The sequence below is a fragment of the Cupressus sempervirens genome, chromosome 2, assembly GCF_028749045.1.
Source record: "Cupressus sempervirens isolate cs-2001-9-10 chromosome 2, ASM2874904v1, whole genome shotgun sequence".
In the NCBI taxonomy this organism is placed as follows: domain Eukaryota; kingdom Viridiplantae; phylum Streptophyta; class Pinopsida; order Cupressales; family Cupressaceae; genus Cupressus; species Cupressus sempervirens.
In genome coordinates this window covers 638558287-638630375 of record NC_143119.1, presented here as the reverse complement: position 1 = coordinate 638630375, position 72089 = coordinate 638558287, and the positions used below count along the sequence as shown (strand labels likewise).

Sequence of the window (72089 nt, the reverse complement as noted above, 5' to 3'; positions counted from 1 at the left end):
CATCTAGGGGTTTCATGTGTCGATTTATTAAATGAACCTCCCCCTAGGTTATTACAAGCTTAGTTAGCAAACAAATTCTTTGCACCCCGTGGAGATACAAATCCTTCTAACTTGTTCATTCTTCTTGACCCATATCTTATTCATCTAATCTATTATCTCTTTAATCATATCAATCTTCTTACATCTCTTGTTACTTTTCTAGTTGAATAGTTTATTTTCGTTGTTCTTTGTCTGGAAAAAAAAATTGTATGTCCAACATTGTGACAATGAAAGCATGACATCTTGGTAGATCTACACAGTCCATCATTACCTGTGTTTATCCTCAGTCTACAATTGTATGTCATATGACCGTAGTTGTGTAAATGTGAGCAAGTAACATCCCACCTATTCTTATTCCGATAAGGACTCTCTTAGTTCAAAAATGTCCTTCAATTGTTCAATCTTGTCCTGCACTCATTAGCCTTATGACCAAAATTGTTCCAATTATAGCAATTTCCATTGAATACATTTGACCTATTTTTCCAAACCTTTACAGTATGACCTAACTCATGATAGATTGATCATGTATGATTACTAAGTCTATTCCACCACATATGTGTAGTTTGGCATACCTTATGACAATTGAAACAAATAGGTTTTCAGGCTTTATTATTGGGGATTTTCTTGATCACCTTGTGTGGAGACTTTTTATCTTGTTTAGGCTTCTTGGATCTAGATTATTCTCCAACTTCATAATCGGTATAGTCAAGACCATTTGTTACACCATGCATCTTCTGATTCCTAGACATGAAATGTAAGCAATAATGTAGTAGGAAAGTAAATTAAATATCTAGACATCAAACATTTGATACAAGTACTTATCACGTGAAAACCCTTGGTTAGAGGAAAAAATACGGTGGAAATTAGTACCCATAAATCTTCACTAGTACAAGTGCTAATAAATTGACCTATTAGGAATATTACATCCATTTGATAAAGGGTCAAAGTTGATTAGGGTCATAAATCCCTATTAGGAACTTTACAATGAGATTTGTTAGGATCTACCTAGTTCTAATCAACAAGTATGGTCGATCTAAATGTCGTACTCAATGCATGAATAATTCTTGATCATCGCTATGTTTTAGACGGCTCTAATACACTTAATTATATCCACAATATTAGACATCACATCCATTCTCACTGTGCATTGATCTTTCAATCATATTTATATTGTTCTTAAGTTGGTGGAGTAACCCTAAATGTGTTACCCATAGTCAACTTCAAAAGAAATTTGAAATTCATGAGTAGGTGCTATAACTTGGAATTTAGTGCCTTGATGTTGGCCCAAACATACCTAACCACTTCAATTTTTAACCAAAATCACAATCCTGACCATTTTACCAAATTTGTACAAGTAAACATTGTTGATTAACTTTTCTTCACATATTGACCTGTAAACCTTATCAAATACATACTTCCTATGAATACATAAAATATTATTTCACAAACATCTTTACATTTCTCTGATAAGCATAGCTTGTAAGTCATTCATCACAATTCATTGGACTAATTGTCGCACATCCAATTTACTATAAATGATTGTCTTTGGTTGATACACTTCACACTTCATTCTTAGCCCTTAGATTTTGAAGGTCTTCCATTCATATGCAAAAAAATGTTTCAGGACTGGTCATGTGGTGGAAAAATGTGATTATGCAAGAGCTAAAGCTAATATTCCTTCTTCTTGGTGGATGAGGGTCTCATATGAACATTATATTGTTGTTAAAATCCTATATCCAGTAGCTGAGGTGACCTCCTAGTGTTGTCTTTGTTTCTATTGGCTATAACCACCTTGATGTTATTGCTAGTGTTTTAGGTACTGCCTCTATCAGTGGTGTTGAAAATGGCCCCTCTTCTATTGTGGTTATTGGAAATATTGTTGTCAGCCCTGTTATGGGGGTGTAGTCCTCCTCATCTATTATTGCATTTGTTGGTAATTCTTCTACTGTTATCGTCTCCACTCAGTCAGATTTGGTTGGATCTTTTGATCCTATTAGTATTGGTGTTGTTATATTTTCTATTGTGGTGAGTGCTTCTATGCTAAGAGTTTGTCTTTCTTCGACCCTTGTTTCTTCACGACATATTCCCCCTATCATGGTTGGGTTTGGTTTTTATTTTGATCCAAGCTTAGGCTACCAAGGTTGAAGATGGATGGATTACAATAAAAGGTAAACATTAAAATAAGTCATCTCCTTCCTTTGTATGAGCCTGAGATCCCAAAAGAGGGTATCAAATGGGAAGTCTTAGTTTTTTTGGTTCCTTGTTTCAGGCAATTCATAGCTTTTGTGTTTCATCTTTTAGTGGTTTTCATTTCTTCCTTGAGGGAGTAAGCATGTTTCCTTACTCCCTCATTCTCGAATTTGTCGTCTTTTATGTGAGTCCAATTTCTTCTAGTAGAGCTTAATGCTTATCTTCTTTAGATGGTTTTAATGTCCCCTTGTTTTAAATCTATTTTTTAAAGGGCTTTAAGGAACCTTCAAAACCTATTGTCATTTAATCAAAACCTATCTTATTAATCCAATCATCGATATGATTGATCTATGATAAGTAGATTATCTAATTATCGACAATGACAATTTATGAATGATGATCCAACCAAATAACTCATTTAATCTTGTCTCTATTTATCATCATCATGCCAACACAACCCTCATAGTGGCTATTATAATACTTACTTCTAATGGGCCTTTAATTGATGTTGACATGGCCCCCAAAATAACATCTATGTCCCTAGTATAATTTTTTCCTTTATCTCAATAGGGCATAGCTTTAATGGGATTCTTTCATTAGAAATAGATGGAAAGACTAGTCAATAATCACGCTGACATAAGAACTAATTTAGAAGGGGCAAGAGTTAGGAATGATCATTAAGAACAAGCCCCTGATGTATTCTCATAACCATTCCCAATGGAATGGAACCGTAACCATTATTTCTTAAAGGTTCAATCCATACTCCATCATTAGGGTTGTAGGATTAAGGTTAATGGAGAAAGAGTGCACCCTAGTTGGAGGAATTGTCCTCATATTGATTGAGATAGATATTTTATCTTTCAAGAGTGAGATACAAATATTGATAGAGTGATATAAAGATTTTGTTTTTTAAAAGAAAGATAAAGATTATACTCCTCATAAGCTAGATCTAGTTTGTGAAGGAGATATAATTTGTGAAGATCCAAATCTAGTTGATTGTGTGTGTATAGATTTAGGTGATGCTCCTCTCATAGTGGCTCATTCTTCATGAATGGTTTCAACCCCATAGATAGATGGAGGGGCTCGCCAATGGCATCAATTTGAGAGATAAAGAGTTCTAGGCCCAAGCATTCAACCCATCCTCAACCCCACCCCACCCCTCCCAATTAAAAATTTAATCAAGGAGGGAGGATATATTCTGGTTATATCCTAAAGGCCTATTATATAATAGTTGGACAACTATATAGAGGTAGGGGGTCCCTTTGTTTCTATATATAGAAACTGGTCAATTAACCAGACCAATCAATCAACTAAATCATCAATCAACTATCATCCCAATCTAATTTATGTTGCACTTGGTTGAGAATTTATTTATGATGATCGAGGTTCTGACCTTAGATATTGAGGTAATGAGTTTGACATGAACACCTTAATATTTCTTCAACTCCAAATGATCTTCCCTATTAATGGTAGGGGACCTAACTAGTAAGGTTTGACTCTACTATAGGTAGGCAATGATACCATTCAATTTCTTGATAATATGCCAATACAAAAAATAGAAGTGAATTCATCGTTACTAGTACAAGTATACCTGGCACCTTCACTATCTTGCCTAACACTATTTATGATCAAGATTTAGATGTTCTAGATCGATCTCTAGCAACTATATTAGAAAAGGCATCAATAATAGCAATTCCAAGTGGTACAATAGTTTATCTAAATTCTTTCTTGCCTATGCATTCATAGCACAACATTTTACTATTCAAGTTATTTTCTACACTCATCATTAATACATTTTTCAGATTCATTAAAATAGATGCATTTTCCCATGGAGTTATATTTCTCATTACAAATGAATGGTAGAAAGGAACACAATGTTCTAGGTCAAAATAGGTTGATTAGGTTTGATTTTTCTCCAAATAAAAGTATTGTCATCCATTAGAATATTATTGGTGGAAAAAAGGGGACAAATTATAGAAGACAATGCAATTACAATAGGGAGAGAATAATCTTTTAATAAAAACATCATGATGGCCTATAAGCCATGGGAAGAATACAATTTTAAAGATGCATTATTTGTTAGAAATAGAGAATACTGAGAGGGGGTGTGAATCAATATTCTACAAACTTTTTTCGCCAATTGGATATTATTAATTACTTTGAACCATGCATAAGAAAGTAAATCAGTAATGTTGAACAGTAATAATAACCATGCATAAAGAGAAATCATAATACCATATTTTTCTAAATAGGGAAACCCTAGCCAAGGGAAAACCCTGGTGGGGATGATACCCACTAGATGATATACTAATATATATGTTCATTGTTAGAGGATGGGCCCTGTTAGTAGTAAATGAGCAAATTCAGTATAAAGAGTCCCTGTTAGGAGACTCTGAATCCCTGCTAGGAGATTCCAACCTTGTTAGGAGTTGTAGTACAATGGATGCAAGAAGAGGTCATTGCCCAAACAAGTAACTGAACTTTAAGTTCCTCAAATACAGATCTATAGATGCTATAACTTCTTCTAGGTTGATCTTTGACCTCAACTCAATCTCGGATCACAAAATCAAGTTCTCAAAAATTTCGCATCTATCGCTTCACAAAAAGTTCGCATATTACTTTTCAAATCAAAATGCACATTACTTATCAAATGACTTTGCAAGATGTCTTTGCATAAATACGATGCCTTTTCACAAATTGCTGCTAGGTCAACTAAGACCATAATATACTTTTCCAACTTAGAGTAAACATCTAGGATGTCGGCCCTAATTTAATTTTGTTGTCTTGTTTCACTGGTAAATCGTGAATATCTCTTTTTTGTACTATCTGAGGTTATACACATCATCATCAACATGTATATTGTCTACATCTATCTTCGCTAGTCATAATATGACGTCCGAAACATTTTACATATAAAATAATGTATGGTTGTAAACCAATTTCATACTTAGACAATTTTCTGAGTACCAAAAGCTAAGAATCTTTACTTCCGAGGCTTTCTACAAGTATGTACATCATGTGTTGCCATTAATGACAACAATTACATCACTACATATAGCTAATTGTCAACACTATTTACTAGTGAACATTTCATATATGAAGACATTTTTACTTCTTTCTAGATTATTAGCTACAAAGTTGGAGTTTATTTTACAAACCAGGTTGTAAAATAATAACTAGAGAAATAACTCATTTAAATGCTTACTTTGTCATCTAGAAAAAAATGGAATGAATTATAAGGTCTTAGATATAAATAGGTGATATATTAGCAAGTAAATAAATCCTGGAAGTATAAGAAGTCTCACTAATAAATACTCCAAAAGGAAAATTCTTACAAATTTCATTTCACATTAATCCATATCTAACTATCTACTAGGAAGGAAACTAGTCATTCATCATTAATTTTAAACGGTCTTAATTGAATTGCAGGTTCATTTTGTAAGTTAAGTAGTTGTGAATGATATTCTTCTCATTCCCAAATAGAAGCATTGACTCAACCAATTGATAGATGGACCCAACTCCATATTTCTAAATATGTTTTTGAACTGGTCATGGTAATCATGGGCTAGTAGAGCACTTAGCAGACTTTTCTCCAATCAATTCCTAATATGTAGCTATTTTCTTTATATGTTATCTTGGTTGCCTAAAGGTGGTAGAATTGGGAGATCTTGTCATCGCATGTAATGTGATAATCTGTCTCAACTGAAAGTTAATGAGAACCCACATGAAATTGCTTACAAGGGACCCTGAGAGCATGCATTAAGTGCCTAAGTGTGTAAGAGGCTCAACCTTTTTAATGCACTAGATAGTTATAGAATTGAGCTAGAATAAGGAACCCTATGATTGCTAACCACCTAGTATAATATTTTCTTCTCAAGAATATGATTTTTTGAGTCATTTGTTGGGGTGGATGGTTGAACCTAGGCTACTACTTGAACTTGGTCCTCCTAATTTAAGTATAGATCTAGGAATTTCTAATATATAAATTGGGTTGGGAAAGCTCACACAACTAGAATCAAATTTGTATCTCAATCCACCCCAATCAAATCCACCTACTGATGTTGGTTTTATAGATGAGATGCAACATAGTTGTCTTGGCTAGACAAACAACCCTACTTGAAGCTAGACAAACAACCCTACTTGAACTACTCATTAGAAGATCTCTCCCATTGAATCTTAAATAAGAAATGAATCGGTCACCCTCTTCCCTCTCTCACTCCAATATATAGAAAGATAAGGTTAACTTCTTCAACTTAGCTAATAACATGCTCACCCAACACCCATAGGCATAAGATCATTGTTAAATGATAACATCTATATATTATAAATAAATTTTTCTCACTTTTTCTTGATTGAGGAAGAACATACTCCCCTTTTATACATAATAAAGAAAGTTTCGTAGGGTGTCCCTTTGAATAATAGGGCAATAGAAATTAATGAAGTGGGTAGACCCTACTATTATAAAGGGATAACTAGAAGTTTTGTCTTGTTCAACAATGTTACAGGGTAGAATTGATAGAAATGCATGCAAAGCAGGAACCCATGATTGACACAATAAATATGGAGTGAAGGAATGGATTCAAAGAAAGAGTAATGAGCAATGGAAGAAGGATTGGGTGACTCAGGTTTAAATAGTAATATAAAGAGTTACAAATTTAGTTGTGGGCTTAATCGATCTTGTTGGCAATTTAGCTAAGGAGCTAAGTTAGGGTTTTCATTTATGGAAACATATAGCTTACTTTGAGAAGGCAAAATGAAAGGATAAGTTTTTAAGTATAGTTATTCAGAAAATTATCTAAGTACATATCAATAGAACAATGTACAATTAGCCTATTTTGTTAAGCATAGATAACTAGAGGCACTTGGGCTTATGCACACTTACAAGAAGGAAAGACATGATGTATATGACATGTGGTTAAAAGCACGTAAAGTTTTTCTATGTAAGAACAGAGTTATTGTAGTTTTCTAAGGTACATGACAACAAGACAAGACATAGTTAAAGGAAGAATAAATGCATTTTGGTTAAGGAATTGTTTTCGTACACCAAAACAATTACTTGACAATATTGGGATGGCGTTCTAGATCTTAACTCACACATGGAAAAATATAATTCAAAAGATTTAGCGAAGTATCAAGAAGTAAGGCCAATGGGATGAAAGAATTTGATATAAAGGAAGAACATTTTTCTGTTTAGTGAAGTGTCACATTGTATTGTAATGATATAATGTTTAAATGTGCACTTTATATGATCAGTATAGATGTGAATTTTATGCTAGTTTAAAGTCATACAGTTGTAGCATCATTTTTTAAGAAGGATTCAAAACGAAGATCAAATCTTGAAGATATCAGCATTGTATAAAGATTTTTGTGTCTATCTTTATTGCTAGCATTACAAAATTGCCCGACTATTAAAAGGGCCCCTAAACAGATTATTGGCTAGCGAGCTGATTCTTTAGAATAGTAGGGAACCAATGTTTGATAAGTGGGCTCTTCTTGCATACTTTTGTATTTCACTACCAACTCCTAGCAAGGTTGAGGCTTCTAACATGGACATATACACTATATGGATGTAATAGACTCCTCACTGGGTCAATGTCTTTTACAAGAAACTTTTGATTATTGGATCATTTTGTGGGTACCATACCCATTGGGGCTTTCCCTTGCCCAGGGTTTCCCTAGTTAATAAATAATGGTGTTAAGAGTTGCCTTGTGTTATGGTTATATTTACTTTTCAGTTTGATCTTATATGAAAATTTAAAGATTGTTAATAATATCCATAATTACGCAAAAGTTTTTTGAACATTGATTCACACCCCTCCCCCCTCTCAGCATTCCTTATTTCTAAAAATTGTTATGAGATTCAAGTTACTCGGAGGAGGCCTGGCAGCCTCAACTTAAGATCTCTATGGATATGGATCAAATGTAAAATAGTATTGAGGAAGCTCTTGAGGAACTTGATACAATTATAGAGGAAAGAAATAAGCTGAAGACCAAACTTAAAGATACACAAGACTTCATTTAGAAATTGAAAGAGTGGTTTGAATCACCTAGATCAAAAAAGAAAGAGTCATGTGATCAAATCAAGGATAGTGAAGTGGTTTCAAGACTTGAGAAAGAGAATCAAATTCTGAAACATGAGCTTGAATTTACAAATTTGAAGATGAGCATGATGGGAGATGAGAAGAAAAGTCAGTCAGATTTGAGATCTATGAATGTAGATCTTAAATCCAAACTTGCCAAGGTGACATCTGAAATTGAGACTACAAAGTTTCAATATATAGAACTTGAGAAATACAACATTGTAGTAAAAGGATAACTTATACAAACAAAACAACATCTTGAGAAGTTATATTCAAGCACTAAGAAACTTAATGAGCAGATTATGGCAATAAGACCTATTGGAGATAAAATATGGATTGGATATATTGAAGCAAAATCATCTAAAGGATATTAAGTTACTAAGGAACAAGATCTAGTGAACCAACAACATAATCAGCAAGAAGATTTGAACAAAGAAGTACCCAATCAACCTAAACAACTTGAAGAAGTAAAAAAACAATTTAATCAGCTTGAACGTATGCAGGACTACATAGGTAAGTGTACAAAACCCTTTTTTGGTTATTGTTATAATTGCTTTGCTTATGGACATAAATGTAATGAATGTAAGAAACATAGCTATAATAATGATAATAGAATGTATGAAAGTAATAACCCTACAACTAGTAAACCACTGGGAGCAACAAATGTCATAAGAAATGGAATTATTTGTTATAAGTGCAACAATTTTGGGCATATTGCTAGGGATTGTAGACTACAGAGTAATCAATTTGGACCTAGATATAGAAACAAAGTTATAGCATGTCTGATTTATAACAATTTGGGGTATACAACAATATTTTGTAGAATGAATGACATGTAAGCACCTAATACGAGATCGCAAAATATGAACTTTAGAATGAATATGAAAGGAAAGCAATTTGAAAGTTAAATAAAACATTTGTTAGAGAAGGAACACCTGTAGGCACTAAGGCATTGGTAGAAAATATTAAAGACATTTTAGAGAAAAAGATGAAATCAATAATTGTAGTTGAAACACCTTTATCAAATTAAGCAATCATTTTTATGAATAAAACAAGGGATAATATACCAAATATTCATCATACCCCTTAGGCATTTTTTTTTGCACTTGAAGAAAGCATGGGAATGTTGTTAGGAAGCTACGGTTAAGAGCGCATAAGGAAATATTATTATATGTGATCACATGAAAGAAATCTAACTTACTAAATAAAGCATCAGCTTTTTGAGTTGTGTGTACATGATCAATTGATGCAAAAGCAACTTTTGGTGGATTTAAGGGTTGAAAACAATTATTTTGGACACCATTTGGTCCATCGGAGATTGCAAGGAGTTAGCAAATAGATTGAAAGGCTATTTGGAGAATTTGAGCAGAATTTGATCAAATTTTCGACAAAGCACTAAATTTGTGTTAATAGAGGTATTTTCTTATTATAAGGTTAATTTCTAAAGCAAATTTGAATATGAATATTCTAGAAATGGATCCTTCACTAGTTCATGATATTTTGGAGAAACCTAGGCATAAGTTTAAGAGAAACCCTATTGCACCTTTGGAAGATGACCCTATCAGGGCATTTTCAAGAATTTTGGATGGGGTCTTGATTATGGTAGATATTAGGGCATACATTCACTTCAAGTTTGAGACAATAGGAGATTTAGACATAATGAGTGAATTTAATAACATGTATAAGGAACATAAGACATTTAAGGAAGGTTTTGAGCACCTATGGCAACTTAAGGTTGTGTACTACATATTTTACCACGAATTTGAGAATGGAGAATGTACAAAAATTATTTTAAGTTGTGTACATGACAATATATTTTGGATTGGAAATGAACCTGTTAGAATTACCAGTGACCTAATCCATGAGGTAAAAGGCTTGAGAAACAAAGGCATAATACCTATAAATGAGAAAAAAGTGAAGAAAAATGTACAACAAAACACAAAAACTAAGTGGAGAAGTAGAGGCATGATGCTAAGTTTAATCAAGGACGTTGATGTAATATTTATTAGTAAAATTTTGGCTTATAAGATGAACTCTAGTTCAAGAGAAGATGAGGTATCAGTAGGATTCATAAATGCGGCTTATAAGGTGTGTGTGGAAAAAAAGGAAAAAAAAACTATGAAATTTTGAGAGAACAGTTTGACAACCTTGAAAGGATAAAGAAAAACAAATATGCAACTTTCATATTTGAATCTTTACTCAATTATATTTTCTTTCATTTTTTGAAGAGATTTCCTAACATGCCTAAATTTGAATGGAAATCTGATAAATATACAATAGAAATAGTGAGCTATTATTTCAGAAATACCTCAAAAGATTGCATGACTAAAAGCATAAGTAGTATGATGAAAATATTTTAATTAGAGACGAAGAAGATGATAAGAATTCCTTGAGTTGATATGGACAAGTACAAAGATGATATATGTTTCATGATGGAAACTGACAAGACATGGATGGAAGTTGTACAACCTAGAGTTATGTTTTTTGAACCATTGGGTTACGATGTGACAAGGGAAATGTTTGATGGGTATGCTAAAGAAATATTGGAATTTGATTTAGATGAGAACACTGACAGATGGGGCACATCTGAGGAGATATTAGTAGATGCACAATAGACACAAATATCCAAAGCAGCTAAGAAGAAGGTTGACAATGTAATAAAGAAAATGCTAAAAGGTACACAAATGACCAAGGAAGAATTTATAGAAGCAAAACAAACAACATTTGAGATGAAAGCAAGTGGATAGTCAAACATCCTATATGTCCAACCTTTGTCAGTAGCACCTTCACTAAGCACACCACCTACAGTTATTTCACCATTAGTTGTACCTACACCTGCAACACCCTTAGCCACAACAGATCAACCTACAGAAGAAGAAGTCAAAATTGTTGATGTTCAATCTACACTAGTCATATCTACAAGGAAACATGCAAGATCATCACCAGTAGTTGCATCACTAGAGGTCACAGTCAAACAAGAAAAAGAGGAACAAAATCCTAAAAGATCTAAAAGGATTAAGGAGATAGCAATTGGACCAAGACCAAGGAAAAATACAAAAGGTATTGGTTGCTTATGTTGAGAAGAAGAGTAAAGCACAAGAAGAGGAAGAGAAACCAGTTAAGAAGATGAGAGGTCAAATGTGTCCACCAAAGGACAAACCACAACAAGAATGGGGTGAGAAGAAGAAGAAAATTTGGAAACCTGAAATTGGTAGGATGAATCAAATGATCATAAAAGATGGTAACTTAACTCAATTGAACAAATATTATGAATCGAATGATCCTTTGCAGAAAAGACAATTGGAAAATGCAATGATCATATACATGATAGGATTTAAGTAACACTTCATACACATTAATGGAGAGATACGAAATGAATTGTATGAGAGTTTGAAGGTAAAAAAGAAAAGAGAAAATGAAGAGGATAGGAAGATGAGAGAAAATGTTATTCAAAAACTTTACATTTTAGATAATGAAAACAAACTTCAAGACATTATGAGAAGACTAGAGCCATTATTGAGAAAGAAGACAACAACAATACAAATAATTGGAGGCCTATATGAAGAGGTAATAAAAGAAACAGAAGAAGTAGTTGTGAAAGTAATGAATGAGCTTTCAACAATGGATCAACCACAAGATAATATTGTTATGGAAACTTAGGATAATGCACCAGATCAACAAGATGATAGTATGGTCGTAGGGGGAGCTAGAATTACAATTGACACTAGTGAGGACCCCTTTACAAGCACATCAAAGAATCCATTTGCAAATTAGCAAGATTTCAATGTTGATAGTTTGGTTATTGACAAACACTGTTAACTACTCCAGTTCAAAAGACGATGAAAATGATAAAAGAAGACTCAATGGGACTAAAACATTTTGTGCAGTCAAGAATCACCAAAAGTAATATCATTAGCATATAGTTCTATGAGCGCTAATTTTTACTATCAGGCACATTGCCAAAATGTTGTGCAAGAGGCCACAATGGTTATTATCTCATTGACACAAGAAGAGAAAGAAAGAAGGGGAGCAACAAAGACAAAATTAGATGGATATGTAGCCATCTCAATCTTCAGTTGATCATAGAAGTGACATGTCAATTTAGAAGGAGGGTGGAACAAATAGGGAGAGACAGATCACTGTTTTACGGACCCCTCCTAAGGTAGCAAAGACTACACCAACAAGCACTTCCAAGTCACTCTTTGAAGCTTTTCTCTTAGGATTGCCACAAGATGTAACAAATATGTTTGATGAAAATATGGATATACAAAAGTACATTCAGTTGTTAGTATTCTCTATTGGAAAGATTATTGAAGAATCTAGTAAGATGAGAAATAATGTTCAATGGTTATTAAAATTGTTTATTGAAAAGCTAAGAGTACACTAACTTCTTCAATATAGATAAGTGAATAGAATATTGAGGAGAACAAAAAAGGTTATGGAAGCCTTTGACACTCATTTCGGTACACTTGAGGAGGCAGCTAACCTAAGGGATAAGGAAGCTCATGATGCCAATTTATTCAATACAGTATGTGGAAACATTAGGAATGATCTCACAACATATAGATCTATGCATTAAAGAATTAAGGTATTGTTTCATAGAGGGAAATGATCTATATGCAAAATGTGTGCTTGCACACAAACACTCTCAAGAAATCTCCAAAAGCATTAACGATAAAAAAGATGAGTTGGAGACAATTGTGGATGAGTTGTAGAACCCTAAAGGCGAAAATCCTTGAGACTGAATAGAGAAAGAATCCTAAAAATATTCTCACTTCTAAAAGAGCACCTAACAATAAAGATTGATATTTTTCAAAGACAAGTGGATACTTGTTTAGAAGCAAAAGAGTCATATCCAAGTTTTCTTATCCAAGCTTACATGCAGCAAAGGTAACATTGTATGGACTTTGTGCTCTTACCAACATTACAGATGTAGTCAAGGGCCATTGGGACAAAAAATTCACTAGTTTGAAAAAAGAGCTTTGCAAATTGCATTGCACTTCTTTCCATCCATCCAATATAATAGAGACATCAAAGCATAACAACAAATTTTGACATGTATATATCTTTTTGACTCACCTTTGTCATTGATGTCAAAGGGGAGAGTGTTATGAAAAATTGTAAAAAGATAACATGCATGGTATATAGCAATGTAAAGGGAGATATAAGTTAGAATATAATCTAAGGGGGAGCGTATATGTAAAAGATGGTAAATGAATATACAAATGATCCACATTTTGAAATTTTGATGGCCATGTGAAGTATTTCACAAATTTTACAATTTTGGACACAGAGCCATTCTTTTCCATGGTTGTCATCAATGCCAAGGGGGGATATTGTTGGCAATTTGGCTAAGGACAAATTTAAAGTATAGTTATTCAGAGAATTGTCCAAGTACATATCAACAAAATGGTATACAGTTAGCCTATTTTGTCTAGCGCAATTCACTAGAGGCACATAGGCTTATGCACACTTACATGAAGGAAAGATAAGATGTATATGACACGTGGTTATGTTGAGTTGGATTGCTTTCAAAATCATATGAGACAACAAGATTATGGCTTTATCAATCTTCAAAAATATTTCAATCTTATGATTTTGGTTGCATATCTTGCTTTGCCAACAAAAAAATAAAAATTTAATCATTATTTCTTTCCATTCCCCACATCAAAAGTGTTACCATAAAATTAAAAATGCACCTTCAAAATATTGAAGCTAAGATAAATATTTGTTTTTTAAATTAGCTATACAATTTTTAATTAATAAGAGAAATCATAGTTAGCAAAAACTTATCTTACCTTAATATTAAAAATGCACAAAATAAAAGTGTTAATATATAATAATAAAATGCACCTTCAAAATATTGAAGCTAATACAAATATTTATTTTTTAAATTAGTTACCCAATCATTAATTAATGAGGAAAAACATAGTTGCTAGCAAAAACTTGTCTTGCTTAATACTAAAAATGTAAAGTAATTTCGTTGTTGATAAAGGTTAAGGAAGAGTGGAGCATTTCTCGTATTCCTTTTGCATAACTTCTACTTAGGCACTACTATGAAACCTAGAAAAGTAATTAAGTGCTTGTCCAAACAAATAAAAATAAATAACCTAACAAATTGAATAAAATTATTTAAAGAATGTGAGCTAACCTTTTATCTTAGTTTTACATCTATAAACAAAATGTTTTAAATATACATTTGAAATCCAAAACACCATTAAACATTTATAATGAAAGATGCACTATAATCTTTGTAGCCCAAATACACGTAAGTTTTGTTTAGTAAATCCTTGATTAATGAATCTAAAGTCTTTTCATAAGTTTTAATGATTTTTTTGGTTCAACTTAGTTTTGAACATCAAGCACAATTGTTTATAGATAAAGCAACGTAAAAGAAACAAAGAAAAAGGTATGTCCAAATCTCTTGATTATACATCAAGATTAGAAGGTGTGACATTGTTTTAAATGGGTCTAATACTTGTGCTTGGCGCTTGGTTGCAATTGTGTTTGTTATAGCTTGCAAACTTGAGAGCGATTGCTTTGTTTCTATCTTGTATGTTGTAAGTGTTTAAGATCTCTTCAAACTTACCTTGGTTAAAATATAAGAAAATAAAATAACCTACATGGTCACAACATATAAAAAGCTAAAATAACTTACCTTGGTCAACATATAAAAAGTTTTAAAATGATTTAAATGTTACTTTCGTCTTCAAGACATTGATTTTGAATGGGCCATAAATCTTGTCAAGGCAATAAAATAGCTCAAAATATATAACAATTTTTTTAAATAATAGTGCACATCTACAGAACCAACAAAACTATAGCAAAGCTACCAAGCAAAGACGAGTGTCCAGGGATTTTAACTACACAAAAGTAAATCCCACCCTACTCAATCTCAAATCCTTCACTCTGGTTTGTGATTGGACGTATTTGGAAAGACCTTTCTCCCACCTTCGATGATTCAATATTTTTAAGGTTTCTCATAACAACATTTTTTAAAATACTTTAAAATATGTATGCCAATAATTCACATTATCCATATGAAGGTTATTCAGAATTAATACTTCCTATTTGAAAGTAGCACTCAATTTGCATGAAGGGTTGGTCATGCAAAAGTGATGTCCTAGTACAATCGAGGTTATGAAGTAACAGGCAAACAATTTTATAATGCTACAAAAGATTTTAAAATTGACTGTGTTCGCAAATTATGAAAGCATAGTTTTAACATTCTAAAACAATGTTACTTTCAACTCTTGCAAGTGTTATTTACAAAGAAACAAAAGGAAATTATTAACCAATCAACCATGTATCTTTGTTATTATGATAATAATAAATTGCATTGCAAATTTATACCATCATACAATCCATTGTATTGGAAAAAGTAGTTTTCCTACTATAACATCAACAATAAAGATTCTCTAGAGAGCCCAACCGAACATCCAAGTTTAATAACAATAAACTCTAATAGTCTAATTTTACAACCATTTCATTGTAGATGCATCCTCTTTTACATGTTTATTGTCAATCCTTCCTTGGTGCTATATGGTTCCCTCCTCTAATGATCTTATATAGATAGAAGAATGTCATAATGGCACTGCAAAGAAAAAGAAATTCTTCAATTTAATATATTTTCAATAATAACATTTATTATGTAATTGTAATACAATTATGCAACCTCACAATTTGATTAACTCTTACATATCTTCTTATCTTGGTCATTCATCTTTTAATCTTTCAACTCCACCTTTGATTATTTTGAGGATTTCTATAAAAGTAATATCTTTCTTCCTATCTTTCTTCCTCATTTCAGCCTAATCACTCTAATTGCAATCTTCTAATCACTCAATCAATGCTAACAACACTAGTGATTTTGGAGAACCCTTATATACTTGCAATCTTGAGATCATATTATCATTATCTTGCATCAACATAAATCAACAACACACCATTCCTTTTCTGCCATATTTATTATATAATATATTATAAAAGTTAGGCGGAGATGTTGACTTTGGTAACACATCTTTGAATTCAATGAACCTAGACATGTTGAGAGATGAGAATAGAAAAGGAAAATGACGTGAGGAGTACTTTTTAATATTGATAAAATAATACAACCTAGTTTATTGATATTGATAAAATATTTACAATTTAAAAATTAGAAATTTAGTTTAAAACAAATCAATACGAGGTAGAATTTAAATCACAAGAATATCTTTAACCATTGAATGACAATTTATTATTTAATATCTTTAAAAAATCAATTTTGTTTTTAGAAAGCTATCCATTCTTATACTATTTTAATATAACACAATTTTTAAGATTGATAAAATATTTACAATTTAAAAATTAAAAATTTAATTTAGAATATAGATGACTAGACTATTTTCTTACCACAGCCTTGGCTGCAAATTACCGATAAAAAAAATGATTGTTCTTACATAAAAATCAGGCATCATAAAGGGCATGGAATTTTTATTGATGGATGTACTTCAGCTATTTATGCAAGGGCAATATGCCTCTCAGTGAAATTAACCAGAAGCACTAAAAATAGATTCAAAATTCAATTTGGCAAGCTAGTAATTACAGGTAAAGATAACAAGGTATTAGGTACAGATGTTTATTAATGATTGGATTGAGATGCAGTAGGCCTACTATGTACTAAAACAAATTTTCATGAAAGTGAAATTAGGTGCAATAAATTCAATGATCCATGTTTCTACCAATCAATGATTGATAAGGCTTGATTTATATGTAGAATGCATATGCCACAAACAAAATTCCTGGATAAAAAATCTAAAGAATAAAAAACTGTAGATTTCCTGAATTTCATTTTATTTTCGATAGTCCCAATAATTTAGAAGCTCAATTAATTTCTAAATATCAATTAGCAGTAGGTTATAACAAGCAGCTTCATTGTAGACATATTTAAAAAAGAATTATACCTGATAATAGCGACAACACCCCCGGGCATTATCTTTGAAGTCTCCAAATAACGTTGTCCCATCACCCATGTAAGAGCGAACGAGCATACTGTATTATAGTGCAAAATAGCATGACCATTTGAATGTGTAAATAATTTCAACAACTTAAAAGTTTAAAATGATTCAAAATTACAGGAATTTAGTATTTTGATAATGCTTATGTTCCAACATCACAAAAAAAATTGTTTACACAACACCATCTCTCCCAATAAATAAATAGCCATTTGCATATAAATTATTTTTCCATGCAGAATCTACAATGTGGCAAATCAGACCCCAGAAGGATATTTTTCACTACTTCATTCATTTCAATTTTAAAATGAGGTTATTATAAGAACAGCAACACATTGTCAAGTTTGCTTCAACTAGCACTTAGAAGACCAGGAAGGATACAGTACAGCATAGCTGTCTTAAATCAATATTAGTGACAACAAAAGAATTTCAAAAACGTACATTATACAGCCAGCTCAAATTTAAGGTAATTTGGCATTGATGTATAAAAGATGGTTGGAACCTATTTTACATTTTTCATGGTTTCACAAAACGTTGATTTTGTGTGTTTACCATTGTTATCTTTTCAAGGTAGCTAATAAATCAATTAAAAGTACGTCATTTTTCCATCTCGATTGCCATTGTGATGAAAAAAAAGTCATAGCATGTTAATCTTCAAAAATTGCCAAATGCATGAGATTTAATTGAAAAAATATATCTAAAAAGTGTCAGTAAAAAACCTATCCAAAACATTCTTGGGGCCAGCAAGGCCCCAACACCCAGCTGATGCCATTAGTAATGCATTCTCCTGTTTCAAATTCTCCATCTCTTGCACGAACATAGGTGACTCAAAACTCTTCACTGCAGACACCATCATCTCCCTCCTCACTGCCATCCCAGTCTTCGATAGGTGCCCTCACTTTCTTTACTAATGATGTTTGATGTTCAACACTACAGGTTTATTCCTCTTATACTGTCACTAGAAAAGGAATGAGGGGAGATCTGGCAATATAATATGCAGAAGAAGATGAAGCCTCAAAGCATTGCTTACTATGTGGTAGATGAACGCTTCATCGAGTAACCTAAATTGGGTACGTAGTTATTTTTACTTGGAAAACTGCTACCTTTCACATAATAAGCTACCAAGTACAGCTTTCAAATCATCACAAGTTCTTGTGGCTTCCCCCAGTTCAACCCTACCTCCCTCATCTCTGCTACAATGGTGACCATTATCCCATGAATAGATCTGCCCCAAACATTTCTCCTTATTGTTGAGGAAAATACCCAAGCACTTGTAAAGTTCTTTCTGCAGAAACTGGACTTCTCTAAAACTCATCTGAACATCTTCCCTCAGGATTTTCTTACATTAGCTACCACAAACATTTCCCTGAGGATTTCATTAGTTACCAGACTTGGAATATACACTTCGGTATTGATCCTTTGTCCCAGAGGTAAAAGCAATGGCTGTAACCCCCAGGAAAGAGGACAATATACAGATTAGGACAAAGCAATGATAGAAGAAATTGGAATAAGAGTGTGAAGAAATGGCAGAGTCCATACAAATCTGTAGCTCTTTGCATATGGCTCCATCATTATACTTTGTTTCATGTCACCTTTCCCCACATGAATCGTCACCTTAATGAGGCCAATTTCATGACATTTGATATTTGGAAATCTTATTACTATGTTACTAGAAACAACAAGAATCTGACCTGATATGGGGCAGTGTGGAAGCAGTAGTAAAGCAAGGAGATAATGGACAAGTAAGGTACCCTATCCATCCTATATTTCATTCTTGGGCACACCCAAACACACCCAAAGCCTATTCCACGTTTTTCAACAAAAAGGTTTTTAAATAATTTTTAAAAATAAATTTTAAAAGCCTACAGTACGTAAATGGGCATGAGAACCCTAATAAATAAAACAAACTAATATATTTCATATCACAAGCACAAATTATGAAAAGAAACAAAAGAGTTCCACTTTGCCATTTTTGCATTTGTGAAGCTAGCTGGTTTTCCTAAAATACGAAAGATTGGAAAGATACCAAACACATTTGCTACAGAAGTAGCAGCTTACACAAAGTAGATTTAACCTTGAATGTAGGTATTTTGTAAGGTTCTTTCTACTTTTGTAGGATTTCTTCCAAGGTTTTCCAAAAAAAATTTAAAAATTTAATATTTTATTTTTTCCAAATTATATCTAAGCATTAAATTTCAATTTTTTGAAAAAAAACTTATAACAACAATCTGTTCAAAATGGCTAATAGTTCAAGCTCAATAGCCTCGAACATAAGTAGATACTTCAAATATAATTAAACACCACCTCTACAGATAGGTTACAGTGACTGACTAACAACTTCTAGGAGGTGGGGTTTGTCTTTAGCATTGTAGTCACTATGGAATCAAGTCTAAGAGCCTCTATAGTCAAGTGAAAGCACACCTTTGTCTTGAGACCTGGCTAGGAATTAGAGCTTGCCAAGGAGCAACCAAGAAAGGGTTGTGAAAGGATCAAGTGATGGCACACCTTTGTCTTATGACATGGCTAGGAATTAGAGTGTTCCATTGAGCAAACAAGAAAGGGTTGTCAAAGAAACAAATTATGGCACATATTAGAGGACAAGAAGAAGTTGATTGTATGAATGAAAGAGCAAAATTAAAATCTCATCCTTTAACAAGTAAAAGATCAAGGAAACAACCTAAAGGATCTCCTTCAATACTGGCTGCCCCACATCCTTTATTGACATCATCTACCCGACACAAAGAATTCTCTATTTCTTCCACAAAAAAGACCCATTAAATAGGGCTTTAAAATACGAGGGCAAGGCAAATGCAAATAAACACATTGTGATGAGGGGCAATGCAAATAAACAGAGTGAGTTGCATTTATGCTAATGGTCTTTATTTCAACCTAGTGTAATCAGGAAAGTAGCGGGAAATGGTGATGCCAATCAATCAAACACTCTCTACTTACACAAGTCTTGGTTATAAGAAGGTACACACCACATCATCAGAAAAAGAAAAAATTTAGAGAATTCATTAAAACCAATTAAGGATCCATGTGTTGAAACAAGAATGTTTGATCTTTTTTATGAATGAAAGACTGCAAAAAACAGCCTTTAATAAATGTCATTGTAGTGTCCTCTAAAAGGGCAATATTTTTGAAGACGGATGACTGGAGGAGTAAGTGAAAGACGCAGACTACATTTTCAAAATCCTCAGCAAGACTATAGAAATGGTGTGTGCTAAAAACATTGTCCAAGTTATAACAATCAATTCAAAAAACTGCAAGGTAGCATGTGTTTCAGTTGAGAAAAGCCACAAACACATTTTTGGACACCATGTATCATCAACTCCCTTAATTTGGTGATGCAAAAGATTGGCACTCAGAAAGAGTGAAAAAAATACACCAAGGGTGAGGACATTCAATGTTCACAACAAACCATTGTATATCACAACGCATCTTCAAATCTTCTCCAAATTTAAAAATTCTTGAAGGTATATTTTATAAAATATCAATATTTATTTTAAATTTAATTTATATGGCATATATATTTATTTAGTTTTAATTTGTTAACAACATATCTTTAACAATATACTAGGTTGTTGAGACTCATTTCACATTTTACACAATCATTTTGAGATGACTTCTAGAGGTGCATTGATCAAAATGGTCATTTGCAACTAATGGAGTATGTGAGGGCAATCAAATTCAAAGAGGGTAAGCCTAGATGATGATTGGCTATGTCTTTAATTACACCAAACCCATCGTGACTGTTGCCTATGTTTTCAACTTGGTCCCCTTAATTTTTATGGTCTTTGAAAGAGTCTTGAAAATGAACTCTAAACCTTGGACTTGAATCATCAGTTCAAAGGTTCAAGAAGTGTGCTGTTCTCCTTTTCTCATGTCGAGAAGCTTTATTGAGTTTTACCTCTGTGATCAACCCAAACCTTGAACTTGAACCTTGAACCGGTTGGTTCAAAGGTTCAAAGTTCAAAGTTTCGTCATCTCTACTTTTATCATTTTCTTGAATAGGGTGAACGGAAATCAGCATGGCTTCTTATGGGAGAACTGGATGTATTTCTTCATTCAAGTTGTGCTCGACAAGGATAAATACATTGACTGGGCTGAAATCATCGCAGATAGGCTGCACGAAGAGCTTTTTCAAGTGTCAAGAACTTCAGGGTTTTACATGTCATCATATCTATTTTATGTTTTGGCTTGTTGCAAGCAATGGGAGGGTTTACCTCATGAAATATGGGTATATAATATGGCCATTTATGATTATCATCCATTATTGCAGAAGGAGGCACCCTGATGATTTTCGGAGAGTTCAAGATACCTTTCTGGCTAGGTTAGTGTTTGAGTTACAGGGCAAAGTAAACAAGAGATTGTCAGAAGAGGCCATGCAATTGATTACAATTTATGGTAGCTATTTTATACAGTTTCCTAAATTCACTTATCTAACATTGGAGGATTTCAGGGAAAACCCTTAAAGCTACCAAGATATTGCCTATATAGATATGCCTTGATTGAAGTATGTCATCAAATTGTTGTAGACAAGAGATGTAAAATCAGGAAAGGATCCCGATATATTTTCCTTATTGAGCTAGGCCACTACCGTTGTAATAGTATCCAGGATACTTTCGGTCTGAAGGAAGAATTGAAGACTGTGAATCTACAGTCTCACTTTGCTAGACCCTAGTTTGATAGCACAGATTTCGATAAATCTCAGTTTGAACTCAACCCTTCATTTGTCCATTAACACCATGTAGAAGACTACTGGGCGGACTGTGAAGATGATCTTGAAGTGAGGAAGAGAATATGGTTCCGATTCACTATAAGGCAAATTTAAAGAATTTAGGCTTCCAATGAGAGTTTTTGGAATTTAAGAGGTCGAGATTGAAGAGATTGTAAAACCCATGTATGTGGAACAAGTTGAGACTTTTCTCATCTCTAGCTTAGAGTAGGATAAGCCAGAGTAGGATGACCTTCATACAAGGACTATTTGCGCCCTTGATAGGACAAAAGCATGGCTTAAAATGAAAAGACAGTTGAAGGCAAAAGAAACAGAACACCCTCCACAAAAGGCTTCAACTAGTTCTGGTTCAATTTTACCACCCCCTAATACTGATAAGGTCGCACCCAATTCCCTTACAGGTGAGCAAGTTCTGAAACAAGAAGTTGAACCCCCTGCAAAGGAACCAGTTCAAGTTCAGACTCAGACACCACAAAGAATTATTCGTTTCCGAAGGCAAAAAGGGAAAAAGCAAAGCAGGGTTGGAGTGATCTTGCACAAAGAACCAAGTGAAGGGGAACCAATAACAGAATCCACCGCGGAAAGTCCTACAAAAGTTGTGAACCAAATGGATCAGAACAAACAGGTAATTGATGGAGCTAACACTACGAGCACAGGTGCATTGGTTGTTGGGAGCCCTGCAGGATCCCAAACCCCTCAAGCCCAAGGCAATCCTTCTACTCCAAACTGATTTGATCTCTCAATCAGTAAGAAGAGAAGCATAGTGCATGTGACCCTCTCGATACAAGACATGGTGGGTAAATACCTTGGCAAACCTCCCAAGAGCAAGAAATCGAAAGTGGAAGCTATGCTGGATGTGGATGACAAAAAAGGGCATTGGGTGGCAGATATCTACAAGCCTATTAGTGACAAGAGTCAAGATGAGGTTCTACCGTAGGATTTTACAATAGAATGAGTTGGCCTTGGGATGGCTACTAGAGCAGCAAACATAAAAATCTTTAATGCCGGTAACAAGAAGATCGAGAATAGGATCTGGAAGGATTGGAAGGACAAAAAGGAAATGAAGTGGACCATACAATTGATGGTTGAGTACATTCACGCCCTCAAGTTTCCTGATGCATTGGTTGTTCCAGGTAACAATTTTGTGGTAGATGTTTCATCCCCTGCTAATCAAAAAATCCTTGATCAAATTAAAAGGGATAGGTCAATAGCCAGAGTTTTTAACAATTGGGTAGATACTGTAATGGCTAGTGGGGTGAGTTATATCTTAGAGGTCCCTGAGACTAAAGCACAAGCAACTAAGATGGTAACTAAATTAGAATACGAGTTTAAATGCATGAGAGGCTGAAAAAGTTAAATGGGATGAATATATTATCCAAATTACAGAGGTTCAAACCTATGGTACCGCCAAGTTCTTAGCAGACATAACCAACGCAACTGTGGATGTTGATTTCTTGTTCATTGCAAGGGCTAACTTGAATGGAGAAAGATGACCATCAAGCATGGGCTGGATGAACCATATGAACTGCTGAGAGAAATGAAATGTCTCGAAGAGATTCTAGACAATGACATCAAGTGCATCGATGTTTGAATTATGGAAACCGAATATAAGCCCAACAAAGGAACCTTGGAGGTATTGGCGTCCTTCCACGACAAGATGAAAATAATAAAGGAGATTTGAGAGATGATTTTCAAGGACGTTACCACCATCGCTCGCACAAATTCCATGATGCTTATATGCAGGGACCACCTGGAAGCGCACGAGAAGAAGATGGATCATGTTCACATGATTAAGTACATGTGGAAATTGAGTCTAGAGCAAATTGGGGTGCTACTACAAAAAGAACTGATTGAATTTGTCACCACATACAAGAAATGGCAGGATGCAAGTGGTGGACTTCTAGAAAGCTCGAAGCAGCAAGTTGATCTGACCGTTGCAGTTGGAAATTAGTTGAATAGGGCTTAGGGGCCAATTGCCATAATATGTTTTCTATTTAGTTGTTTTAAAAGACTTGGATTAAGTAGTGTTAGTTTATAACTTCCTGGTGGAGTTAGTTTTTAAAATTGAATCGCAAAGCCCTGTGTGGCTTGGCTCTCTGGATAAGTAAAACTTTCGTTTTAATTCTCTGGTTTTTGGATCTGTGATACTTTTACACTTAATGCGATGATATATGGGATCTTATGGTTTTATATATGAATCTCGGTTGCTAAATCCTATGGTTTGCTAAAACATATGGTTCATTGTCGTATGGAAATGAATACTATGTGAACAAGTTCGCTTTTTGTATTATGGATCAGTCTTGCATCTAAAATAGCAGAGTAGCCTACATTTGTTCTTTTCTATTCTAGATTATTTCACGGTAATAACCAGTCATGTAGCTAATTATTATCGTGAGATTTGAATTAATCTTCAACCTGCACATTCTTTTCATTGTTATGAACTGAGTGTTATGCCTTATACTTTCAAGTTAAAACTAATTTCACAGGTTATTCTTTTAAAATAAGATTAGCGAGTATTTAATGTTTTTAGATTTAGGTAAAAACAAGTTTCGAAGGGACCCGAAACCCTTTGGCATTTGGCATTGATCAATGATCAAGCAACAATTGTTCATATTGTGAAATGACTTTGTTTTGCAGCTATGCATGTTTCTCTTCTCTGTGTGTGTGTGTGTCTATATATATATACAAAGAGTTTGTTGTCAAAGGAACTCATTTGTTAGTGCTTGTTAGTTTTTTTCCTAATTTTGGGAATAGAGTCAAGAATTATTTAAAATCTTTAAAGGGAAAAATTGTTCACTAACAATGGCTATGGTCAGTTCTGTTGATATACATTTGTTAGGCTGAACAAAATCTGTGGTGGCATGGACTCCAAGAATGAAAAAATAAGTCCATAATACTAAAGGAAGAGAATGAACCTGAAGAAATGGTTTTCCTATGGGTAAAATCCATGCTTCGCCACTAGAACAAGATGACCACACCCTTGCATATGCATTCTCTCCCATACATTCTAACATAGAAATACTTTCTTTGCCTAGGAGAATGGCACCAGATTCAAACAATGAAGTTGTTGATAGGTCTAACAAATCTCCTTAAAGAATATTGTTGGATCCAAAAGTGATGGATAAGGTTAGAGTTGAAATTAATAGATTCATCACAAGATGAGATCATATTATTTGAACTCTTCAAGACAAGTACAAGACAGATGCACATACATGGGCGTACCTCCATGGACAAAGTTTTACCATTTGTACGCATTTTTTTGTTTTTTGTATTCTTACTATTATTTTGCATTTCTAAATTTGTATTGATTTCCTCTTTAATTTCTTCATTGAACAAAAGTTGAGCACATATTCCTTTATCCACTCGATTAAGTACAAACCATTGGATGTAAAAAAAAGTGATCTACATATATTCCAACTTGAAACTCTTATTACATACAAAAAGTGACCTCAAGAGGCAATGAAAGTTTGGAATTAAGCTCCTATGTGTGCCAACTTAGATGTATCTACTTTCGAGCTTGCCAAAGTCAATATCCTATAACATGATGTTCATTTGTCTAATGGGAGTAATGGGATTGCTTGTGGTTCAAATGTACTTTAACCAACTGATGCTTCTTGTTCAAATTTGACAAGACAATATGATGCATCAGATTTGGGATTGGAACATAGGCTCAAAAAGGAAATGAACACATTATATACCACAATTAAATTTTACCAAAGCAAAGACAAACTTCTTCAGATATGATCGAAGGATGTTTGCAAGAATAATTGTTGGAGGATTAATTTAAGCTTAACCAGAGGCACAACCTTGAGACTATTTGACCTATCCTAGAATTGGGCACATCCTCTGGCCATCTAATACTATTATTGTTTGAGTTTTGATAATTTGTTTGACTATGACTCTCATGTGAACTCTCAAATTAACACATATTATATATTAAGGTTCTATACTCTATATATGCATGTTTTATCCATGTGTATGCATGAATTTTTTTTATATTAAAATAGTTTAAGGAACAAAGATAGAGTGCCCAGAGAGAAGGAACCAGGAATGAAACCAGGCCCCCCACAGATATCAACACTTACAAAACTAAGGGAGGTGACTACAAGAGTAACCTAACTAGAGAGATTACCAGTTACCTATCAAGCCTAATAAGAGATTCTAATACATTTTTTTTTACATTACAAAAAGATATTTATAGCCCTCACAAAAAACTGTATGAGTATGCTATCTTTAATTCCAGCATCCTTGTGTTGGGCAAATTGCGGAGCCAACATTTATACTTGAACCCCCTAGGTTATTGAGTCTACTCTAGTCGGCCTTGTTCTGGTACAAATGGTTGGATTCCCCTCTATTGCTATCTGAATCCAAATGACTCTTCTCCATTAGTTTGCTAAGGTCATCTATCTCCTCTTGTGTAAGAAAACTTTGGTATTGGTTAATATATTTGGCAGCTTTCACATCATCCTTATGAATCAACACGGATTCATCATATATCATCAGCTTCATGAACCTGCTTTTAGGGATCTCCAAACAAATAGAAACTTGTGACATTCTATAAAAATGGATGAGTTGAAGATTAAACACAGTAGGGCATCTTCTAATGTGTTGAAATAATTCTTTGTTCATGTCTTTCCAAAGAAGACATAGAATTTCACCAGTGAGCACAAACCAAAATCTGTTCTGATAGAAATAAAATGACTCAACATAACCAGCAAGAATCTCACTCCAAGACAACCTAGGTTTTTTATTCCAATCAATAGGAAAACCAAGAAAAATAGACCAAACTTTCTTGGCATAGATGCATTTGAAAAATAAATGTTCAAAATTCTCAATTTTATTACACATATCACAAAAGGTTCAACATTAATGGAAGATGGCACAAACACAACAGCAAGTTTTTTAAGTAAAAGAAGCCATCTAAAATGAACATTTTTTTCCTCACAAGGACCTTTCCAAAAAAATCAAAAAAGAAATGCCACTTAGAAAAGGGACTCTCAAACCCCCAACATTGAGACGCCTGTGTGAGAACGAAGTGGTCATTCTTAAGCATTCCATATATTTGTTTTGTAGAAGAATCTTTAAGCATGGTAACATCATCACACTTAACAATTCTGATAATCCTCAAACTTCATGATTTTGCCAATTCTCTCTCTATTAATCACTTTGCATAATAGGGTAAAAGTTTTCTTTTGAGAAACAGGAATGTTAAATTTAGAAGAGATCTCATCCCATGATCCTAGCTGATTATTGACAAACAAATCACTGATAGTAGAGACGCCCATTTTATCCCTTTTTTTTCCAAAGCAACTTTGAGTTAAAGCCAGAGGTTTATTATTCAAATATAGTCCCCACAAAATAGATCTGTCAACAACAATACAGTTAGGAGGGCCACCTATAGCATTCCTTAAAGAGATGAATTCCCTCACTTGAGACCAAACATTCCAAAAGGAACTGAACACCTTAGAGCCAAAGATCTTTAGTTTGAAGTGTCCCATAGTGATATCCCACAGTGGTATAATTGACCATTGTTTCCCTTTCTTAACAACAGATTTTTCAATATTATTCCATACAAGAACCTTCCAAGGTTCATCTCCCCATAAGGCTTTATAAATCCATTTAGATGCAAGAGCAACCCCATGGGCTTTGATATCTCTCAACCCAAGACCCTTGAGATGTCTAGGTAAGAAGCACCATTCCCACTTAACACAATGTCTATTCTTAGAGCCCTTGCCATCAGACCATAAGAAGTCCCTTAAGATCTTCTCAAGCATGTTATTTTAGTACTTAGCAAACAACCATGTGGAAGCAAAATAGAGATGATGAGAGGAGAGCACTTTCTAAATAACCAAAACTCTTCTTGCAAGTGAGAGGGAATGTATTCGCCATTTGATGTGTTTCTTATTAATCCTATCATAAATCCAATCCCACATATCGGAGATAGAGGGCTCAATGGCAAAAGGAATACCCAGATATCTTACAATAGTTATAAGATCAGCCCATTTCCAACCCATATTGTTCAGCCATCTAGGAGGAGAGTTTGGCCATCCAAGAACAAAAGATTTCTGAGGACCAATCTTGGCACCTGAGGCCATGCAAAAAAAGTAAAGCCTACCAATGGCTTTAGATAAATTCTCTTTTTAAAGCTCAGGAACAATGTCGTGTCATCAAAAAATTGGGCATTTATCAATATCTCTGAATTAGAGAGAGAAATACCTTTAATAGCATTGCCAAACATTTATATTTGAGAATATAAAATAGAGAATCAACAGCGATCACAAACAGGGAGGGACCAATGGGACACCCTTGCCTTATAAATTTTTGCAAAAAGATGGGCTCAAACAATTCTCCATTCACATCAATCATTGTAGAGGAATCTATAAAAAGGATCTCAATCCACTTACGAAAGTATGGTGGGAACCCAAAGGTTTTCAGCATGCCAATGAAAGAAGGCCATTCAACTTTGTTGTATGCCTTTTCAAAGTCTAGCAAAACCATGGCCACATCTTGCCTATCTGCTTTTGCCCAATGCATACCTTCCCAACTTGTAATTAGATTTTCTAATGTATATATGCCCTTAATGAATCCAGTTTTTGTAACCAAAACAATGCTCTTTATGATAAATGCAATTCTTCTGGCTAGCACTTTGGCGATAATTTTGTAAGACAAGTTAAGTAGAGTTATAGGTCTCCAATTTTTAACCTAAGATTTATCTCCATTTTTAGGAAGCAGCTTAATGACACCTCTATTAACTTTACTACCCAAAGAACCATAGTCATAAGCATCATTATTAAAACTCAGGAGCTCCTTACCTATCCACTCAATATTTTCTTTATAAAACTTAATTGTATGTCCATCCAAACCTGGGGGTTTCTCATTTTTCATGGACTTAATGGCACCAATAATTTCATCAAGTGAGATATGTTTGTTAAGGTTATCTCTATCCAAAGTAGTGAGCTTCTTTGGAATAATGTTTAAGCATCCTTTTAAGGCCTCCTATTGTTCTTCTCCAAATTCAAATGAAAAAAGTTGAGTAAAATCTAAAGAAAGCCTCTCTAATCAACATAGGATCTTTAGTATTACCTTCCTCAACCTAGACTTCCTCAATCAGTTCTCTCTTTTGTTTAGCTCTTATAATATTAAAAAAGTATCTTGAACCTAACTCTCCATCTTTCAATCGATTCATCTTAGCTTGAATTCTTTGACTTTGAATCTTGGCTCTTTGCAGAGTTCTAAGTTGGCGCTTGATAGAAATTAGCAATTGTTCCAAGAAAGGATCATCTCCCTTATTTTGCAATTCTAACTCAGTTTCACTAAGCTTGTTTTGGAGTTTAAATTCCTCTTTGTTTTTGTCACTAGCAAGTTTTTTACTAGTTATTTGATACATCTTCTGCCAAGCGTCAACTAACAAGTCCATTTGTTCAACAAGTCTCAAAGACTGAGCACACATCTTGAAAAGAAAACCAACCTTTTCCTTTTTCATGATTAGAATGGAAGCCTAAGGCTTGATCTCACAAAAATTTCAACATGCATGAGGCTTGAAAACCAACAACCTTAATCTCTTGCAAGCAAATTAGATCTTTATCCTTCAATTTACTACACCAATTCCTGACCACATATTCCCTGTCAAACATTTCAAGTCCCCGCACATTCCAACTATGTAAATGTAACACAAGTAACTTTTATTCGGGTGGGGGTTTTTGGTTCTTATATAACCTATTGAAACAATCAGGGATATCATTCTTATATAACCTATTGAAACAATTAGGGATATCACTCTTGTTCCTATCATTATTGAACAAAGAATTTCTTTCATTTACTTTCCTTTTCTTCCTTACAACTTCAATAAAATGATTTCCCAGGTCAGCATTCACTTCCTTTGAGGTCTCAAGTAAGGGAATATAATAATCTTTAGGGTTAACTATAGCACTTTTAATCTTGGTGGCTTTCCCATTAATAGATTTGATAGCCAATTGTTGAGCATTTAATCTAATGGGGACTGTATTCGAACATATTTCATCAACCTCGGCTCGTTTTTGAACAAGGATCATGGGATGAGATCTTATAATACAAGAATTATGATCAGCCAGGATCACAACAAAATCCCTATCATACAAAGGATTCGAGAGAGTGATAAATTCTCCTTTATCAATATTCCAATTTTCAATAGCTTGTTCTGAATGAACCGTATTAGGGTCATCTCTGTCAACAGCATTGGCCTTGTTATCAGGTGGTCGAGGGAACCCACATTTTGTTCCGACTTATGGGTATCACCTTTGAATTGTTCACCAGTCACTTTAACATTATCATACTAGGCTTTAATCATCGAGCAATCTTTTTTGACATGCCCATTACGCTTGCAATGAATGCAGGCGTGAAGATTACTTAACAATGAAATTTCCCAGGAGAAGTTCTCTCCTTCCATATCCAATGTAATGATTTCTGGGAAATCAATTTCTAGGGATAATGCTATAAGAACCCTAGCATTAAGGTGTGGTAAAGTAACCCTCGATTCTTCAATTTGAAGAATAGAGCCAAGAGGACTAAGGATCTAGGAGACGAAAGGCCAGAATTCAGCTTGAAGGTTCTTAATTTCTACCCAATAAGGGGTAGATCTTTCCACAACTTTTAAGTTACCTTTTGGAGACCAAGCAAATGCACAAAAAAGAGAATGACCCACATTCTAAAAGCCTTTTTTAAGAACTCTTTCTTGCATATTGTGACTTTTCAAAAAAACAACAAAAAAGCCCTTTTGTATCATTTTGCAAAAACTAACATGAATGCCAAATTTTTTTCCCCAAACTGAATTCAACTAAAGTACTAAGTTTTCTGGATTCAATTGTGTGTGTTTATTTATCATCAACATTTTAGATCATACTATATGATCCATCATCAGGATAATAAAGTGCAAGATAAGATCACACTACATGATCACACTACATGATCCTACACTTTCTTATCCTGATGATGGATCATGTAGTGTGATCTGAAATGTTGATGATAAATAAGCACACACAATCGAATCCAGAAAACTTAGTACTTTACAAATGGATTGTGGAAATCTGTTACCGTTAATTGAATTCAACTAGTCATCAAAATATTTGCGAGATGGTAAAGCTTTATGATCTAGACATACAAAAAAGATAGCTATATTTTTTAGACGATTTTGCTCAGCCCTAACGGCCTTAACCATATCTTCATTGGGGGACAAGGTAAGAGTTTTCAAATCATTAAAAGATGCCCTACTGTCTCCTCCAATTTTGGGTTCACCTCTATTTCATCATCTACCTCCATCGGTTGTGCCTCCTCCCACTCCCCTAGGGTAGCCTGCAACAAACTTTTTTTCAAAAACACCATTGACGCTAGCAGAAATTGGGCACAAATGTATAGATTCCTCGGCCAACACTGCCTTATATGAGGACTTTTCACTGATATCATTAATGCTTTGAGGGTTGGATTTTCCATCATTTTCAGAAACCCTGCAACCTCTACATCTTTATCATTACAAGGAGTATCCTGATCACATTGCATTCCATCATTATTGGGTGCTTCAATCTCTCCTTGCGGGAAGGAGATTCATCAACATCATTACCCATTAACCCTCACTCACATGAGCGAGCCAGAGCCAAGGCCAAGTACCCCTTTTACAAACTAGCAAAGAAAAGAAAAAAGAAACCACAGAGAACCGAGACAAGTGCCAAATAATGAAACTAAACAGAAAACAAGGAGAATACTCATGCAAAAACAAAAGAAACACCAAAGGACATGTTATGCCACCAAATGAAGCCAGCAAGCCCATACGAACTGCAACCTTGCCATATATATCATGTGTACGCATGAATTTTTAAAATTCCCCTATGAATTTTAATTTTTCTTTATTTTATTTAGTTGTCCCTTTTGTCATCCCCTATCCGTCCCAAAAAATGGCTCAGAAAATCAAGGTAAATGAAATACATTCCCCTATCCAAGAAACTTGAGGTAAACTTGGAATAATGCGATGCCCAGAGGATCTCTTCCATATATAGAACATTTAGGTTCAATGTTTTTTCCAATCCCCACATGAACCAGCTAAAAAAAATTATCTACACATTTATCATCAAATATAGTGGGCAAAGAAAATAAAGTTCTAGAATTACATAACTAATGGGTAGCATAGTGGTAACTAGGATAATGACTGGTCAGGTTTGAGCATCTCACATGCTTAAAAGAATAACCCACACTTTGGTGCAACTAATGGATCTCTAAAGTGACAACATAAACTCCAAAAGGCCTCTCAAAAATTCCACCTCTAAATATTAATTGGGAGGAGATATGAAATGATGAAAATGTTAACCTTGCACATGATAATCGCAAAAATGGTAATTCTGAGTTTTGTAATTCAATTACACAAACCAAAATAATGCTGCTATTTTCCTCATTTTAAACTGTTGTCACCTGAAATTACATTCCGTTGGAGCTACTCCAGCATTCCAATGACACAATGAAACTGACCTCAACTTGTAAGACCTTTTAAATGAGGTTGAATCTTGGGAGATGTTGTCTTCCTATCTAGCCTAACTGCAGAACTGTTGACCTAACCCAGCACTGAAACTCCAAAAATTAACCCTAAGGTAAAAAACTGTGAAGGAAAAAGGAGAGGGACATGTAAGAAAACAAGGGGTATTGATGAACCAAGAATGTGTTTGTTCGTGCTTGTATTTGTAAACAGAATCAACACGATCACTAAGAAAGCTTACACAATTCGATATTTCATCAGTTTTAACTTATTACAAGTAAAAATGAAGGTTGGGGGTCTAAAAAATACCAAGAAGGTGAAAAAACCACAATTAGCGTCTACAACAAACTAACACAACATACAACTCAAAAAAGATGACAAGTGTTTATGCATGTGTAGAGGTAACAAGCTTTACGGAAGATGCAAGCATAGAGAAAATGCAAAAGTAGTGATTTTATTTATATAGAGGCATAAAAGCCAATTTTACTCTTGTACTAAACAAGGGAATACCCCTTTACAATGAGCACAAAATGCCTTTTATTGATAAACTGGGCTAGGGAGAGACAGAAAAATTGTTAGGGAAAACATAGATACCAAACTTAGGTGAAACCTAACAAACCATCACTAAAATCTGACTTTCAAGCATGAAAATTCACCAAAATGCCTCTACCATATCTGCATTGATGAAAAGGAGGTGATCTACAAGGAAAATCCCCAAAAAATCCACTAAATTGCATTAAAAAATGCTCTCAAAATTTCACAGCACTACATAGGGTAGTTGGATGGCACATAGTAGCATCTATGGCATGCAGAGAGGCAGGTTGAATAAATCGTGCTCTAGAAGCATATTCATCCCTCAAAACAATTCACCTTTTCATTCTTAATCAAAAATCTTCTTTTCAACGCTTACTGCACATTATTTTGTCACCATCAGCGGTTTAGGGACACTTGAAGCTCTGCCGACAGTTTTAGCAATTACAAAAACCTTCAAAATTGTTGACAACCATTTCTACATCAGCCAACACCATAAAATCTTTAGCCACTTGCTCTACACTTTGTCGAGGATGAGACCTGGAACTGAACCAACTCAAAGATTTCAGTAGATCCCTGAACAATCAAAACCTTTGATGCTTCTACCTTAAGATATTACACCGTTGATGATCAAGGATTCACCGGAATTGAGAACCTTGTGGCAGGCTTCCTTGGTTCATGTGTGGGAAGCTCTACCACTTTGTGTTTGGCAATATTTTTCTACCAGTTCTAGTAATACCACTAACCTACTGGGATCGGTGACCTCCCGGGAAGTCCCAATGCTTCACCTTTGTGTGCACGACCTTGATCCAATGCATGTTGAGTGTTCCATTCATTCTCATGAGAGATGGGTTCCGTGAACCACTACTCATGAAATATGGGTCAAAGAGTTTGATTCAAAAAACTACACAATTGAATCCTAATAGTAATATCACAATTTGACTTGTGGTAAATATCTCCTACTTTTCAATTGATGAGCTTAAGGGGCTTTCTAATGAATGGTTCATAAGGCACAATACTCGGTGAAGGTTTTGCAAATGGGGTTGCAAGCAGAGTGAGTTTAACCATGGAGGAAACTCCATAGTTAAAGCGCTCAAGCTGCAGTAGTACTGGGATGCGTGACCTCCCCGGAAGTACTGGTGTTGCACCTCTGTGAGCATCACCTAGATCCAATGCGTTTTGAGTGTTCCATTCATTCTCTTGAGAGATGGGTTCTATGAACTACTACTCATGAAATATGGGTCAATGAGTTTGACTCAAAAAACTGCACAATCGAATCCTGATAGTAATATCACAATTTGATAGTAATATCACAATTTGACTTGTTGTGGAAAATATCTCCCATTTATCAATATTTTTCTTCCGATTACTAAGTCTTTCTCTATTGAAGGTCAAGTATGAACCTAGAATGAGGTACATCGTCACAATCTTGCAATTCCTAAAATTGTGTCAAGGCCCAACAAGGACCATAGAATACATGAAAGCTTTGATCAGCCATAACTTTGCCAACTTTTGCACCAAACCACTCAAAGTTGGAACTAGGTACAATCATTTAGATGATCTATAAAATGGAAGACTTGGAAAATTTGTTGAGAACGATATCACTGAGAAAGGATGATGTTAGCATGACATCACAAGAAGTAATGGCTTCAGATAGGATGACATTAACATGTATGGATGATGACATCAGCAAGGGAATTGCACTTTCAATGAAGGAAAGAGGGATGGTAAGTAGGTATGTGAAAGCCCAAAGGTCCAATGACTACTTTGGAGGGAGGTATAATGAAGAGCAAGAAATGTGGATTGAGGATCAAGAATGACTGGAAACTCCTTTGTCCCTCCATGGCTGTGCGTAGCCCCGTATTCGATACGAATACATATCCAATACAGCCTAGATACACATCAGATGTTGTACATACGCATGCCCAAAAAACTTTAATTTTCCAACAATATTGAAAACCATGATAATTTTAAATCTTCCAAAAGTTAATTTAATTAACCTTTATTCATGCAATTTTTAAAAAAATCATAAAACAATACCTACACCAAATGAGAAAGAAAAATGAAATGCTTTTCTATTTTAGAAACCCTTTTTGGGGGTTATCTTCCAATGCAACTCTAGTATATTTACATATTGTAAATTGTTTAAGTCAACTTATAATTATTGTAGCAATTATGTGTCAATAGTGTTTTTTAAGTAATGAAAATCTCCTCTAATACCTTGGAAAATTGTGTTAAATATATGGGTATTTGTTTTTTATGAATATCGTATGCATATTAGGGATCTTAGAAAATGATCATATATGTATCATATACCTTATCCGAATTTGTATTTGTATTTTTGTCCATGCAAGTTTGTTCATAACATGCTTAAAACTTGAGCCTAATGGAAAAAGACTTAGAAACATTTGTTGGGAAGAAGCTTCCAAATGTCAAGCGTCAAGCATTTGCGAAGACAATGGAAGCAAACTAAAAGTGGTAGAGATAGCAATAGCATGGCAGCGGGAAATGAGGTAGGCCTTGGTGCCAATAGAAATAGCATGGCAACAATCAAGTAAAAGTCTAAAGGCTTGAATGTTCAACACTTTCCATTTTGGACTTTGAAACATAGGCCTTTTGACTAAGGCACAGGCAAAGAAAGCAACAACAAGGAGCAGAAGCCCAACTCATGCAAGGTGGTCCATTTACGATCTCCCAAATCGATTACAATTGATTAACCACAAGAGCATAAAAATGCCAATATTTCTAAAGACCTCTATGGGATGAGTGTCTAATAAACATAGAATTCAAGGACCTGATCAATCCATTGAGAACTAAGTAACAAGGGAAACAACAACTCCCTTGCCTCAAAACACAACAAAACAAGGAGAGCTAGGTGTAATTGCACTTGGTGTAAACAATAACCTAAACTATCCAGCAAAGAAATATTTTTTTTTAAAAATCCATCGACTATCTTACCAAAATAGTTGTGAGGTGTTTTAAATATTTGTGAGCAACAACCAAAAAAATATTTATAGTCATCCAAAGAATAAGTGCAAAAAATCTTACCCATTAAAATCTATTATTAACATAGACCTATTAAAATGAATGAACAAGCAGATCTTGCTCATCTTGACTCTCACTTTCATGCTTAGGAACAAGCATGGCATGTGATGACTTCATGACCTCAATTTGAGCTAGCTGCCCAATAGGGCATCCTCTTGAATGTTGGACTCCTAATTGTGCTCTACCTCCTTGGTGTATTGTTGGTGTGTGTTGGGACGAATTATTCATCTAGAAATACATAAACCTCCTACAACTCATGCTATCACAAACCTTCTGTCTTAGGAGATGATGCCTTGGTGGCAAGGCTTAAGGAAAAGATTTCAAACTTGTGCTAGAACAAGTCTTCAACAATCACCTCCTCCCTTCTATCTATGATAAGGGTCATCTTTATTTCACAAAAACTTTCTTAACAGTCTGGAGAAACATCAAGATCTTTGTTTACAAATACATGCTCTAGTTTCATATCATGCACTAGTTGATCAGTGACCTCATGCATATCAATTTCTTTATTCTCCAAAACATATTTGTTCTCATGTTTTTGGAAAAATAACTACACAAAAGTTCTTCAAAACAAATTGGAGTTCAATAAAATGTCCTCTTACTGCTTGCAAAGTTCAAAGCTATGCGGAGCAGCAACTCATCGAGATCTACAATATTTCCTCACTGCACCATGAATTTTGTTGATGCAAACATAGACATGTTCTCTTCTTCATGGTCAACACAGCAAAGAAGCTTAATAAATGAAAGGACTACTTGCTCTACTTTGTGAATCACTTTCCACTACTTTATAAACTCTTTTGCAGCTACTCGTCTTCAATCTTTTCTTGCAACAAGGTTAATTCCTCATTCATTGGAGCATACAGGAGCTCAAATAAAGCAAGCTTCTCCTACCTATTTTCTTCATCAAACCAATCAACACACCAAATGACAGACCCAACTTATAGAGTGAAATGGTGTCATGACAAGTAAATTGATCAAGCCTTTCATTCTCTAATAAGGCCTCTTTTCTTTAATCTCTGATATTGAATCAGAATGCTAATGCGATGGCAAACTTTTCTTTAATTACTCTATTTCACTGAAATGTTAGTTGATAACTAAGGCCTCGAAAAGGTGGTTGTTAAATATGTTACATCCGAATTTTTAGCCCAATTTTAAATGCTCCTTTATAATGTTCGTTAAATTTTCAAGTTCATCAAGGACGATGAAACACAAGGGGAATGGTATGTTACATCCCAATTTTTGACCCAATTTAAAATGTTCATATAGCCGTTGAGGTTTCACATGGAGTCAGTTGACAATTAAAATTTGTTCTATCATGTGAAATGGTAAGATGGTTAATCGTTATAATTTCATATGAAGATGACATGCTAGTTAACCGTTATGATGATATTTTAAAGCTATCTTAGAAAGTTGGTTATTTATCATGGGAAGTGAAAAGGCAGTTAGTCATTGTGATTATGTATGATTAATAACCTTTTATGGCAATTATTATTATATTGAAGAATATGATTTAATTGTGGAAAATTTCCTTGTAGGGAACACGTCAAATGGGTGGAAGCATTGTCAGAAAAGAATTGGTCACAAGGGCACCACCATCACTGGGCAAATAGGTACGAGACTTGAATCACCATGGCTAAAGGTAAACGAATAGGCAAGCAAGAGTTGTATGTTGGACGACCATGAGCTAACCTGTTAAATTACACATTATTTAATAGTAAATGAGATCACTAAGCATGAATTGAAATTTAAGCAAATTTGTACCTTTGTAATTGTGTTGTTGGTTGGAGCCTCCTGAGGTATAATCATGTCTTATCATATCGACATCATGATACCTACATATCTATACACGTACATACATGTATATGTGTACATACGTAAACCAACTTTATATATCTATATATATAATGACATATATGCATACTTGTTATTTTGTGTATACATAAGAGATCTATGGTTGAGGTTTACACATGTACATGTATATGCATACATACATATATAGGTATCTATAAATACAATGATGTTATATATTAAGACATTATTATTATTTCTTTCACCATGGTTATGGTTTAATATTATTTCATGTGAGGCCACCTTTCATATATCTATTATTTTCCATCGGGCCTTCTAAGTTGAGATGGCCAATTTAAATATTTGTACTGATGACTTCTTGTTTGCATTTGTAACTCTCACTGCCACCCTCTTCTTGTAACCAAGATAACATAAAGATGATTTTGTTCTTTATTATTCTCCCCGCTGCCTGGGAAGCGGGCCTCTTCCTCTCGCAATTGTTTAGGTTATATTTGTTTTGCAAGGCACAAACCTTCAGAGCATGGATTACCTTTGTTTTGCATCATTATTTCTCATATCTATAGCCGGAGTTCTTATATCTGCTAGACATAAATTCTTCCTACATTTTGAGTTCATATAGATTCAGAGGAGTCATTGGAAAGTGGTGCTTGTTGTGCATCTTGGATTGACAAAACATGGCAGCAAGTTGTATGAACCGAGTCCAAGCGGAGCACATCCCAGGTCTTGTTTTACATTTCATGTTTGAATCTTGATGAGAACTTTGAAATCTGTGCAGTATAGGCAGCCACCCGATGGGTGAGTATGTAAGTGAATAAGGCCTCTTTTCTTTAAGCTCTGATATCAACTTAGAATGCCAATCTGATGGCAAACTTTGATTCATATTCGACTAATATCCACAGGAGGGTACATCCATCAGTTTGAATAATGAATTACAATTGATTGCTGGTGGTTTCCATTTAGAATTAATCTCATAACGATATATGATTTTGCTTAGTCAAATTTGTGAAATACACTTTATATAGGGACCTCTACTCTTTAGTTTGTGAGTTAAGGACAACAAACATAAGAAGATGCAAGTCAAGTATTCTTCATGATTCTGTGATGAGCCCGGAAGGGACATAAGATATTGACTATGATTATAATTCAGAAATAACACTTAAACTTGCACCCAGAAAATCCATCCAGGAGGGCCATCTTGGCTGAGATGAAGGGTGAGTTGAAAATAATTGAACATAGAATTATTTCCTACATGAAAAGAAATGAACCATTAATAATAGTAATTGTAAGCTCAAAAGAAAAGAGATATTAATTAACAAGAGTTAGCTCATGGAAGTCCAATATTCAGATCTTTATGCTTAGTCAAGCCCCTAGTACCAGGATGCTCAATGGTGATCAAGGTGTTCCATGTCTATTTCTAGATAGGGAGGGTCTTTCTTGTTAGAGAAAGTGTGGAGATAAGTTTAAGTTCTGTGGTTGGGAGGTTAAGCCCCTAACAATGTTTCCCCTCTCCACAAGATATCAGGACACGCACCAAACAAAGATAAGTTATGCATTCAAACATTTGTCGAAAACAGGTTTTTTACTTTTATGATGTATATACGAGTAGAAGTTATGATGGATTGATTTATATCATTGATTCAATTATTCCTTTAATGAAAGCAACTTTTCGTCAATGTAATTGGTAACCGGTTACATCGATTGAACTTTCAACTGAACATGAAATATAACTATATGCAAGAGATAGGTTTATCTAATGGATTGTTATTTCCGTCTTTCATTTATTTGAATAATGAATATGAGCGTACCTTCTAACTATATGTTGCTTCCATAGTCAGCAATAGAAAGAAAAAGAATGATACAGTAGTATTTGATGCTCTAAATAATACAGTGATATTCAATGCGCTAAATGATACAGTGGTATTTGATGCCCTAAACGATACAATGGTATTTGATGTCCTAAATGATAGTGGTATTTGATCCCCTAGATGATATAGTGGTATTTGTCATTACGATAAAATGGTGTAGCTATTTGTTCCTTAAGCGGTATTTATGGACTAACCTGGATTTTGCAGAAGCATCCCTAGACGAATTTCTGTTTTGAATTCTACAGTATGTAGATTTAAAATTCCTTGTTCAATTCATTGATGGTGTCTTCAATTGTTAGTTATGAGATTTCCAATTAACTGATTGTAACTACCTTCTCATGCACATGAATGTGAATTAGTATTGTATTTCATTGAGATGTTAGTTGATAATTAAGGCCTGGAAAAAGTGGTTGTTAAAAAGTTGTTCCACCTTTGTTTCAAATACTTCTTCATTTTGCTCTTTGAACCAGATAGCACACCAAACAATCAGGAGTCGGGACAAATGAACCAATCCCAAATACGCTTTTGAAATGTATATTGGATTTCTTGAAGGAGAAAAGGCTTTTGATAGGGCCATTCTTATGGAACAAAAGACTAGATCTACACAACTACAAGTTCTTGCAAGGGGTAAACCATGAAATTTGCAAATTTGAAGCAAGAAGCATGGGCAACTAATTTAGCCTCTTCTCTAATTTGCTTCCCCCTTGTGCTTGCAAACTACATGATTTGTTCCTCTCTAGTAGCCATTTTCCTTGCAAGGCACCCCTCACATTGCTTTCTTTGTGCTTCATATCTTGCTCGTGCCATGATGCAAGGACAAGTCTTTCTCCTTAACCCTAACTTCTCCTACGGTCTTCTTTAGGCCTCTTCTCTAGCCTTTCAAGGTTCTAGCACTAACCCTAACTTAGGGGGATCACACTCCCAATCCCTTGCACTTTCAACTTGTCCACACCAATATAAAACTTATCATCCACTAATCATCACTCCTTAGATGCCCTACTGGCTCATCTACACCAAACACCCACACATGGTCACAATCCACTCAACATAGAGGTATAGGATTGTCCCTAGGGTCTTGAGTTCATTCCAATACTCATCCACCAAAAATCCATTGAAATCTCTATCGACTCCAAGAAATTGCTCCAATTTAGGCGTAGAAGGGCTACAATGAATTAAGCCTCCAAACTCACCTTTTGGCACTTAACTCAGGAAAAGGCTTAATGAGGTGGCAAACTAACTTCATATCCTAATACCCTTTTGGAAGACCTTTGAGATTCACTTGGTCTAACTTCCCCAACCTATCCGTACAGTGGCATGCTGATTTTAAGCCTAAAATCAAGGGTTTTCAAATTTGTTGACAAGATTTATAAGGGTTTGGTCAAATCCTTGTCTAGACATATCACCAAGAGGTCTCCTTTGGCATAGGACTTCTTCACTCTCATATCCTTCACCCCATCCACTTAGACTGAAGCATTCATTGCACTCAATCCCATTAAAAGTTATTTTAAACTCTGTGATCCCTAACCATGCTCGCTTGGCTTGCCTAGGGCATCATTGCAAAATGGCCAAACTTGCTTTCCAGGGCCCAAGCTCTTGCATGCTTATAGTACAAGGAGTCTTCTCACACATTCCAAGAGACTGTACCATTGCCATAGTGGAAAGGTGAGTTAAGACTCCATTTTCCCAAACTGCCTGATTCTGGACAGCAACAACACAAACCAAAATATTTACAAAAAGGAAATGAAATGGATTCCACAAACTATCTAATCACACGCAGAACTAGTAAACAACACCTAACAACTCATGAACAAGGTACAGTACAAAATTCAATCCATCCAATGCCCTTAAGAAGCCAGAAACCTGCACTGTGATAAAATAACACAGAAATATGCTTTTGCTCATTTAACCAAATTCCTTCACAATGTCATCCAACCCTTGTTACAGGTCGAGGGAAGCCTTTTGTAGCTCCATTACACCTGCTCCAACCGCTTTGAGGTGATTACACAACCATCTGAACAAAGTTGCACATTTTGGAATAAAAGTTGCCATGACAACTTTTACAATTTTGCAAAATTGTCAAGCAACTTTACAATCCGTCTTGGGTAGACCAAACTTGGTCCAGACCCCATGAAACTCTACCTAGTGCTTAGTTATCTCACTTATGACATGAAAACATCATCCCACTCCTTAGTTGACTAATCTAGCCCTCTAGATGCACAGTTGCCATCCTTAGCAATAATGACAACAATTTGAACATCACATAGCAACTTTAGACAACTAGGCAGTAATGAAGACCCAATTAGACCTCCTAATGGCTAAGCCCTACTCTAGGGCTCTCTATCCCCCTTTTTGTTTCACTAGTGGCTTAGCTAAGGCCACTACAAGCCAAAACTTAATTAGGAACCCTAGGTTGTTAGATAGCCTTACCTAGGTGCTCCTGCACCATGCCTCCTCTACATCTTCATCTCTTGTTGACTTTTAGAAAAAAATCATGTTTTCAAAGCTCCTTTTACTACAAACCATACTCTTGCTCCAACTCAAAAGCCCTTAATAGTTATTGAAGATTTAGGATCATGTGTTTGATGCTGACATTCTCCAAGTCATTTGCATTCTATGGCTGGATGAGAGGATAAGCACACTTATTGGGGTTTGATTAAAGCCTCCTGGTGTTGTTGACAAGCATGTAGAGGATGTCAAAAAGGTTGAGCAAGGATGGGTGGGAGGCAAGTACCTGCTATAGTAGGGTTATGAAAAGTGAAACCAGCAACATTTCTAGCTTGATATTGCTCAAGCGGAGACATAAAGTCTGTAATTTCATAAAACATAGAGGGGAATATGTTTTGTCCATGGTATCTTGACATGCTGAACCATGAAGGAAGATGAGAAAAATAAATTAATAAGGCTTAAGCAAAGCAAAAGCAGCTGCTCAAAATACACAATATGGTATGTACCTACCACCAACACAATCACCAATTGGAAGCTTGAGCACACAAACTGCTTCAACCAATGGATTTGACCAGCAAAGTCACCATGGTGTTGAGTTATCCCCTATAGGCAAGATGTGTAGGATTTGAGCAAAAGCGGACAACAAATCCACGAAGCCCAAGAAAACCTGCATGCAGAAAACCTGTCACAAAGAAGAAAAAGACAAGAAGAGGCAAGGGTTTGATCTGAAAAACTCAGATGAAGAAAATATTATTCAACGGATCTTCATAATGAAAAATACAAAGAGATCAATCCTTATAAAGGAGATCGAAACCCGAAAAGGGTAACCTAAAGCCTAAAAATGCTAGGTTGCACAAGATAATTAATAAAATATTAATTATATGCACCTACAAGATAGCTTAAGCAAACTAGAGTAATAGGCAACTTAATTAATTAAATCAAAGTGATTTAGTTAATAAGTGAAAACAACTAATTACTCTAACAAGATGCACTAGGGACCACTCCAAAATCCTGTTTGAATAATGTATAGTTCACAAATCCAAGTCCCACCAAGCATGCTAGAAGATACATAAAATTGCACCCTGCTTGATCTAGCCTAGCATGTCAATGACAATGGAACTAACCTCGAAATGTGGAACCTGGCAAATGAGGACAGCTTTTCAAAGACGGTTAGCTTCCTCTCTTGATTAAATGCACAAGTGTCGATCAAATCTAAGACAAAAACTCCTATAGTTAACAATATTCTACTTACTACAAGGAAGAAGGAAAACAATATGTAAAAACAAGGGTGGTGATGCACCACAGATAGAACCATTTCTTCTTGCTTCTATTTGCACAAAGAATCAACAAAGTTGCTGAGAAAGCTTACATAGTTCCCTATTTTATTACACTTTATCAGTTGTTAAAGTTTAGAGATATGTTGCAAATGTAGTAGCGCTGCCTTTTTCAGTATGTATTTTCCAAATGGCAGCCATCTCTCCTATATTAGATGAAATATGGATAGACATGTCCCTTCACGGAACATCTCTATTCTTAGTATTTAATATAATAGTTTGTTATTTAACACACACACACACACACACACACACACACACACACACACATATCACATATATATATATGCATGTAATATATCTCATTATATATATATATATATATATATCTTAAGTGAGTTTTATCCGACTAAAACTACACTAGCACTAACACTCCCTCTAGTGTTAGTGAGGATAAACACAAGACCATACATTACCTTAATGTAATATCTTTGTCAGAGGATATTCAGCATTTTGATATCACATTTGATATCATGAGTATTGACCTCCAGAATATCAACAAATGATATTAACCAAATACTCTAAATAATGATATTGGGAGTAATAGCCTTTTGAATATCATCTCATATGACATTAACCATGTACTCTTTGAGCAATGGCCTCCTAAATGTCGAGTTGCAAGATATTCACCAAGTACTATAAGTAATGGCTTCCTGAATGTCATCTCATATAATATTCACCAAGTACTCTGTGTAATGGCCTCCTCAACATCAATTTGCATAACATTCACCATGTACTCAACATGTTCACAAGGTATGTCCACACGAATTCTCATAATGCTTACCATATGAACATCCACCATGCAAAGTATAATCTATCATGATCTGCTTAGACATTGTAAGATATCCATCATTAAAGAAAATTTAGTTATTGTAAGATTGTCAACTTTTAATAACTTTTGCAAATACAAGTGATAATCATTTGGTAGTAGTCACTCCCTCATGATGTACACAAGGGGTAGGCCCATTAAAATCATATGGTCACACACAAGGACTTTCGAACTCCCTTTGAATATGAATCATTCGAGCTCCTCATCCAAGGTTGCTTTTGAAGAAGTGTCAAACTCCGAGTCAAAAATCAATCTTCTTTTTCTTGCAAGAAATCCTTAAAAAAGATCAAGGCAAATAGCTCTTATAGTAATGCAAATCACCTTTAATAATTATTCTCAATAATAATATTATTATATTTTCACTATAAGAACATTAGAAATTTGATTCAATTTATCATCTATATATAAATGACCTATTAGAAATTTTCTAATATTATATATATGTACAAATTTATCCCTTTATATATAATGAACACATTTATATTGTACCATTCAATAAGAATAATTTTGAAAGAATATTTACAATATTTAAATTACCTTATATATATACATATTTTCATATTAAATACCTACCATATGAATAATGCAACTAACTAACAATATATTTCATTATAATAATATGAAAAGAAACCTCATATAATATAGTATATACTTAGATAATAAAATATATATACCTACTTCAATGGTTAGTACCCAAATGGTTTGTACAATTTGTGGGTTTCAAATTCACTATTAAATCGTGTTCCATGTACTTCATAGTCGATGGTATTAATGCTCTCATACTCAATATAAGCATGGAAGCCATCCTTTGGGTATCGTTTGTTCTGGAAATGAACCTTATATCATGCTACTATCAAGCCTTAAAGAAATTCACTGGAGAACTTCCGCATAGACTCACATCAGACAATGTATGAGGGATATCGAGTATTACTCTCTTCAACTCATGTCAATTCAGACCATGCTGGTGTTGTGTTAACGTTGTATAATCAAACGTCCCAATGCAACTTATTCAATACACCAGATGCTCAATGACAGTACCTAAACTCCTGCCTCTACTAATCTTCAAGCAACCATTCTAGCTTCTAATAATCTGCTCACTGCTATATAATATCGTGACTGCATGATTGAATTGGTATCTTCGTTAAATGTTCCAAAAGAACTCCTGTTCATCCTGCTACTCTCGTGGTAATTTTAAACTTGAATCATCCATAACGTTAGGACTACGTCCAACCACTAATTCTAGCAGGTGTGTGTCCTTAGGAATTGCTTTGTAATCGATCAAGCTATATTATGTATTCTGTCCTTTCCACAGTGCCATCTCCTCTATTCTTTGTTCCACAAAGAATAATTGCTAGCAGATGTATGATCTCTCTATCTTTATTTTCTCCTAAACTTTGCTCTTCAGATCTACCTTCTAATTTGTAATACTAATTCGAAGGAACCTTGCTCTCATACCATGTTAAAGGAATGTTGCAAATGTAGTAGCAGTTCCTTTTTGGGTATGTACTTTCCAAATGGCAGCCATCTCTCTTATATTAGATGAAATATGGATAGACATGTCCCATGAACATGTCTATTCATTAGTATTTAGTATAATAATTTGTAATTTACACACACACACACACACACACACACACACACACACACATACATGTAATGTATCTCACACACACACACACACACACACACACACACACACACACACACACACACACATGTAATGTATCTCATATATATATACACACACACACACACACACATGAGAGTTCCTAGGGTTCTAAACAAACTCCATTTAGGAGAGTTTGCACATCAATTGAGAGGGAAACAAGGGTTTGCCAACACCTCAACCCTTTCAGAGTGTAACCATTTGTAGCTAGAGAGTACGTCGCGGCAATTTCTCTATAAACATCATTGATAGAAAACAAATCAAATCCCTACAAAAGCATGTGAATATCTCTCAAAATACCTTCCCTAGACCAATTTGACTTGGGCAACCCTTTAACAACATTTATGATGAACTTGGAATCACCATCAATTGAGAGGGATCTAATCACAATAGCGAGCACAATCTTAACAACCCAAAAAAGGTGCATTCCCTCTGTTTGATTGTTCATATGTATGGGCAATGCACCACTAAAAGCAGCCACCAACACCACAGCATGATCTCTAATCACTCCACTCGTAGCCACCAGCCTTCAAAATGCTTTCTTATGTTGTCAAATACCGACTTAGACAGGGGGGGTCCATTTTGTGTTTTTCCTTTTAATTTTTTTAGATGGGTCAACCTCCCAAAGGACTCCTCTAAGCCCTAGTTCCTAGTCACTTGATAAGCATCACTAAGAGAGGGAGGAATGGGAGGATAAGGCCCCCTTTGTGACACTTAAATTCTCTAACAGCATCTTGTGGAAGATGCCAAACACCGCGTCAGGTGTGCATTCCTTTTTTAGAAAGATCCTATTTTTCCTTTCTTTCCAGATAGCCCAACCCAAATGTGGAGGGATTTGCTGCCATGATTGCCTAATAATGGGAATAAAGAAGATTCCTTGCCAATTGAAGGCCAATTGTTGAACAACCTTGATCATCAACCAATGAGTTTGGAGAAGTTGTTGAGTTCTCTAGGACAACTCACACACAAAGGGGCAATGTATGTAGCACTCGTACACTTCCTGTACAGAGATCGAGGCCATCAAAAGCTTGTTAACAACCCAAGAAACAGTTCTTGGGAGGCAATCTAGCACCAATGCTTCAAGATCACCATCACTACAACAATTATCCTTGAAGGCCTTGCAGAAGAAATCGAAGGCCAAAATACTCCTCTGATTGTCCTTCATTACCACCCCATCACTTTCATCTATGATGCTAAGAATGGTGTTTCTTTTCTTATGGGTGCAAGTTGAGGGTTAGAGGAAGGTTGAGCTTTTCTCCCCTTACTTAAGCCACTGGAATCTAGACCTTTGTTTCCACAAAAATTCCTCTCTATAGAGGAATTTTTTCTAGTAGACCCCCAAAGTTTCTTCAGCAATACGTGTAATTGCTGAGAGGTTGACCCTAGCCATTTGCTCTTGGATGGAAGCCAACTTCCTATATAATTCTTTTTTATGTTTGAAAACATTCTTGAATTTGAGCTTGTTCCATCCATTTACATTCCTTCTAATAATATAGAGTTTTTGAAAACACCCAAAACATAGAAGTTTTTATCACAAGTGAGTCTTACCATGCCACGCAAGCATAAAATTGAGGGTGGGTGCCCACATGATTTCATAGCAAAAGAGACTATCTCCCTTCTGCAACATATCTTTCCAATCCAATAGGAGTCAATTATGATCAAATATTGTGCGGGAAATAGCAGCAATGAAGTAATTAAATCCATGCCCCAATTAGGCAAGCAAAGAAATTTGTCCAATCTCACATGAATGAGATCCACATCCTTTTTATGGTTTGACCAAGTAAACTTTTGTCCAGTAAGCTCAATGTCAACCAGACATGTTACCTTAATGAAATCAAATAAATCCATCATATTGTATGCAAAGTCATCCAGGCCACCCATCTTCTGTAATGGGCAAAGAGGGAAATCGAAGTCACCCACAAGGAGCCAATGTTGGTTGAAATATGCAGCAGCAAGGGTTTGATATCATTCCAAACTTTTTTCCTGACATTGTGGGAGTTGGGCGTATAAAAATTCACTATAAACCAAGTTGTGCCTCTAGAATTGAACCTAAAATTAAAATATTTTGATTAGAAGAGATCAAAGCCACAAAAACCTTTAGCAAGTTCCACATCATAACAATATTGCAAGAGGATCCATTTGCTTCCACAATACAATATTACGAACCTAACCACAAATGTACTAAAAGAGGATTCGATCATCTTTACTTCCTAAAGGAGAAGGATTTCAATAACATTTTCCAAGACACAATTCTTAAGAGCAAATTGTTTCTAGGGGCCATTTAGCCCCCTCATATTCCACAAGAGGAACTTCAATTCCTTGTCTTGGCTGCAGAATCTAGGGTCCTCTACCTTCCATTGGGATTTCCCTCATGACTTCCTTTTGCCTTGTGACATGCTGTGAAGGTCGACAATCCTTCACGTCAGAGCCAACATCTAAACTATTGTTCTTTTTTTTCTTTTACTAGAATATCCAACGATCATCGGCAACCATATAATTGGTTGGATGCTCTGTGATGAGAAGTTCTTACCCATGGGTGGGGTGAGAATTGGCTCTAGTGAAACAGAATAATCATTAGAGGTGGACAAAGTAACCACCATTTGGGGCACAACAAGCAATATTTTGCCCTCCTCCAAAACATACAACTACAGTAAAGCAGCAATCAAGTTCCTTCATGATAGGCTTGAGGAACAATGTGCAAAATAGGGCCACCAACCAAATCTAGGCCTTGGTCAAGTTTCTTAGGGGGTTTCTAGAAGTTTAAGAATCTCATATGTGAAAGGATATTCATTACTATAAATATCTCAACATGCACCCTCAACGGTGCACTAACCCTCAAAGAGGAGATAGGGATACCTTTTAGTTTTTGTTGTTCTTTGATAGAGGCCTTGCAATTAGAAATCACATAGCCTGATTCATTGCACTTCTAGCAAAAGATTGTGGCATTCTCATATACCAATGCTTGTGTTCATTTACCCAATTTAGATTGTAGGGTAATAAAGTTGGGCAGAGTCTTACTCACAACAACATTGACACAAAAACGAGCAAACACTAACCTGGACTTTGTCTTGGTAACCAAATCAATTGAAACATAGCTATCAAAAATTTGCCAATCCACCAAAAATCTACTCATCCCAAAACTCTAATGGGAGGTCTAACATTCTAACCCACATAGGGTACTTTCAACTTAGGTTAACCACAAGATCGAAGCTTGGTTTCCATCAGCTAAGAGACAAGTGATGTTTTCCATAAGTACACGAAATAGATAAAACATAGATCATATCTTTTGCTGCCATAAACTTGAACAGGAATAAGAATACATGCAATGTACTAGCCATTGCTCTTCCTTTGAGCTTCCACCTTTGAGAAACCCACTTTTTGACCATGTCAATGGTTGGTCGAAAGGAGAAGAACCATCCAACTAGGTTGTTGTTGTGGAGCAAACAATATAGTTGACCAATGCATCAAGAACCCTAATAGTCATTCCCTCCTCTATTTGTGTGTGTCATGTCCCTAAATTTTAATGTTATAATTAAATTTAATTAATTAATTAATTAGTCCCAAAATTTAAATAATATAATAAAAGGACCTTTAATTAATTATTTTAATTAATAAATGTGGGGCCCAAAATTAATAAAGTAATAAAATAATATTGTTGCCCTGTTGTAAATCTCTAGATGCTTCTTGGAGGCCATTATAAGGAGATGGATGAGCATTGCAATTCATCATGGATTCAATTTGATTTATCTTTGTAGTTCTAAAGGCTGAAGGCTGAGGAAGTTGTGTGCAATTTCAGAGTTGGAAGACCCTCCCTACTATGCTGCTTGTTGTTTCAATGGTCCAAGGCCACCCTATTGTACCATTGGAGATATCATTCTGATATTTCACTTGTGTGCAAGATCTGTCAATCGTCATCATTTGGCGACTGCTTGTGTCTACTTGAGTCTTGTCCGATGCATATGCAATTTGTAATCAAGTACTATCATTATTTGAAGATTAATGTATGTGTCATGGGAGTTCTATTGTGTGTGTCAACTCGCATCTATTCATTACATTCCTAGCATCACTAGTGTTTGCAACTCATAGGTTGATATTCATTATTTTGGTATTGACGAACATCTTGGAAAATCCTACCTCCACCTTACCATCTATCATTGCACGCCACTCCGTACGACCAAACCACCTTCACATACAGCCAATCGTATGCCTGCCCCAATATTTTGTATGACAACACATCCATATATACATACACCACTACACTCCCTTTCGTACAACTATCTCCATATCACTGTGAGGTTTTCCTTCATCCCACTTCACCATACACATTATACCCTTTTTTCTGTCGTATGACCTCCAACGTTGCCCTCAAGTACATGCCCTAAGGTACTTGCCTTTGGTCGTTGCCCTCAAGTGTTACCCTCGAGCACTTGCCCTCAAGTACTTCCCTCAAGCGTTGCACTCTGGTCTTACCCTCGATCGTTGCCCTCAAGTACTTTGCCCTTTGATGTTGCCCTTGATCATTGCCCTCAAATACTTCCCTCAAGCGTTGCCCTCGGGTACTTGCTCTTAAGTGTTGCCCTCGAGTACTTTCCCTAGAGAGTTGCCCTCAGATGTTGCCCTCAAGTACTTTCCCTCAACTACTTTCACTCAAGTGTTTCCCTCGAGTGCTTCCTACAAGTGTTTTCCCTCAAATAAAACTTGGGTGTGTCGTTGGGAACATTACAATGCGCACTCTAGTACCACCTCAGCATCCCCTCCTATTGGTAGTCACCCAGCAACACTTGTTTCCATTCCTTTCACAAAGCATTACACATTAGGCCTTTGTCTAATCTCCCTTCCGAAGAATTGCACCCACAATGCCATAATCCACTTTAGATATATCCCCATTGTCTCCATCTCATAAACTAACAACAACAAGAGTCGATTTGCATTAGTGGGGAGCTCACTAGTAGGGGTTTGCCCCTCATCAAGATCATTTGCCATGAATATGTAAAGTTTGAAAAAATTATAGATCAAGAGTTTTTAACTAACAAGAACTGACAATAAAATGTAAAAGTAGATGGATTATTACTATTTTAAATTAACTTAATATTTATATGAAATTGGTGGAAACTAAACAAGAAAATCTAGAATGGTAGTACGAGTAATTGTAAAATCAATTGAATTGTCGCAATGCTAAGTACTATTGCTCTATGCATTTCTTGCGACAAATCTCTAGGGCATTTAGATCCTTCAACTGATGTTAATCATACATGCACTTCTCTAGATGATTTCAAATACTCAGACTTGGGTGTGCTCTCCTCTAGGGTTGTGGAGTTCTCGACATGTCCTAAGTTTTCATCTCAGTGTCACAAATTTTCCGTGCCTAGGCTTGTTGTGGATGTGAATGGTGCCTCCTATCGCCATGCAATTTCAGCTAAAAGTTCTTTGCCAAGTGGCATGTAATGTTGGGCTTGATTTGAAGATCAAATCCCCCTCAACTTATAATACAGATCACTATATGATTTTGGCTATAGTTTGAGAGTCAAATATTGGCAACAACTCCCATTCAAAGCCAATAGGCCTTCTTCAATTGCTAAGAGTAGTGAGCAACATGTGGGGGAAATTAATAATAAGGCATGACCAACACATGTGAGGGATGATGACATGCCTCTCCCTGAATCAGGGACTGCACATCCTATGGGCCACCATGCTAAAATGTAGAAATGGTTAAGTTGGTGGAAGACATTCTATAGGAGGTGAATGTCAATGTGACATTTTTTGCTAGAAACAGTTGACTGGAAGATTTAAAGGATACTGGCCAAGTTTGGCTGATCTACATCAACGGATTTCAAAAGCCCGATGTCCTATTATAACAAGAGATATTCAAATTTAGCTCTGTGAAAGGGATTTCTTATTGTTGTTTTTTATAAGGTCAAGGATCCTTGTGTTGTTCTTTTTCTATGGGGCTGTAATGAGCACCTACTAATGTTGAAATCCTAGCGCCATTTTTTGATCAAATTACTGAAGCTTTCTCTATGATTCCAGTCTCGGTGAGATTGTCAAATATTCCTTTGCAATTTTGGTTTGCTTCTTAGTTATAAGGCTGTAGAATTTACACAACTGCTGGAGAGGAAGGTCCCATTTTTTGCACAGCCCGTTTAAGAAATTATTGGGGAAATCTTATCAAGTGGTGATTTGAAAGAGTTCAACCTTTTTAACACATATCACCTACAAATATTGAATTACATTTCTCATGAAAACTTTGAAAATAATGAAGTTGAGCAAAAAATATCATATTCCAGGACACCATGGACACCATTTAACTGCAAGATCCTATATTCCAAGGGATCTCCACATTGACTATCTGCATGGCAACCAATTAACGATTGTGGGAGCATACCCTACATAATTAGTCATACAGAAGCAAAAGGCACTGATTAATTTGGGTAATGAAGAATGGTTAGTCTTATTATATGTGTGAGTGTCACTCAGTACAGTGTCCAGGGTAACTCAAGCCAAATTACCTCCCTTCCATCATTACTAGATCTGTGGAACCCGAGCAATCTGAAGCAGCCCCTATGCTCATTTGGTTATTGCCCATTCTCTTCAGACACTACCAGTTTTGAAACTCGGGCTCAGGCTTGGATTCAGAGGAAAAACTCAGTCAAAACTTGGCAAAGCTCAGTAATCAAAAAATGTATGATAGATGAAAAATGTTCTAAATGGTGCTCAATATTGTATTGTCAATTTTAACTTTCTACTTTTTGAGTCTCAGCCAACTCAGACAGCTAAGACTGAGTTTCTTGAAACTTGCAAGTTTTGCAAACTCGGGAGTTCCAGTTGTCAGATGTCAAAGGTGCATCCTGGGTGCTGCATAGATGTTGCCCTGCATATCTAGGATATAAAGTAGGCTTGCCTTGCCACACTTGGACTTGAACCTGCAAGTCCTCGCCAAGACTTGCTGAATCTCAACAAACTGCTATTAGCATAACTCCGCCAAACAGATATCCCATTACATTAAGAAAATCTAAAGCACTGTATAAGTATGTATAATACTATGGAACTGCAAAAAGATGAAATTAAAGTGATTAGAAAAATGCAAACCAGAACAAAATCCAAGCAAACTAAAAAAGAAAAAAATGTTCGCCATCGTCTTTCAGAATGTCCTCACAAAACCCATGAAAACGAATGTCAGTCATCTGCACCAATAAATATAACTTTCTGCAATTTTAAATGATTAACCTTAACTCATAGGCATCACTTATTGTACAAAGCTTATGAGCAGCAACCACAATGAGATGATGATCTAGTATTTATGATCCAATCCTAGAATGGAAAAAGCTAAATCGTCAAAAGAATCAGCCTTTCGAACTGGAGATTTAGGTTCAGATCCAAACAAGACATCACATACAATTGAAATCCAGTCAACTGTTGAGTGAAATTGTGCACCCAATCAGACTGCAAAAAAAATAGGAATGTTTATATTCTCGAAAAAAAAGAAAATTTGGTAAACAACCCAGCCTATGTGTTAAATGTACCGTGTAGGTCAGGCGCAAGTCCCTGATAAATTTGAGGGATACATACACCTTAACTCTAGCAACCAAGCCCACAACGAAATTTCAAAATTCAAAAAGATCTCTCTCAATGATGTCCAACACGTATAAACGTAAATGATGTTATAAATATCCCACCATTTTTAGTCGCAAAAAAAATCCAAGAGAAATTTGAAGTGCATTGCCAAATAAACTAACCAAAAAACCTTAGGAACTGACCAACAGAACTTTAACAGAAATCAAGTCAGCGCATGAGGGTTTCTGTAGATTTTATGGATTTACACCATGCAATTTGGTCCCAGGACCTTTAAATCCTCAATTGTGACGAACTATTGATAGATCAAACCGAACAGTGATACCAATTGGGTCAATATACATACAAGTGATTTGAAGTGAAAAGAAAGTGGAAAAGAGAACGAATCTTACCTGTCTGGATGAAAAGGGCAAGATAGGAATTGCGGCGCTGGTTAAAGGCATTGAGACTCATCTGGGCAGCAAGGAGGAGGAAGAGGCCCGCTCCAAGGCCTCCAGCCAAGGAGGTGACGCTCCCCTTTCTCATGAATCCCACCAGTCCTCCGATCGCAACCAGGGCTCCATAGGGGAATGTGAAGCAAAAGTCGTGCATCCTCCGTGCCTGTCAGGTACTCGTTCCTTGAATTCGTCTGGTCTGCCTCTTCCCGCAATTAATTCATTTATATAGGTGACATCCTGCTTTACTGCAGCTGACACAATAAAGTCAACAGCGTATTTCGTTCATTGTATGAAATTAAATTTCACAGCTTCTTATCTGCGCAAACAATTGGATTATGTGTATTTGGGCGCCAACAGATCTGCTTATGTTTTTTGTTTTTTAAAATTTAATTAGTAAACTACCACTTTGACTTTATAGGGGAGGTGACCCAGTAATCGTAAGTCAGAAATGCTGATTTTTTTTTTTGGTTTTTTCAAAATGTTGTCTTTCTTAGTTCATTGGAAACATGGTAATATGTGGAGTCAAAAAAAAAGGGATGGATTTGAATTGTCAACATGACAAAAAGGTGGCTTTTATTGGACTCCCAATTGTTATTGGATTTTTTCTATGGTAGATCTTCGTGGAATTTGATGGATTGTGTGTAGTTTTTTTATCAATAAAGACTTTTACCTCAAAAAAATATTAAATTTAAAATCTAACATGTATTTTAACCTCCATTCTTATTTAAGACTTTAGTATCTTATATACATGTCCCTTGCTTAAAATTTGCAGAAGTTACAAAGTCTTTGGGAGGGCATATCTTCTCTTACATTCAATTGAAATTAAAGATTTAGACAAGTTATAATTGTCCCCTTGTTGGAATGTTTTTAAGAAGATGTAAGTGTTTTAACTTCAAGCTTTGTTTGAGTCGTCCTTCTTCTTTGCTTCTCTTTAATGTGCTAGCATTTAATACCTACATTATTTATTTAGCTAAGATCTTTGTTACTTAGATATGTAGTCTATTTATTAAAATAATAATAAAATGAATTCATTGAAGCTTACTCTCATCATCTAAGAGCACTTTGTGAGTATGAAAGTGAGTTAAAAAGATACTTGATATTAAAACTCTATGAAAAGGAATGAGGCAGATATCTTAAGTGAACTGATTTTAATAAAATCTTAAATACGACACTTAATTTTTTTTTATTACTTTGTTATAAGCAATGTAGTATTTTGTTTAATAATATGAATATATGTTATTACTTGAACATACTAATGCATTCACCCATATTTGATTGAATGTCAGAGCATTACCCAATCACAAGACTAGTTTTTTTTTAGAGTTTCTAAAAAAAATGAATTTCTTTTAAAATATATAAATTATTTTATATATAGTTTAGCACCATGACATCACTTTTTAAAGGTCAAAACATCAAAGAAGCAAGAATTAAAATAGATTTAATGTCAACGGGCCCTTGGTCTACTGGTGAAGTTGAATGGCTCACAAAGAACCCACTAGGGGTCAAGCATTGCTGAGTGCAAGGCTCCAACACCATAAGGGATGAGGTTGGTATTGTGCCTCGGGTGATTTTGACGGCATGGATGCCCCTCAGTCTTGGCCTTCACTGGTTAGTAGCTCACGCTCGCAGGCCTCATTCCAGGCCTTCAGTGGTTAGTAGCTCACGCTCACAAGCTTCGTTCCAAGTCTAAACCCTCCATAAAAAAAAAAATTTAATAAATTTTCTTATATTAATGATATCACTTTTAAAAGTCAAAATATCAACCAAAATCAAGAACTAAAATAGATTAAATAAATTTTCATGCTCATATCACTATTCATTTTGGCATTATTCCTTTAACAATATGTAATGATAAATTTACATTTTTTAATAATAATAATTAAACAAACACATACAACTAGCAATTGGGTATATAGAAGAGATGTGAAACCTCAAATCTAAGAAATTGTAATTTTGTTTATTTTTCCACTTTTGTGTAGTACATTTATGTATTTTAAAAATAAGCAATCATATCATATATCATTTAAAGATAAATAAAATGACATTTATTTAAGTTATAACAATAAAATTATTTTTAATGTTCTTATATATTCCTTTAAAAATATACTTAACATTATATATTCCTTTAAAAATATACTTAACACATACTAGCCTCTTTGCTCAACATGTTGCATAATTTTTTTTAGGTTCCCACTTGCCAATGAGGCTAATAAAGAAATGGACAAAGCTTATGTTACAAAATCTTACCAAACCATAAAGCTTAAATACATTTAGATACCTAAAATAGTAAAAAAGAAAAAAAATAGATCATACCACTTGATTTCTCACATATAGTACTTTTCTTACCCTTAATCCAAAAAAAATACATAATTTTTTTTACCAAATCCTTACACTAAACAATATTCCAAAATGATCAAAGCCAATTTTAACTATTACTATAATAAATATATAAATTTTCATATCCGCTTTTGTGCGTCCTTTTATTTTTCAAAATTTTAAAATGCTTAGCATAAAAGCTAATATGAAATTTCAAAAGTTTTTTAAAATTGAACCAAAAAATTTCCATACAAATACAAAATTCTTAAATTCTTCGTAGAGAAATTGAGCTCCCCAAGCTGAAAGATTCGTCCATCCAAGCTGTAGATGGAAAAAAAAAAAATTAATTAGCCAAGCAGTCTCAAAAAAAAAGAGATTACATAAATTTTTTGAACAATTTTTTTTATTTATTTAAAGATAATTACACTCACCACAAATCAAATGTGTAACATGTAAGTATATTATTCTTCAGATATTGTATATACAACTTGAGTTTAAGCATATTATATATATATAACTTGAATTTAAGCATAATCCAACTTTAACCTTAACCACACCTTTGAATCATAACCATAAACTCAAATTTTATTATAAATCAAAGTTCAATTTATTTATTTATTATTTAATTTTTTTAATGATTTTCTCTATTTTTCATTTTCTAATTTTATACCAAATATTTATATTATAAACACTTAAAAAAACTAAAGTTTCTTTTCTTGTCATATTTTTATCATTATACAGATTTGTTTCTATTTTATAAAATATATGTTTCTATTATAAATCAAACATCAAAAAATCATTACTTGAATTATTTGCATTCTTTAATTATTTCATCTCATTTTATAATTTATAGCAAATATTTCTATCATGAACACTTAAAAAACTAAAGTTTCCTTTCTTATCATATTTTCATCATTATAATATTTTGAATATTGTGAAAAGTAAAAGTAATTAAGGTAACTTGCTATTCTGAGTGTACAATTTTTGGACAATTTTAAATGAGAAAAAGGAAAAGAAAAACAAGTGTTTTAATATCATTTTACCAAAACAATTTGTATGACTAAAAATAGTCAATTCATGAAAAAAATGGTTACAAAAAATCTACGAATTATTGGAAAAGATCTTAATCTATCTTAAATATCCAATAAAAATGGTTCACAAATATTATTGATATATCATATTTCAATCTATGATAGAATATAATAAAATAATACTCAACCAACTAAAGAATATCCACAAAACAAACAACAACATAAATAAATTATTTACCATTAGTACCTTGCAATCTATACAAATTTAAAACTTAGATTCATATTTTAATTTATAGAGTTGGAATAATAATATAATAATAAGTAAACAAATTTTTTTACAAAGTAGAGCACAATCAAGAGGTTCAATTCATATTTGATCTATTTATGTCATTGATTCATTCATATATGCTTAATATTGAAACGCATTTAATTTGCTTTTTATGTCTTTCTAAACTTCATTTTCAAAAAAAATTGAGCTTCTAGAATTTCTAATGTTTTGTCTGTTTCTAACAATATACAAATATGAAAAATAGATTTTAAAAATTCCCCAAATTATAGGAAACTCACCTGCATCTAAAAGCTAATATGCAAATGACAAAGTGGGCATACTCAATATTGTATTAATGCTATAAAAAGTACAATGTTAAAAACTAGATCAAATCAAATGGAAAGGACTTCAACACTTAACCAGAGCATGTGACATTAATGGTAAACACATACAGCATGTGATGTTTACAGTAAGCACATGCAGCACGGGTGGATCTTTAATAACACACCCTTACAAACATGCCTTGAAAATAATAGATAACATAGTCAAATCAATCGACCACAAAAAAATGGAAATTGCCCTTCACAATCTTTGCCAAGGTTGTTGCCAACATTGATACTAAGAATCATATAAATTAATGAAGGCTCCGGTGCAATTGATGATAGTGAGATGAATATCATAGATAGGACTCCAGTGGCGGCCCTAAAGTTTTGGTCCTCGTTAAATAGTACAAAGACAAAGACAAAGGCAAGAAAAAACATCTTTGAGGAACTTTAATAGAAGAAAATAACATAAAACCATAACAAAATTTAACAAAGTCTTAATTTCTCTATAGCTTTTAAAACTCCAACAAAATTTAATATCTGGTAAAACAAATTATGTATGATATCAAGGGTGCTACCAACCATGCAAAGCTTAACATGCATGTCAAAAGCTCGTTAGAGTATTTTTCTATTCAAGAAAATAACCATTACACTGTGAGAAAGAAATGTGATAGTGAAATGACTTCAATAGTAAACCTAATAATCACGTTCGTGGAAAAGGTCTACATATGAAGTAGTTTAAAGGTAAATAATCTACCTCTATTTCAAAAGAAGATCACAACAACCACTATTGTTTCTCTGATTATTCATATGCTACTGATATGCCCTCATTTATAGAGGGCAAGATCTTGAAAGGTGTCAATCTTAACTCACATAAAAAAATGACTTCCTTGAGTTTCTAAACAAATCAAGTCCTGCTTTCAACAATGTGAATGAGAAAAATACTCATAATAAAATTTAACAAAATCCTCCAAATTATACCACAATAAAAATGGTTTAAAATGAAGAGAATCAAACCAAACTATCTACACCTACTGCTTCAATCCACTAAGAGTAAAGAAACAAAAAACAATGAGGACTAAAAATATTGAGGCTTCACACTTCGATTCTTGGACTTACCCAAGATTTCTTTGATTTGTTTAGGAGATAATAACAACTGAAATTATTAAATAAAGTTAAATTGTATTATAATCTAACAAAAAAAAAAAAAAACTTCCTCAATGATTTGAAAATGTTTAAATCAAAGTATAAGAAAAGAAGTTTGATTTGAAAATTAATTAGAAATTTAAAAATTTGATATATTTGACAATCAAAAAAATTTAATTTTGAAGTTTCTATTTTTCATTGTCGGAAAATAATTATCAATAAAAGGGGCTAACAAATTTCTGATAAAAAATTGTTAATTTCGAGAGCAAAGCTCCTACATATAAGTCTGTCGGAATATATCTAATATATTAAATTATATTTTAAATTTGATCAATAATATTAGATTTTTTTATTCAAATTAATTCAAACTTAGTAACATTATTCATAAATTTAAATTGTGATATTGTTATGAGAATTTAACTTCACTGTATAAGATTTATAAAGTTATTAATTATCAAATTATAAAATAATTTATAATAATTATAACTAACTTCCCAATATATAAATAACAAATTACATTAAGACTATAAAAATTGAAAGTAACTTTATAGTTATACACATCAATTAATGCATGATTTTGACTTTTTTATCACATCTATATATTTTTAATTAAAAGGTGAATTTAACACTTTATATTTGTTTGAAGCAAAGTGCAAATGAAGGAAATGCATTATTTGTTTCAATTAAATGAAGTTCTCAATATATTTAAATGCAAGCAAGGAGTATTTGACAAATAAGTGAATGATAAGACATGAGTAATATTGTAATAGATTAAAAGGCAACAAAATCCAATCCTACAAGATGTTTTCATTGTCATTATTGCCTTTTGAACTGTGATCAAGGCAAAATGGTATAAATAGCATTTAAACAACTAAATGATGGAAAAATGTACCAACAAGAGAATAATGACAATACTGGTTGTGAAGTATTTGAGGAATAAACAATTGTTTGTATATAAATCTAATTCAGATGTTAAGTATAGGAGTAAACAAAACTATGTAGGAAATCTCATCTTCAATCTAAATTTTGGTGATAAACAATATGGTATAGTTGCCGAATCATTTCAATCATACATAAATTGTATTGAGCATTGTTTTAATTAAATAAAAAATGTGACTATCTAATATTTTTGGTATTTTTGTTCAACGCATAAAATGACCAATCAAAGTGCATTTGGAAAATAAGGTTACTATTGAATTGTGCAGACTGTTTAAACATCACACACTAAGCCTTGATCCCTATATTTAAGACTGGGTGTATATCTGCCACTATTGGATCAAATAAGACTATTGCAATTGTCTTGCATGTCCTTTATTAAATACCAACTGTCCATTTGAAAACTTAGCTAGGACATTTCATATATGAAAGGCGTTATAGCTATTGTCCTATTAGTTTCAAAAATGAGTTGTGATAAAATAAAATAAAATAATAATGATAATTGAACATATACCTATAATTATAATCACCAAACGTATAAAAAATGATGTATTTATCAACGAACTCATTTAGTAATAATAAGATCATAATATATTATATAATAAATACAAATATTAGTAAATAATATAATAACTAACAAATATAATTATTATAATTTACAACATTCTCAACTTTAGTAAAAATAACATTATGTTAGGAAACGATGTAATTTTGTCCTCTTGTTTTGTAACATAAAAATCATATGGATTTCAAACCTAGTCCATAAGATATTAAATTATACATAGAATTTAAATACATTTTAATATTGTATAATTAATTATAATATTTATGTATGTTTTGACATTGGTAGGAGCGTGATTTTTCATATAAAATACCCCCTGAAATTATTATATATTATTGTAGTAATGTTATAGTACATGGAACATTATTATTTTAAATTAATTTGTGATTAAATTTAATTGGTGAATGAGAATAAAGAAAATTTTGAATGACATGTTAAGGAATAGTTAAATTAGTCAAACTATCGCAATGCAAAGTTGGTGAATAATAATCAAATTGAATTGAATGACATTTGAAGCAATAGTCAAATTAGTCAATCTATTGCAATGGCAAGCACTACTACTCTATAGATTTCTTGTGACAAACATCTAGAATCAGGCAAGCACTCCTCTGTATGACTTCACCTACTCAAACTCAAGTGTGCTCTCCTCTAGAATTGCAGGGTTCCTAGCCCTAACCCTAAGCATGAGTTAAACCAAAACCTTAAGCCTAAACCCTAACCAAACCCTAGTTCAAATTCTAACCTTAATTATATTTATAACCTAAACCCTAACTATATAGATCATTCTAAACCATGAACCAACCATACCCAAAATCCTAACCCTAACAATGATGTGTACCCTATAACCCTAAAATTATATCTAACCTAGATATATAGTTTAGCCCCAACCATGATGTAAACCTTAATTATTATCCTAATGTAATTCCCCACTTGGAGATCCTTGGAAACAAGGATAAATAAAGCTAATATTGTTTTATTATTTTAAAGGATAGGATACAACAACCAACATCCACACAAGATTGCAACGGAAGTCTAACACAGTACCAACCACCAAAAATCACCAAGCATCACTACTTACCAATGTGTTCATTTACCAACTACATGAATTAAGCATACATTGTTTGCTCCAAGTTAAAAGTTAACATTTAACATAGAGTGTATTTTGAACCCAAAATACAAGTGCCCAGATGATTAATGATACAGGTTAGTTTATGTTTATTGCAACGAATCTCCAAAGGAGAATTCTTCAAATACGCACCCAAATTGATATGTTTTGATGTGGGAAGATGTGGGACCCAAAAGGGTATCCAAAACTACAATTCAAATTTCTAAAAAGAGAGCATAGATGCCCACTATTTGTCATGTGACAAATTATCATCAAGCTTGTGCAAGTTAGGATGCTCCTGTGTAAGCTTTCCCCACGAACTAGGCAATTTACCTTTCCATGCCCATACGAGACTTTGCACTACCATATCAGTGAATACATGTCTTGTGTGACAATTTGATATGTCCAACAAGAGAGTTTCTTCCCCAAGCAAGAGTAGGTTGACAACACAACAAAAATGTGTAAAAGGAACTAGGAAAAGATGAAACCTCCACACTAGGGAGTATCGAATCCACATAAATCAAGGAGTGATCACTCAAGAGCATAGAAATGAATCTAAAGACCTCAATAGAGCTAATATCCTAACTCTGTAGATACAAACTACATTAATCTATAATAAACATCAATACAATAATGTAAACATAAGCAACATCACACTGAGGAACAGAAATCCATAAGATGCATTTATATCATCAAAGCAACAAAGAAAATCACGAGGAAACATACATTGAAGACCTAAAGAATCCAAGTGAAGTATCAAGCTCTGGTTTTGAACTAGAAGTAGATCGACTCTGTACACCAACCCCTAGCAGTGGTATAGGTATCTACGCCTCCCAACCATGTGATAGTCGTAGAACCATTCTCATCGTGTTGATAAAGATAGTGATCCAACCACAAACACAAAGTACATTCATTCAAGGCTAATGCTCATGCCAAGAAGAACATGAACCCAACACCATGGTCATGAGGACAATGCAGTACAACAAGTCCTGGTCAAACACTTTATGGGATAACTATGTAGGGACTCTAGTGGAGTGCAAGTCACTTGGCATTAGGAAGCCCAAGCTATATGTGATGCAGAAACAACTCCCTTGTGAGGCTATCACATCGTTCCCTTGTACCATCCTCCATAGAAGACTAGCAATCATACAAGCACCACACCCTCGTACTAACTTCTACAAAAGAATGGCAATTATATAGGTGTTCACTTATCATATCATTAAGTTTTATTACTCATTAGTTAATTTTGTATTACTTATTAGAATCTCTTCACATTACCTTGTTGACTCTTCTAGACTAGGGTACACGAGAGAAGCCACTCCTCACATCTACCCTACATACCCATGCTCATCACACGATAAGTGTTCGTAGGCAATTAAAATTCCCAACCCAGCCCCCAAATGAATAATACCTCAACTGACCTATATCTAGGACTTCGGGTCTCATAAGGTCCAGTCATACACACACATACGTGCTTATATACGGCCACAACCAACAATACGTTGTTGGAATTCTTTAGAATAACTGAGAGGGAGATTGAATCAATTATCCAAGGTCCAAATGTATAAATAAAACTTTTCACAGTTTAGTGAACCCATAAAATATTTATTATCATGCATGCATCCATAAGATTATGCAGTCACTTAAAACTTGTAGGTTACTATCAAATCAATATGCAGAAATGTAAATATGAAACATAATAGATTCAACAACACACTTGACACAATGATTTACGTGGAAACCCAATTTGGAAAAAACCACTAGTAACATGCTACTCTTTTTCACTCTTTTGAAGTGATGCCTTGTGAAAGGCAAACCCTGTTAAAGGTTACAATACACACTGTTAAATGTGACCCTATTAAAGGATTTCAATCACCTTGTTAAGAGTGAACCTTGTTAGAGGACTTTAAACCATTCACTTGGAATGTCACCCATATAAAGTATTTATAAATGACTGTTAGGTCAACCTTAATCCAAAGGATTTACCCTAGACTGATATAATTGTTAGAGAGTAACACTAATGCTTGATCTTATAACAATTTACAACTCCATTTGTAGATTTTAGATCTCTGTTTCAGTCCTCCATTCTGCTTGGCTTCTACACATTTCAGCTCTGATAACTTGTTCACCCTTCAAGCATCCATATCTTTAATCCTTCTTGCTTAACATGCCAATGCAAACTCTAAATTAGGTCATTAAATAAAGCAATAACCTTGACTCCTTGTCCTTCTTAGGTTCTCTCACATGAAAAACCTTGCTTCTGACTAGCCATCCTTTAAATAGAGAATTAAGATCTTTTGTCGTTCATTCTCCATTGTCCAATTTAGGGTTGGGAGAGATTAGGTAGGATTCAATAAATCTACCCCTCATTTCATATCACTTCTAGAAACTTCTCCTTCAATCCTCTTTGAATTTGTCTCAAAACGGTTTACCATGAATTATGTGCCACCAGATCATCAATCTTATCTTTCACCTGGTTCACACAATCCAAGAAAACAAACTTGTTAGCTCAAATCCATCGAATTCATGATATTTCTAATAATGTTGACACTCAACATTAACTTCCTTCTAATGCTCAACACATATTGCATTGCTAGGCATCCTCTGTAAAATGACTCGGCATAAATGAAAGTTTACTGGTGCTCGGCATCAACTAAACTTTACTCAGCATCTACTATTTTGCTCAACATACAATAAAATAGACTTTTGCTCAGCTCCAACTGATTCTCTACTCGGCTTGCACTAACTTTGCCCAACACCTATTATCCATTCGGTCAAGCTTGGTAGACAAATTTTCTTTAACTTGTTCTTCTAAACTTGCTTAGTGTAACCAATCTTTGTAACCTTAAGTGTATTATCAATGCACTATGATATCATTATCTTAGCTAATTCTTGTACTCCTCTTTATATCATAACTCAACCTTTTCTCTAGGTTTTATTGTTACATCTTTTGATCAAAGTCTCTTTATCAATCAAATAAGTGATAGTACTTAAATCATATAAGCAATATTCTTACCAACAAAATAGAAGGTTTGATATTAGTGACAAAATAATGATTGAAACACATTTATCATACTTGTATCAATCTATTTTCAACAATCTCCTTCATCAACACATGTGTATAATCATAAAACCAATGCAAGGGTTGGATAAGAAAGGCCAATAAGAAAAAGTACAAAGACACTCAACTAAGCATATTTTGTGGAGGATGGATTTGACATAAATCCAATGTACCATGTTCATATTGGAAACCTAGCATACATTCCAAATCCATGACCAAAACATGTGCCAAGAAATACCCATGAAAATTGGGTGGCACACAAAATGAGGTGATTAAAAAAATGCTCAAAATTCAAAGTTGTCGAAATCAATGAAATTAAAAATCCATTTCCCAAATGGGATGAAAAGACCCAAATCTCAAATAAAATTCAAGTTATAAGCTCATAAGCTCATACACAAATTTTAGCAACCATTTCCTACCAAGACTTGCAATTTTAATTCTAAAAACCTACAAACACTCATTCCTACCCAAACGTGTCGAATTAAAGTATGAAAACAAAGGAAAACACTAGTTGTCATCCTCCAATCAATTAGAAACAATGAAGTGGAAATTAAAATTAGCTAAAACAAAAATAAAAATAGAACAATGGTACCTTGCATCTGAAGGGCAAAAATGGGAAATGCAACTATAAAGTAATCAGGCTGCCAAATTCAATGAAATGTTCGACAAATGGAGATATTCCCACTTTGAATCCAACGACTCACTCTCGCGATGATCCGTTGAGCCAATATCCCACAAGAAGCAATTCAATAAATGCTCACAAGGGGGTTTGAGCAATTTCTCTCCCAAAAATATAAAAGCATTAAGTGAATAATGAACTTTAAAAGTTTGAACACTTTATTATAAGCATTTTTCCAAATAGCTTATAATAATAAAAACATAAAAATACTTAATAATTTAACCACCCCTTTTTCCCAAATAAGTCAAACAATTATAATTGCTTAGAATTCAACAACAACAAATTAGCAGCAAATAAAAATAGACTTAAATCAATATAAAATTTACCTTTAAATAATTAAATCGCAATAGATTGATGTTTTTCATGACAGTTGTAGATTCCTAAATACACATACACACTCACGAGTCTAAACACATATGCATAATGAACCCATATTTTACCAATTAACTAAAGGGTTTATTAATTAATTAAAACAAATTTGTCACCCATACAAGTATGGCATTGACTTAGTATGAACGACCTAATCACTAACTCCACATGTCATTATTGGGGATATAAGTCATGTACAATAAACAAACTAGATCAAGCATAGATGTACAATATGTTAATATATAGTTGAAGCAACAAGTGTACAAAATTGTGCAATATAAGATTTAATTAATTTTATTAAAATAACACATGGGCATCATAGTATGAGTCTACTACAAGAACACAATAAATATTCACACCAGTAAAGCCAAAATAATGGTTCCCACTTTTGTTAGAAACAAATTAGACAAAAAGTGGGAAAACCAAAATTTAGGTGCTTCATTCGAAGTCAATGCTTCATGTGAAGCACCCTAGGGGATTCCCACGAAGCCCCATGCTTCACTCAAAGCCCATGGTAATGGGTAGCACAGGGGGCTTTGTGCAAATCCTAGGGCTTCGCTCAAATCCCCCAAGACCAGATTTTATATAAAATCTAACGATTTCCTTTTTTACCCATCATGTTTACTATTGTGATTTTGTGGACTAGGGACTTAGAGTGAAGCTATTGACGTATGTAGCTTGTGTCAAGATCCCATCATCATTTTAAACTTCTTTCAAGCATCCAACATACTAGGTGTTTAGGGGAAAAGGGAAACACTTTAATAGGGTTGTAGATCTCTGCTTATCTGGGTCACTAAGCCATTCAAATATGCATGTGAGGGAAAGAGGGAAAGAGGGGAATTCCTTAATATGATTTCACTTATAATCCAAATTAGATTAGGTAGAACCCAAAGGAATAAGGGTACCAATACAAACTTCAAATTATAAAGGGGAGTGCAATACAAGGAAATACACTCTTTGGCCCTTGTAGGATAAGGTGTACACCAAATTGAACCAATTGCTTTAAAGAATGTAGATCTAGATGTTATGTGTATACAATTAGCCTAGTTAAGATACAAATCTAGGGTAAAGATATGAAAGGAAATAAAATATGAAAGACTCACCTTGAAATATGTAGAGAAAAATGTATTTTAGCTCCAAGATTTGTTGGTCTAAACCTTTTTTATGAATATTTGACCATGGATCTCAAAATAAAATGATGAAAGGAACAAAACCTAGAAATTGTTTGACAAAAAGGCAAAAAGACTAGGAGATCTGTTGGAAGGACATCTTACATAATGATTGATATAGTTCGGCAACACTACAACAAACTTCTTTAGAAAGCTCCAACAAAGTAGGTTCCGGATCTGCAAGCTCCAAACTGATATCCTATTTCTACACACATAAAAGAAGAGTTTTTGTGGTTGGGTTGGATGAGGGCTTGCCTTGGTCAAGTCCTAGGTTAAGGAATTAACTATAAATGTGAAATTTAAATGTAAATATAAATGACTAAAATACAAGATAAATGTTAGGATTCACCTTACTTAAAACCCTTGTCAATAAGGATTTTGTATGTGAATGTGTTGTAAGTCTTGAATTAGGAATGTAGAGTATCTCTATAATTCATAACAGATCTACCATAATCCTATCATGGCATCATGGATGTAAGCATGCATTAATGAAGAAGATAATGAATGTCTCAATGTAGATCTCCTCCCTTGATGACCACCAATAAGCTAGATCTTGAAGAGGAAATGCTCACAAAGGATCCTTCAATGCTAGATAGAAATCTCCTTGCTTGAATACTTGAAAATACCTTAACTCCTTCAATACAGAAGGAAAAAATATTGACTGGAGAGAAAGAGCTTGAGGTTTGCTTGCTTGGTGATGTTGTGTTATGAAAATGAAGCCTCCAAGTCTACTTGTATATGAGTTTTCAGGTAGGAAAACAATACAAGCCTACCATAGAGTGTAATATCAACTAAATAAACCGCTAAGGCCTTTCGGGCATTAAGCCCCAAAATCATTTGGAACTAAGTTGACTTGAGGTTGACCTAGTCCAAAATAGGTTGACCTAAGTCAATGTGGTCCTAGATATTAGGTCCAGAGTGTCACAGAAAGAAGAGGCAGATACCAAAAGAAATAAGGTGGAAAGTGGAAGAAGATAGGAGAAAAAGGCATCGAGTATGGGTACATCCATGGTCCAAAGAAGGCATTATGGAAAGGGTATGTATATACTCTTTTTTTATGTATGTTTTTTATGAGTATTTACTTTTTTATGATATAAAGTAATTAGTTTTTATGTTTACATATTTTTGTCGTAGTATTTTATGATAGAAAATAAAAAACCCTAGGTGGATAGTTTCACACAATAATCTAGTTAGAAAATATTGAAAAATCATAGTGCAAACCATTGTTAGAAAAAATATTAGGTTTAGACAACGAAAAACCCTATGTTAGAAAATAAAAAATAAAATCCCTAGGTGGATAGAAAACAAAATACCAAAACCATAGGTGTGTAGAAAATAAAAAATGAAAACTCTGGCTCCAAATAGAAAAATAAAACAATAGGTAGATAGAAAATAAAAAATGAACTCTAGGTCCAAATAGAAAACAAAAAACAATCTTCTCCTCAAGTTCTCTCTCTCTCTCTCTCTCTCTCTCTCTCTCTCTCTCTCTCTCTCTCTCTCACACACACACACACACACACACACACACACACACACGTATTTAATTTGTATACATTTGTTTTAATGTTTTAGATATTTAGATGGGGGATTAAATGTTCATTTTTAGATGTATGTATTTAATTTATTTGTTATACATGCATGTACATTTAATTTATTTTGATACATGTGTGTAAATTTATTTTAATTTATAAGACTTATTAGGACCTATTAACACCTAATGTATGACCTATTAACAACTAGTAGGACCTCTTAATATGTAATAGGATCTATTAACAATTATTAGTACCTAATATGACCTATTATGATCCCTTATGTTCTTAGATTACTAATAGGACCTAATATGACTCTTCAAGACCCTAGATTACTGATAAGACCTAATAGGACCTATTATGACCCCTTAAGACCTTAGATTAATAATAGGACCTTATATGTTCCCTTAAGATATTAGATTACTAATAAACATAATAGGACCTATTAAGACCTTATATTAATTAACACCTATCAACTCTACATTACTTCCATCTCAGCTTGTTATTCCTTTGCACTCTTCATTATTTCAGAGGATTGAGTCGATTGGAGATGGAGTCTTTGTTGACAACACCATAGTATGTGTCACTCTTGCTCCTTAGACCCAGGTACCTCTTTAAAAAATAATTCAAAATAAAAAATTTCTATACACAAGTATATATTCATGTGTCGATATTTGCAAATGAATAATATTTTCGTAAGCACAAGTAGTAGAGCATACTTCTTCTAGTGTGGGCTCCAATGTAATGCCTTATCTAGAGATCCTTGGAAACAAGGATGATATACAAGCAAGATAATAATAAAAAAATTAAAACAAGAGTAAATGCACATAATAACAACATACACAGATCATAAAGATCGCAACGAAAGACTAAAAATCATCCAAACACCAATAGATCTCTAAATGCCACTACTAACCAAAACCACAAACAAGAAAACATAAGAGATCAACCAAGCTAAAAGACAAAAGCTGACTCTTGAAAATTGGTTAAGTCTGAAATCCTAAAGCCCTAAAATATCCTAAAATCTTTATCTTAGCCCGCAGAGGTTTGGAACCTATCTCAAATGAATTGTTGCATATATCAAAATATATCTTAAGTATAAGGAATAAAGGAATTAAATATACATCAACTTATACTTAAATAATATATTTTAAACCCCAAAGGTCTGACTACGAAAAAAAAACACAACCAAAATCAAAATGCAACACCAAAGGATTGAAGAACACCGAAGAGGGTATCCGAAACAACTCCCAAAATGTTTAGGTCTTACCAAAAAGTGTCTGATGCTTGCCCGCCTAGGTTTTCGCAATTTTTAAGTGATACTTTAATACAACATTGGGCGATACTTTCCAGTATTGTGTGATACTTCTAAAGAAGCAAGGCGACATTCTTAGGGACTGAGCGATACTCCTCTCAAGGGTGTGCGATACTTTTCAAGTATCGTATGATATTTCTTCAAAGGGGGTGTGATAATATAAAGTATCGCACGACAAAACTCCAAGAGGTGTGCGACACAATCAAGGAACGCACGATACAATTCTGATGGGCATGCGATACATTGCTATATCGCACCATGCTGACACATGGTCAACTAGGAAACTCAAGAAACAATTTAAGGGAGAACACAAAAGGAGAAAAATAGAGAATAAAACCTCCACACCGGGGAGTACCAAATCCACATTTTGAGGCAACAACACTTGAATTTAATATGATAGATGGAAAGAACAACAACTAACCATCTAACAAATAGTAAGAAGTAAAAGAACAGAAAGGAAACATCGCAGTGAACTGAAAGCAACATCACAATAGCACAAATAACATTGCAATGAACAAAACAACTTAGTACACGATTCCTCCCAACTATCAATGGCATCATAAAACCATCGTGGGCCCTAGCCATCTTGGGCCACGCATAACATCCCAAGCCACCGACTAGATCATTGGTACTATCGTAATAGGGATGTCACTACTAAACATGCTACAACATAAGCATAAGGAAATCTAACATGCTAGCAACAAAGCATAAGATAATCCTATAAGTAAATAACATCACCTATCACATGTTAATCATTATAATAAGGAAATGTGATAGTAACTAACATCATCAAAACATGATATACAAGCATCCTAATGAAAGCACAAGTCACTAGAAAGCATACTCCGAAAACTGAAGTACCAAGTGAAACATCCAGCCATGGTCGCACTATAACAATAGGTCATCTTTGTACACCAGTCCCTAGCAGTGGTGAAGGTAGCTACACCTCCCAACCACGTGGCACCTGTAGGTCCACACCCACCATGCAGATGGAGATAATGATCCAACCACAAACACACAAAAACAACATCCATGGCTAACACACATGCCAAGCAGTATAATGACTGAATCCAAGACAAAGACAATGCATATACTATAGATCCTGGTCAGACATCTCAATGGACTACTATGTAGGGGCTGACATTATGGAGAGTCGCTTGGCATTGACAAGCCCAAGCCCAAGCTAATATTTGTAGCTACTCTTCTCAACAGAAGGTGCACAACCCAGGCAGTAACTCTTCTCAATGAAAGGCGCACAACCCAAACATTTTATTATCTTATAATTATTACCACCCAAATGTTTTAAATTAGTTATCACTTATTTAAAACTTCTTCTGCCAACAAATGGGAAATAGTCATCAGGTTGCAGGATAGAAGCCCCTCCATATGCTACCCTACCCTACCCATGCTCATCCAACGATGAGTGTCCGTAGGCATGCAAACTCTCAACCCAACCCCAACGATCATGACTTCCAGAAAAACCATGCAAGATCGGGCCTCGCAGGTCACCCAACAAATGGACGCATAGGTACTCATGTGTGGCGCACCACCATCACGAAGATCAACACAAGGACTAGATGAGAACACAAACATAAAGTCATTCAACCAAAATACATTCGGCAGGACGGATGCAACATGCATCCCAATGCAACATAAAGTGCAAAAGTGGTCTGATGGATATCCAAATAGATCATCCAGGTTCACGACCCACATTGTGCCAAGAAAATTTGATAAAATAGGGTGGCACACAAAATGAGGCAAAACCCCAAATTTTGGAAAAATTCTGAAATTAAAATCCATTTGGCCTTTGGCTACAAAAACCCCAAAAATCCAAAAATAAATGAAATCAGACACCGTATGCAAAAATGGCCAGCATAACGGCTCAAAATCCCAAACCCCCATTTCAAAAATAGGGAAAACATTCATACCCGACCAACTGGGTCGAACTAGCATACAAAAACAAAGTGGAACACTAGTTCTCAACCTCCTAACATACTGCTACAAGAAACGAAAACCTGAAACAGAGTAAAAATAATAAAATGGGAAGGCCCTACCTAACAGCAAAAGGGGCAAAAATTGAAACCCATGCAATAAAATAAATCACCTGCCCAATCTGCCAAAAATCATGACAAAGCACGGTCTACCCAAGTTGAATCCAACAAGACTAACCTTGCAAAGATCCCACGCTTACAGCTCCGAGAATGAACAAAAGTCC

At 34.4% G+C, this 72089-nt stretch overlaps 1 protein-coding gene across 1 annotated transcript; it reads right to left on the bottom strand.

Moving 5' to 3' along the window:
* Nucleotides 1-15596: 15596 nt before the first annotated feature.
* Nucleotides 15597-54778, bottom strand: LOC149574991 (protein FATTY ACID EXPORT 5-like). Its single transcript, XM_089814843.1, has 3 exons — nt 54021-54778; nt 17252-17339; nt 15597-15903 (listed from the first exon to the last, which is right to left on the bottom strand). The coding sequence occupies exons 1-3, from the start codon at nt 54217-54219 to the stop codon at nt 15831-15833; spliced, it is 360 nt and encodes a 119-aa protein (XP_089670969.1). The 5' UTR covers nt 54220-54778; the 3' UTR covers nt 15597-15830.
* Between the last annotated feature and the right edge of the window lie 17311 nt (nt 54779-72089).

Bases quoted from the DNA above. Each gene is read 5' to 3' on its own strand.
- LOC149574991 (XM_089814843.1), bottom strand. From the start codon at position 54,219: ATGCACGACTTTTGCTTCACATTCCCCTATGGAGCCCTGGTTGCGATC. The intron at 17,340-54,020 runs GTAAGATTCGTT...ACTATAATACAG, and splicing joins TGCCCTTTTCATCCAGACAG to TATGCTCGTTCGCTCTTACA. The intron at 15,904-17,251 runs GTATAATTCTTT...TTTTCTTTGCAG, and splicing joins GGTGTTGTCGCTATTATCAG to TGCCATTATGACATTCTTCT.